Here is a 72,089-nt window from a genome sequence, read left to right as displayed (position 1 = left end):
GCGAGGCTGCGCGCGCTTGTGCGAGGCAGTGCGTGTTGTGGCGCAGCTCGCTTGCTGCCCAAACGCGACTGCCGTGCCTTGCCTTCGCCCATGCCCATTCGTCCATTGCTCATAGCCCACGTGTTATTCCAGTAGGAACACGCACAAGAGGGGGGGGGGTGAATTGTAATTAGAACTTTGATAAAGTTTCTTGCGGAACTTAAGAAACAATCAAGAAACTGAGAATAGAGAAGACAATAACAACAATTGTGAAAACTTCTTGATACTAATCAAGAAGAGAATTCTTTTATTATGGTAATGCCTCGATTACAATAATCTCTCCAACACAAGTTCCTCTCAAACTCGTGTTCCTCACAGTAATCTACTTCGATTACAACTCCTTAACTTCTCTCTCTCAGACTTAAACTCTAAGTCTAAACAGGATAACTCTATCCTTACTAATACAAAATATAATTCGTGTTTGGATAACTCTAGATATTAATAATGCTTTTGTGTGGATATAAGGAACTTAGGAACTTTGAATTAACTAGGACACAAACTGTTTTAGAAAATCTTAGACAAAACGTTTTTAGGAAAGCAAGAACTCTCAGAATGTTTGTGTACTTTAAACCAAAAACGATTTCCCTTTTATAGTGTTTATCCTTAGGGTTAGTTCCCTTCAAAACCTCAACTGCTAACTGCCAGCACTTTGGTCTCCACGTCCCTTGACTTGAGGAACAAGGGGAAGACCACTTCCCACGTTCAGCCATAAAGCAGTTAGTGATTTGACTCAATCAAACCCTAAAATATTTCTCTAAAACAGATTTTATTTATCTACAAAAACTTAGGAGAATTTTTAGGAAAATAAGTTTTGTTTAAATAAAATAAAACGTAAATCTATTTTATATTAAATATGCAAAACTTGTTTTTATTTATGAAAATGTTTTCCATAAAAATCGCTTCCAATAAAATAAATGACCTAATTAAATCATAAGTTCCTTGGGTACTCTATATACCATTAGCATAATTAATATTTACATAAAATTCTAAGTACAGTGGACTACCTAGACTTTATGTCTTCCCTTTGTCTGGAACTTGCAACTCAGAAGCTTCAGACGTTCCAGTCAAGGAACATTGATGAGTTCCTCTCTAGCTAACACAGGAACTCTTGGCTATGAGTCTGTAATAGTTCTTGTGGATATTCGGAACTCTTGATATGTAACTGTGTTGCTCCTCTTGTGACTTCAAACTGGAACAGATACAACTTCCAGCTCTGAAACTCCATTGACTGTTCCAAGTGTACCTCAGGAACTTCACCAGTTTATTCAAGTTCCTATCCTAATAGAAACTTGGGCATATGCCTGTTCAAAGTCATTTAGCAACCATAATCAGGAAGTTTGCAATATGTGTGTGTCATCAACCAAAACTTAGGAACAACAATATTCCCCCTTTTTGGTGATGACAACACTTGCAAACTTTTTACAAAGAGAGTAAGTACAAACAAACAAGAACTTATACAGACTATTGTGAAACAGAACATAAAAATTGAAAAACAAAAGAGAAAGATTAGAGAGAAGAAAGAGGAGCACCCTTGGCTTACAGAGAGATTCAGAGAGATTGATTCAGGAACTGGATTGAGTGTGCCTTGGAAGTTTGCACCCATGACTTCCCCCTGTTGACATCAACAAAAAGCATAGCACGAAATATAGCCATTCCAAACACAGTGCCCCACGATCAACGTTTGGCAAGTTAAGCTAGCCTCAAAGTATTAAACTAACTCATACAATAAATTGAAAGCAAGCAGTAATGATCAAGACTAGAAAGCATAGATATGTGTAACCAAGCAAGTCAAAATAAGATGGAACAAATACCCAAGTTTAAAAATTATACAAACCGAAAGCAAATTAAAAAGATTGTTCCATGGCAAAAGATAAAAGAAACATGGGATAGGGTGATTTTAGGCTTGGGATGGGGAACCAGAACCAGCAGTTTCTTCTATCACAGTCTCCTCAAAAGATTCCAGATTGTTGATCTTGGTGAGGATTGTGGCACGAGTTGCATTGGCTTGTTCTGAGTAGTGGTGAAGATCGTTTTGGAGAGTCTTGACACTTGTAACCAATGCACCTATGTGGGCCTGCATTGAGCTAATCCTGTGATCTGTTCCCTCCTGTAGTTCCACCAGACGAGCAACTGTTGCCTTTAGCTCCAATATCTGATCATCCTTTGTGTTCCAGGCACCCCCATGATCTTGAACATGTTCCTGTTCAGATGGAACACGACGAGCTTTGGACTTTTTGGAGGATCTGGGTGTCCTTTTTCTTGGCCTAACAGTTTCAGGCAGTTCCTCTTGATTCAGTGGAACAGCATCTTCCTCTATGGGCATCTCCTTGACATCCCCTTCCTCATTTATTTCCATGAAGACAGGCCCTCTTTTCTTGTTCTCCTTCATTGCTACCCTCATGCTCTTTCTTTTTCCTATACTCTTCCTGTTCCCTCGAGGTAAAGGGACCTCTATTTGTTCGAGTTCCTCCTCCTCCTCCACTTCTTCTTTAACTGCAATTCCTTCCTGATCTTCCTCATCTTGTTTCTCTTCCTTTCCAGCCCTAATGACTTTACCCTGAACCACTTTAAGATTTAATAGATGGAGCATTTCAAGTTGAAGGATTTGGGTGGATTTTAAGGGAATCACAAAGTATGGGCTAAGGTCAACTGAGAAGCTTTTGAAGATTTCTGTAAGAAGGGAGGAGTATGGAATTTTGAATTTGGGGATACAGGTGGATAAGTGTTTGATCATGATTGCAGGAAAGTTTATGGGAATTTTCCTTTCAAGACAATACATGAGACATGCATCAAACAGACTTGCTATGTTCCTTTTCTGAGTTCGAGGAACTACACCTCTCCACACAATATTAAACAGTAATTTTTGAAGAGGTGAAAAGCAGTTGTGTGAGGTGGAGGTGGATACTTTAGAATCTCCTCCAATGGAACCAGCTATATCTTTCTCATCTACATTATCTATGGTCACTGTGATTTGACCTTTGAGCCACATATCAAAACCCCTATTGGGTGTACCAAACAGCTGTTCCAGATAAGAGGCATCAAATTCGATGCGAGTTCCATTCACTTTACTTGAACATACATTATCAACACATGCAAAGTTCTTGCAGAATTCTTTCATAGCTTCAGGAATTAAGGGGGATTTGGCATAGGTACTCAACAGACTTACCCACTTTTGTTGTTCAAGGATTTCCATCAACTCTTTAAATTTCGTGGCTTCACACTATGTTGAGTTGATTGCGAACCCCTCGACCAGATTGTTTTCCTTTGCAGTGAGTTTCTTGGACCCTTTTGCTTCCCCCTGAGTTTGAGCATTCTCCTCTGTTTCCTCGATGTTTTCACCAGAAGCTTCCACTCGTCGTTTTTTGGATTTTCTTGTGGAGGATCTAGGGTTTGAGATTGGGGATTTCATTTCGATGTCAGTGTTGGTTTGTTCCCCCTGAGTGATTGCGAGCATTGGATTGTGGGATCGAAGAGGAATTGGCGATTGAATGGGTGAGGTATCCATGGGAACAGGAGATGAAGGGTTTCTCTTTCGTTTGAGGGATGTGAGATCAGTGTTGTTGCTTGTGAGAACCATGGTGGAGGTTTTTATAGGTGGAAGGAGAGGTGATGTCAGTGGAGAAGGCGTGTGAGAGAGAGAAAGGGGGTTGCATGGATTGATTGTGGAAAGTGAAGAGTTTCTCCTATTTATTGCCAATGGAACCGTTCCAAACATTCTTTGAATATGGGTATTCGGTTTTTAATAAAAAAAATAAATAGATAAAAATAAAAGGAAAATGAAAAAAAATTGTGTTTGACTTTGACTTGCTTAATTTCGTATCTCTGACTTAACTAGTTTGAAAGGAACTGCTTACCTTGCTCATTTGAAGTGTGAGTGAATTTGCCACGATGGTAAGCTTCAACTATGTTTGCACACAAGATTTTGTGTTTGTAATAGTCTATATGTACCATGATTTTTTTTTTTGCCTTAGAGGAACTCCAATTTGGCAATTACCTTAGCTTGATCATTCCGAGTTCCATTCTCATTTTCTCATGTTTCTCTCTGTTCAAAGGCTTAGTTAAAATATCAGCAATTTGGTGATCAGTTTGGCAAAAATCTAATTTGATCAAACCTTTCTCAACATTATCTTTAAGGAAATGGTGTCTGATGTGGATGTGTTTGACTCGGGAATGATGAACCGGATCTTTTGAAATACAAATAGCACTAGTGTTATCACAATAGATAGGAACACAATCATAGATAATACCAAAATCTCTTAGCTGTTGTTTTATCCATAGAATTTGTGAGCAACAAGCTGCAGCAGCTACATACTCAGCTTCAGCTGTGGATAGAGCAACAGTATTCTGTTTCTTGGAACCCCAAGAAACCATGCATGGACCTAGGAACTGTACCATACCTGATGTGCTTTTTCTATTCACTAAGTCACCTGCATAATCAGCATCTGCATATCCTCTTAGCTCGAAGGATCCACTTCTTGGATAGTAAAGGCATAGGTCATCAGTTCCTTTGAGATATCTTAGTATTCTTTTCACCGCAGTTAGATGGGACTCCTTTGGATTTGATTGAAATCTTGCACATAGTCCTACACTAAAAGAAATGTCAGGTCTACTGGCTGTTAAATATAATAGAGATCCAATCATACCTCTGTATTTTGTTTGATTCACACTTTTCCCATTTGGATCAGTGTCTAATCTGGTAGCAGTTCCCATGGGAGTGTGATTTACTTTGGCTGATTCTAGCCCATATTTCTTTAGGAGTTCCTTCACATACTTTTGTTGGTGTATCATGATTCCCTCCTCGGTTTGCTTGATTTGTAAACCAAGGAAGAAGTTGAGTTCCCCCATCATACTCATTTCAAATTCACTGCTCATCAAGCTTGCAAAATCCTTGCACAAATTTTCATTAGTTGCTCCAAATAATATATCATCAACATAAATTTGAACTACTAACAAGTCAGTTCCTCTAGATTTTAAGAATAAGGTTTTGTCTATTCTACCTCTTTTAAAATCATTTTGAAGGAGGAACTTTGATAATCTCTCGTACCAAGATCTAGGGGCTTGTTTTAGTCCATAGAGAGCCTTATCTAATTTGTAAATGTGATTTGGAAATTCGGGATTTTCAAATCCAGGGGGCTGTTCCACATAAACATCTTCCTCTAAGAAACCGTTTAAGAAAGCACATTTAACATCCATTTGATAAAGTTTAAAACCCATGAAAGCAGCAAAAGCAATTAAGATTCTAATGGCTTCTAATCTAGCAACAGGTGCAAATGTTTCTTCAAAGTCAATGCCTTCCTGTTGATTATAACCTTTGACCACTAACCTTGCTTTGTTCCTTATGATTGTTGCATGTTCATCTTTCTTGTTCCGGAACACCCATTTTAGCCCTATCACCTTCTGGTGCTTTGGTTTGGGTTCCAAGTGCCATACCTTGTTTCTTTTGAATTCATTTAATTCTTCTTGCATGGCAATGATCCAGTCAGCATCTTCCAGAGCCTCAGTGTGATTTCTTGGCTCAAATATGGAGAGGAACGCGTGGAATGCGCAAAAGTTCCTTAGTTGTGACCTTGTCTGAGTTCCTTTTCTGATGTCACTCACAATGAGTTCCATTGGGTGGGACTTTAGATGCTTCCAAGGTTTAGGTTGAAATTGAGCTACTGGTGTTGTGGCATTTTCGTCAGTTCCTTCTATGACCTGAGTTCCCTGTTGGGGTTCCTCTGGTGTTGTTTCTGGATCTTCTTGGTTTTCTGCTTGTTCCTCTAGTACGGGAACTTCTTGATTTTGTTGAGCAGTTCCTCTTGCTGTGTGTTTGCTTATTTGGAACTCCTCATCATTTTCTGCAGCACGAGATAAACCAATCTCGAAAAATTCTTGTTCCTGTACTATGTCAGTTTTGTTAGATTCATCAAATATTATATGTACACTTTCCTCAACACACATAGATCTTTTGTTATAAACTCTATAAGCCTTGCTATTTAAGGCATATCCTAGGAACACTGCCTCGTCGCTTCTTTCATCAAACTTCCCCAAGTTCCTTTTTCCATTGTTGTGGACAAAACATTTGCTCCCAAAGGCTCTAAAGTAAGAGATGTTGGGTTTTATACCTTTTAGTAGCTCATAGGGGGTTTTGTTTAGGATTGCTCGAATCATAACTCTATTTATAATGTAACAAGCAGTATTGACTGCTTCAGCCCAGAAGTTCCTAGGCAAGGAACTGGCTATTAGCATGGTTCTTGCCATGTCCTCTAGGGTTCTATTTTTCCTCTCAACAACTCCATTTTGTTGTGGAGTTCTGGGAGCTGAGAAATTGTGGTCCATACCTTGTTCCTTGCAGTATTCATCGAATTTGTAGTTTTCAAATTCTGTTCCATGATCTGATCTTATATGGATCAGTTGGTGACCTGTGGTTTTCTGGATTTTCTTTGAAAATGTAACAAACTCATCAAACGTTTCATCCTTGCTTGTTAGAAATATGACCCAAGTAAAGCGAGAGTAATCATCAACAATAACTAATACATATTTTTTCCCACTTCTGCTTTGAATTCTCATTGGTCCACATAAGTCCATATGGATGAGTTCCAATGGTTTTGTGGTGCTTACCAATTTCTTAGATTTAAAGGAACTTCGGACATGCTTGCCTTTTGCACATGCATCACACACTTTATCAGTTAGGAACTTGATTGAGGGGAGTCCTCGAACCAGTTCCTTTGATCTTAGTTTGTCAAGCAGCGAGAAACTAGCATGTCCAAACCTCCTGTGCCATAGTAGGGAATTTTCTTCAAGGGCACTGAGGCAGGTTAGATTGTTCCTGGGAACTGTATTGAGATCCACAGAATATGTGTTCCCTTTACGAGTTCCTTCCAAAATAACCTTCCCAGTGTTATTGTTTATGATTTGACAGTTTTCAGAAGTAAAACTTACAGAGTTTCCTTTGTCACAGAATTGAGAGATGCTTAGTAGACTGTGCATCAAACCCTCGACTAAAAATACATTTTCAATGGCGTAGGAACTTGACCTTCCAACTTTTCCAATTCCAATAATTTCTCCTTTCATGTTGTCTCCAAAGGTCACAGTTCCTCCATTGTAGGCTTCTAGTGAGAGGAATTTAGATTTGTCTCCTGTCATGTGTTTGGAACACCCGCTGTCGAGATACCACGAGCTGTTCCCCTTCACTAGAATCTGTAAAGAGATCAAAGGTTAGTTACAGGAACTCGGGTTTCCTCGAGTTCCTTTTCAACTATAACTTCAGACTTCTTAACCCATTTTTGCTTTACATAATTTATGTTTCTTTGATCCTGTTCCTTCATCTTGGAACACTCAGTACTTATGTGACTTCCACTTCCACATGAGAAGCAGACTTTTACACTAGGAAGATCCACATACTTCTTCTTATGACTATTTTTATGGTTAAAGCCCAATCCTTCTGTTCTCTTAGATTGAGCATTCTCAATCCATTTGGGAGGAACTTTAGGTGGTTGTCTCTGTGCCCTGGCCATGGATAGTTCCCTTTCCAGTTTCTCTTTTTGTTCCTTTGTGGTGATCAGATCTTTGTTTAAATTTTCTAAGTCGATGTTAAAAATTCCCATGTTGATTTCCAAGGATTTTGTAGGATCTAAACTTAAATTAAACATCTTATATTGACTGAGTTGAACTTGTAGAAGGATGTTTTCATTTCTAATTTTTTCGAATGACTCATTAATAGAGGTATTTCTATCTAGTAATTCAAAGAACCTGCCTTGGACATCAGATCTAATATTGTTCAGATAATTTATGTGGTCTTTACTGAGTTCCAAGGCTCTATCACTTTGTGCTTTTAATATACTTAGCTTTTTGTAATCATCTAGAGTTTCTAGCAACAGTTCAATTAGTTTTGACTTTGAGAGACACTGAAGAGTGGAGGAACTTACTTCTTCTGATGGAACTTGATCAGTTCCTTCTGTTCTAGCCATAAGGCAGAGATTTGCAGTTTCTTCATTTGGTTGTTCCTCATCGTCTTCTGAGTCTGTTGCTTCGCCCCATGCAGCTATCATGGCCTTCTTGAAGTTTGGTCTGTTGAAGGTAGACTTGTTAAAGCGATCTTTGACCTGTTCCTTCCCTTTTCCTCTGGTCTTGTCGTTCTCCCACAGAGGGCATTCACGAATTTGATGATCAGTTTCTCCACATTTGAAGCAACCTTGCTCAGTTTTGGAACTAGTGATTTTCTTGGCAAAGTTCCTTCCTTTCTGGTTTCCTGGTTTGAAGTTCCTATAGAGCTTTCTCATTCTTCTGACCAGCATGGCAGCCTCTTCTTCATCTGGTTCAGATTCATCGAGTTCCTCAGCCTTTAGAGCAAGTCCTCGACTTCTTGAGCTCTCGGGAACAGCAGCTCCAAGATGCAGTTCGTGTGTCATCAAGGAACCAGCAAGTTGTTCAATGTTGAACTTGGTGAAGTCCTTGGTCTCAAACAGTGCAGTGACCTTTGTTCTCCAGCGATCATCTTGTGGCATGCTTCTTAGTATTTTTCTTACCTGTTCATCTGTGGGAATGATTCTACCAAGAGAAACTAATTCATTGGTTATGTTAGTAAATCTAGTGAACATTTCTTGAATAGTTTCTTTTGGAAGCATCTCAAATCTTTCATATTTAGACATCAAAAGGTCAATTTTGGAACGCTTAACTTCATTAGTTCCTTCGTGGGTTACTTGAAGTAGTTCCCAAATCTGTTTTGCGTTCTTGCACCCCATGACTCTGTTGTGTTCATGAGGTCCAAGCCCGCAATGCAAGATTTTGACAGCCATGGCATTCATCTCATATTTATCAAAGTCTTCTTTAGAAAATTCAGACATTGGTTTAGGAACTACCTCGTTTTCAGCATTGGTCTTTGTTACCTCGAAGTCTCCAACTTCAATTACACGCCAAACTTGGTAATTTTCAGCTTTGATGAATATCTCCATTCTATTCTTCCAGTATGAGTAGAACTTGCCATTGAACATAGGTGGCCTTTGTGTCGAGTAACCTTCTTCCAGTTTCTCTTGTGAGTTCATACTTTCAGGAACTTGACTCAAACAGGGTTTCCTGTGTTTTAGTGAGTACTGGCTCTGATACCAACTGTTATTCCAGTAGGAACACGCACAAGAGGGGGGGGTGAATTGTAATTAGAACTTTGATAAAGTTTCTTGCGGAACTTAAGAAACAATCAAGAAACTGAGAATAGAGAAGACAATAACAACAATTGTGAAAACTTCTTGATACTAATCAAGAAGAGAATTCTTTTATTATGGTAATGCCTCGATTACAATAATCTCTCCAACACAAGTTCCTCTCAAACTCGTGTTCCTCACAGTAATCTACTTCGATTACAACTCCTTAACTTCTCTCTCTCAGACTTAAACTCTAAGTCTAAACAGGATAACTCTATCCTTACTAATACAAAATATAATTCGTGTTTGGATAACTCTAGATATTAATAATGCTTTTGTGTGGATATAAGGAACTTAGGAACTTTGAATTAACTAGGACACAAACTGTTTTAGAAAATCTTAGACAAAACGTTTTTAGGAAAGCAAGAACTCTCAGAATGTTTGTGTACTTTAAACCAAAAACGATTTCCCTTTTATAGTGTTTATCCTTAGGGTTAGTTCCCTTCAAAACCTCAACTGCTAACTGCCAGCACTTTGGTCTCCACGTCCCTTGACTTGAGGAACAAGGGGAAGACCACTTCCCACGTTCAGCCATAAAGCAGTTAGTGATTTGACTCAATCAAACCCTAAAATATTTCTCTAAAACAGATTTTATTTATCTACAAAAACTTAGGAGAATTTTTAGGAAAATAAGTTTTGTTTAAATAAAATAAAACGTAAATCTATTTTATATTAAATATGCAAAACTTGTTTTTATTTATGAAAATGTTTTCCATAAAAATCGCTTCCAATAAAATAAATGACCTAATTAAATCATAAGTTCCTTGGGTACTCTATATACCATTAGCATAATTAATATTTACATAAAATTCTAAGTACAGTGGACTACCTAGACTTTATGTCTTCCCTTTGTCTGGAACTTGCAACTCAGAAGCTTCAGACGTTCCAGTCAAGGAACATTGATGAGTTCCTCTCTAGCTAACACAGGAACTCTTGGCTATGAGTCTGTAATAGTTCTTGTGGATATTCGGAACTCTTGATATGTAACTGTGTTGCTCCTCTTGTGACTTCAAACTGGAACAGATACAACTTCCAGCTCTGAAACTCCATTGACTGTTCCAAGTGTACCTCAGGAACTTCACCAGTTTATTCAAGTTCCTATCCTAATAGAAACTTGGGCATATGCCTGTTCAAAGTCATTTAGCAACCATAATCAGGAAGTTTGCAATATGTGTGTGTCATCAACCAAAACTTAGGAACAACACCACGACACAAGGCAGGGCTGCTGCCTTGTGCTCGTGCACCATGGCCTTGCTCATTGCATTCGTGCCGCATGGGCGACGAGCTCCCTTGCTCGTCGTCACATGCCCGCACTATACAACACCCCTTAAGGTTAACACGTAGCGTCCATTGCTTTGTGCGTGCAAGTTATTTGAGCGAATCGCATAAAATTTAAAATTTTATATTTAAAATTAATGACAAATTAATAAATAATATTAATTTCATAATTTTAGGGCGAAAATTCGAAAATTTATTATTCAATTGATTTCCGATTATCATGGATTCAAGCCTAGGTCATAAAAATTTAAAATTTATCATAAATTTACAATTTTTATGGTGGTTTTTAATCATAGGTATCTAATTAAATTATAATTAATTATGAAAATCAAATTAATTCTAAATTATTCTAATTTTCAACAAATTAATCATAATTACAAATTAGATTGCATAATTAACAAGGCTAGGCATTCAAGCTTGTTAAACATATACAGTAGGTCAATCAAAAATTCAAGATTTATCAACAAGAATCGCAAATATTTAATTTAACATCTTAAATTTACGAAATTTTGCATTCGAAAAACTAAAACCTTCGAAAAGTCATAGTTAGGCTTCGAATTTGAGAATTCTGGGTTCGGCCGAAAAATATTAGTTTTGTCAAAATTTTAGAATGCCTTTTACATGCGGAATTGACACAAAAATCACTCGATTTGGATGAGTAACGAAGAAACTGCCGAAAAACTGCGTACGTATAATTAAATAAACGCAATTTGCAATTAATTAACAATTACGAAAATTAATCACTCCTTTTAATTCTTGCAAATTTGTAATATTTAACCATGTTCATGCAATTTAGATTATGAAAATAATAAGAGGCTCGTGATACCACTGTTAGGTTATGATACATATGACAATTCATAAATCATGCGGAAACAACCATTAAGCCAGGAGTACATATTATTTACACATAATCATTTAGCATAGTTTAGATGCATACTCTTTGTTGCGTGCCTTCCCTAGCTGCGCCCGAACCGAACAAGAACAAGTCTTTAGGACTCCAAGTGTCGTCACTCCGTAGATAGTCCACAGCACGTCCGGATCCGCCTTAAGATTGACCAACTAGAATCGCCCTTAAGGTACTATTAATTTTCGGCACTTTTAGGCAAATGTGTGACTGAATTTTTCTCTCAAAAACTCACTTTGAATACTTGAAAACTCGTTATAAATTGTGAACCCAGGCCACATATTTATAGGGGTATGGAAAGAGAATTGGAATCCTACTAGGATACGAATTAATTAAATTAGAATCCTAGTGGAACTCTTATTTAATTAATTTATCTTTTAGGATTAGGAATTTAATCATTAAACGAATTCTATACGCTTTAGGATTCGAGTAACACACTTCGAGTAATACGCTAGCACCGCACGCAGGCCTTGCGGCCCACGCACAGCACCAGCCCACTCGTCGCAGCCCCGCGCGTGCCCAAGCTTCGGCTGGGCCTGGCTTTTGCGCTGGGCCTGGTCGCATGCTTGGCGTGTGGTTGTTGCGCTTGGCTTGCTGGGCGATGGCCCCGGCTTTGTGCTGGGCCTTCGTCTGGCAGGCCTCGTCCGATGCTAATTCGTACGATGCGCTTCCGATTAAATTCTCGATTCCAGAATTCATTTCCGATACGAACAATATTTAATATTTCCGATTCCGGAATTAATTTCCGTTTCGAACAAATATTTAATATTTCCGTTTCCGGAATTATTTTCCGATTCCGATAATATTTCCGATTCAGACAATATTTCCGTTTCCGGCAATATTTCCGATTCCGGCAATATATCTATTTCCGATAATATTTTCCGATACGTACCATGTTTCCGTTTCCTGCAACATCTACGACTTGGATAATATTTATATTTCCGATACGATCCATATTTCCGTTTCCGGCAATATCATCGTTTCCGGAGTATTCATTTGCTTGCCTTTGACGATCTCAGCTCCCACTGGAACCAAGATCCGTCGATTCCGAATATCCATAGATGGAGTTTTTAATGCCATTAAATACTTGATCCGTTTACGTACTATTTGTGTGACCCTACGGGTTCAGTCAAGAGTAAGCTGTGGATTAATATCATTAATTCCACTTGAACTGAAGCGGCCTCTAGCCAGGCATTCAGCTCACTTGATCTCACTGAATTATTAACTTGTTAATTAATACTGAACCGCATTTATTAGACTTAACATTGAATGCATACTTGGACCAAGGGAATTATTTCCTTCAGTAATACCCCTTTGTTTCCTTTGGATAGCCCACAAGGATACATTTGTCAGATTTTGGATGAAGTTTGTCTGAAATCAATCGTTTGACGTATACTTCACATCCCCAAATCTTAAGAAAAGACACATTTGGAGGCTTTCCAAACCATAATTCGTATGGAGTCTTTTCGACAGCTTTAGACGGAGCTCTATTTATAGTGAGTGCAGCTGTATTTAGTGCATGTCCCCAAAATTCTAATGAAAGTTTGGCCTGACCCATCATTGACCTGACCATGTCTAGCAAGGTTCTGTTCCTCCGTTCCGACACCCCGTTCCATTGTGGTGTTCCAGGAGGAGTCAATTCTGATAGAATTCCACATTCTTTCAGATGGTCATCAAATTCATAGCTCAGATATTCACCGCCTCTATCAGACCGCAGTGCCTTAATCTTCTTGCCTAATTGATTCTCTACTTCACTCTGAAATTCCTTGAATTTGTCAAAGGATTCAGACTTATGCTTCATTAGGTAGACATAACCATACCTACTGAAGTCATAAGTGAAAGTGATAAAGTAGCTGAAACCACCTCTAGCATTTGTACTCATTGGTCCACATACATCTGTATGGATTAAACCCAATAGTTCATTTGCTCTTTCTCCAACTTTAGAGAAAGGTTGCTTTGTCATTTTGCCAAGTAAACATGATTCGCATTTACCATAATCCTCTAAGTCAAATGGTTCTAGAATTCCTTCCTTTTGAAGTCTTTCTAAGCGTTTCAAGTTTATATGGCCTAATCGACAATGCCATAGATAGGTGAGATCTGAATCATCCTTTTTGGCCTTTTTGGTATTTATGTTATATACTTGTTTGTCGTGATCTAATAAATAAAGTCCATTGACTAATCTAGCAGATCCATAAAACATCTCTTTAAAATAAAACGAACAACTATTGTCTTTTATTAAAAAGGAAAATCCCTTTGCATCTAAGCAAGAAACTGAAATGATGTTTTTAGTAAGACTTGGAACATGGAAACACTCTTCCAGTTCCAAAACTAGCCCGGAGGGCAACGACAAATAATAAGTTCCTACAGCTCATGCAGCAATCCGTGCTCCATTTCCCACTCGTAGGTCGACTTCACCCTTGCTTAACTTTCTACTTCTTCTTAGTCCCTGTGGATTGGAACATAAGTGTGAGCCACAACCTGTATCTAATACCCAAGAAGTTGAATTGGCAAGTATACAGTCTATAACGAAAATACCTGAAGATGGAACGACTGTTCCGTTCTTCTGATCTTCCTTTAGCTTCAAGCAATCTCTCTTCCAATGCCCCTTCTCCTTGCAGTAGAAGCATTCGGATTCAGAAGTGGGTTGACTGACCTTCCTCTTTACAGATTTGGCGCCAGTTTGCTTAGTTGGGCTGGCCTTGTTGCCACCTTTCTTAGCATTCCTCTTCTTTCCAGATTTCTTGAACTTGCCCCCACGCACCATAAGTACATCCTGCTTATCACTTTTGAGCGTCTTTTCAGCGGTCTTCAGCATACCGTGAAGCTCAGTGAGCGTTTTGTCCAGACTATTCATACTGTAGTTCAGTTTGAACTGATCATACCCGCTATGAAGAGAATGGAGGATGGTGTCTATAGCCATTTCCCGAGAAAATTGCTGATCCAGCCGACTCATATTCTCAATGAGTCCAATCATTTTGAGAACATGTGGACTTACGGGCTCGCCTTTCTTAAGCTTGGTCTCAAGAATTTGCCTATGAGTCTCGAATCTTTCGACTCGAGCCAGATCTTGGAACATGTTCTTCAACTCACTGATGATTGTGAAAGCATCTGAGTTGATGAACGTTTTCTGCAGATCCGCACTCATGGTGGCGAGCATTAGACATTTCACATCCTTGTTGGCATCAATCCAACGATTGAGGGGTGCCTGAGTGACCCCGTCGCCTGCGGCTTCGGGCATCGCCTCTTCTAGGACATACTCCTTTTCTTCCTGCATAAGAACTATTTGCAAGTTCCTTTGCCAGTCAAGGAAGTTTTTCCCGTTCAACTTCTCCTTTTCGAGAATTGATCGAATGTTGAATGAATTGTTGTTTGCCATATTTAAAACTACAATTGAAAAGAATAAACAAATAAATAACCATTCACAGTTTCTCTTAATAAACTTAAATTCTAGCATACATGCATAATTCAATGTTTATTAAGCATTTTATTCAAGTTATGTGTTCCGGCAGGTGTGAATAAAATGATTCCAAGATCCTAAAATCATTGAAGAACTAAGCACAGTTTGTCGACTTAATCCTAAAACATCTTAGGTAAGCAAAAGCCTTTTGCTAATAGTCTAGAAACTATTCTTGGTTGATAGGTACGTTTAAGAACTTATTAGGTAAACCTATCGATTTTGCCACGACATAAAAGGACTCCTTACTTATATCGTTGAGTTTCACCAAAACTAACATGTACTCACAATTATTTGTGTACCTTGCCCCTTTAGGACCAATAAGTAACACCTCGCTGAGCGAAAACTATTACTAGATTGATGTAAAGGATATCCAAGCAAGTGTATATTTTGGCATGGCACCTTTTAACTCAATTTTTAAGTTTGGAACTTAAGGCTCTTACTATGTTGGTTAGATTTTAAGTGAACTAAAATCCTTAATCATGCAACATAATCAAGCTTTTGATCTCATGCATTTTAAGACATATTTAAAAACAATAAATAACTTAAAACATGCATAAGATAAATGTGATCTAGTATGGCCCGACTTCATCTTGAAGCTTTAACTTCAAAGTCCGTCTTGAAAATCTCCGTGGGAGGCACCATTTTCTTCAAATAGGATAAGCTATAATTAAAACTAATTACAACTATTTGATGGTACGCAGACCATATTTGAATTAAAAAACAACTTTGGTACTTTAGACCAATTACATTCAAATTAATGGTTCGCATACCATATTTTCTATCCTATTTGGGCCATACTAGTCACTTCATAACCTGCAAAACAGTACATATACAATATATACCATTCACCCATTCATTAACATGAATGGCCCACATAGCTGGTTAGTAAAACACATTATGCATCACGTAAACATTTGCAGCAATTAATCAAGGGCACCAATAATCTACAAATTATTCAGTCCTTATTAATTCTAATCAAGTTGTTTTAACCTTAAGGATTTGTAGACCTAATCAAGAGTTTATGACTAAAAAGGGCTCCCACTCAAACCAATAAATTCATATGCTTTACTAATTTCAAACATAAAAATGTATTTCTAGTCTAACCGGAAACATACAAATTTAATTAAAATTTAAAGCTCATATAAATTTATAATTGAATCCAAAAGTTTAATTTAATTTCAGTCGTATTTAAATTAATTCATGATTTTAATTTTAGTAAAATAATTAGAATAAATAAAATTTATTATAATTACAATATTCAAAATTAAAATCCAAGAAAATAATTTAAATTATTAATTTTAAAATTAATTAAAATTACGTAAACTGAAAATTTCAAATTAAAATTTCAAAACGATCTAATCGCAACGCAACAACCCTACGCAACGTACGCCCATGGGCCACACGCACACAGCCATCGCTGGCCATGTGCGCGCAGCCCATGCGCTGCGTCGCATCGCTGCTGCTGCTTTCCTTCGCAAGGCATCACACGAGCTGGTGCTCGCTGCGCGCGCCAGCATTCGATGCACGCGAGCCATCGCTCGCTGCGCTCGCTCGCCAGCGCTTGCTTCATGCGAGCCAGCGCTCGCTGCGCGCGCTTGCCAGCGCTCGATCCTGCGAGCCATCGCTCGCTGCGCGAGGCATCGACGCTGGGCGTAGCACTCGTGGCACGCGAGCTTGCGCTCGCTGCGCGCGAGGCTCCGCACGCTTGCGCGAGGCAGTGCGCGCTGTGGCGCAGCTCGCTTGCTGCCCACACGCGACTGCTGTGCCTTGCTTTCGCCCTCGCCCATTCGTTCATTGCACATAGCCCACGACACAAGGCAGGGCTGCTGCCTTGTGCTCGTGCACCATGGCCTTGCTCATTGCATTCGTGCCGCATGGGCGACGAGCTCCCTTGCTCGTCGTCACATGCCCGCACTATACAACACCCCTTAAGGGTAACACGTAGCGTCCATTGCTTTGTGCGTGCAAGTTATATGAGCGAATCGCATAAAATTTAAAAATTTATATTTAAAATTAATGAAAAATTAATAAATAATATTAATTTCATAATTTTAGGGCGAAAAAATCGAAAATTTATTATTCAATTGATTTCCGATTAACATGGATTCAAGTCTAGGTCATAAAAATTTAAAATTTAACATAAATTTACAATTTTTATGGTGGTTTTTAATCATAGGTATCTAATTAAATTATAATTAATTATGAAAATCAAATTAATTCTAAATTATTCTAATTTTCAACAAATTAATCATAATTACAAATTAGATTGCATAATTAACAAGGCTAAGCATTCAAACTTGTTAAACATATACAGTAGGTCAATCAAAAATTCAAGATTTATCAACAAGAATCGCAAATATTTAATTTAACATCTTAAATTTACGAAATTTTGCATTCGAAAAACTAAAACCTCCGAAAAGTCATAGTTAGGCTTTGAATTTGAGAATTCTGGGTTCGGCAAAAAAAGACTTTTTTTGTCAAAATTTTAGAATGCCTTTTACATGCGGAATTGACACAAAAATCACTCGATTTGGATGAGTAACGAAGAAACTGCCGAAAAACTGTGTACGTATAATTAAATAAACGCAATTTGCAATTAATTAACAATTACGAAAATTAATCACCCCTTTTAATTCTTGCAAATTTGTAATATTTAACCATGTTCATGCAATTTAGATTATGAAAATAATAAGAGGCTCGTGATACCACTGTTAGGTTATGATACATATGACAATTCATAAATCATGCGGAAAAAACCATTAAGCCAGGAATACATATTATTTACACATAATCATTTAGCATAGTTTAGATGCATACTCTTTGTTGCGTGCCTTCCCTAGCTGCGCCCGAACCGAACAAGAACAAGTCTTTAGGACTCCAAGTGTCGTCCCTCCGTAGATAGTCCACAGCACGTCCGGATCCGCCTTAAGATTGACCAACTAGAATCGCCCTTAAGGTACTCTGAATTTTCGGCACTTTATAGGCAATTGTATGACTGAATTTTGCTCTCAAAAACTCACTTTGAATACTTGAATTCTCGATGTAAATATGTGACCCTAGGCACCTATTTATAGAGTTATGGAAAAGGATTTTGAATCCTATTAGGATACTAATTTATTTAATTATAATCCTACTAGGACTCTAATTAAATAAACTAAATCTTTTAGGATTAGATTTAATCATATGACAAATCCCGGTAGCTTTAGGATTCGAGTAGCACACAAACACACACGCACGCACAGCAGCCCACGAGGGGCGCCATGCGCGCGCGCGCAGCCCGCGAGCTCGCAGCCCACTGCCGCAAGCCCACATGCTGCCGTAGCCTTGGCGCGCGCTGGGCCTGCCTTGCGGTGGGCCTGGCGCAGCCTTGGCTGGTGCGTTTGTGGCGCGCTGGCTTGCTGGGCGATGGCCCGGCTTCGTGCTGGGCCTTCGTCTGGCAGGCCTCGTCCGATGCTAATTCGTACGATACGCTTCCGATTAATTTCCCGATTCCGGAATTCATTTCCGATACGAACAATATTCAACATTTCCGATTCCGGAATCAATTTCCGTTTCGAACAAATATTTAATATTTCCGTTTCCGGAATTATTTTCCGATTCCGATAATATTTCCGATTCTGACAATATTTCCGTTTCCGGCAATATTTCCGATTCCGGCAATATTTCCATTTCCGATAATATTTTCCGATACGTACCATGTTTCCGTTTCCGGCAACATCTACGACTTGGATAATATTTATATTTCCGATACGATCCATATTTCCGTTTCCGGCAATATCGTCGTTTCCGGAGTATTCATTTCTTGCCTGTGACGATCTCAGCTCCCACTGAAACCAAGATCCGTCGATTCCGAATATCCATAGATGGAGTATTTGATGCCATTAAATACTTGATCCGTTTACGTACTATTTGTGTGACCCTACGGGTTCAGTCAAGAGTAAGCTGTGGATTAATATCATTAATTCCACTTGAACTGAAGCGGCCTCTAGCTAGGCATTCACCTCACTTGATCTCACTGAATTATTAACTTGTTAATTAATACTGAACCGCATTTATTAGACTTAACATTGAATGCATACTTGGACCAAGGGCATTATTTCCTTCACCAAGGGCATTATTTCCTTCAGAGGATGCGGGAGTTCTCCCACAAAACCCACCTCAATAGCAATATGATATCCATATTGCTAATCAATAATAATTCGCCTCACCATGCAGTTAGATTTTGAGTACATTGACTTTAAATTTATTATTAAAATTGATTTTATCAATTATATTGATAAACTATTTAAAATTGACTATGTATAATTAGGATGAGGCAAGTGTACGTTCTCAAATCCAATAAATTTAAATTAGTCTCTCACCAAGGTGGTACATGTATGTGTTACCTTATACAGATCCAACAACACTAAATGACTATCTATTAGTTAATCATCTATGTTTATCTTCATCGACATCTCAATCTAAAATTCAAACCTGCCCCATCATCTAGGTGTGATGCACGGTTACCTATCAAAATATTAATTTTACACAAAATTTTATATGTGAGTCATGATGCAATACTTTACATATATTAACATATGAATAATAAGTTGTGTTGCAAGCATATTATTTATTCCGTATAACGTTTAGAAATACAATAGTATTTAGAAATATAGTAGGAATTAGACGTGCGAAGAAGTACGAAAGCATCAAAAATATAGTTTTTTAAGAAATATCAAAAGAATTTTGCATAATGCTACATCAACTTTTAAATCACCAACATTAATTATTTACATATCTGTTACTATATACTATGATACAGAGTATAAAATATAAGCAATACTTTCAAGGTTTTAGAATATTTATATTATCCGTAAAATTTGAACAAATTATTTATTTAAGTTAGTAGTATAAATTTTAATTAATTATTTATTTATAAACAATACATAGTAACATAAGTTTCTTTTTACTTATTATTAACCTAAAAAAAATTTAGGACATTTTTAAAAATAGAGATCATCACGTGTCAGATGTTTATCGACTTTCTTGTTTAGTACGGGATACATAATACGTATAGTTAAATGATATATAGATTATGTTAGTTTTTTTCCTTGAACCTACATGTAATTATTTAATGTAGTAGAATATCAAAGGATAAATTGTTTTTTACCACCTAAAAAAATTGATAAATTTTTTTTACCACCTAAAAAAATAAAAATTGTCTTTTACCACCTAAAAATAAAATAAAAATTGTTTTTTACCACCTCTGGACCGAAAATGTGGACGGAAACGTTATGCGATCTTATTTCAACGACTATATTTTTTATTTCCTTCTCGTATCTCATAATTTTCATGTATATAAGCTATAATTTTCGCTTACTTCCCATTAATTTTCATAACGTTTTCATCTATTTTGTAGTTAAGGGGTGGTAAAAGACAATTTTTATTTTATTTTTAGGTGGTAAAAAACAATTTTTATTTTTTTAGGTGGTAAAAAATAATTTATCAATTTTTTTAGGTGGTAAAAAATAATTTAACCAATATCAAATGTAAAAGTTGTGATATTAATTAAACCTAGTTATTAAAATGTTAGTACTCCCTCGAGTCATGAATGTTAGTTCTCTTTCTGTATTGATTTTTTTTTTAGTCACTTTTAGAATATTTCCTAAGAGAGAGTGATGGATAGCTCAGTTGGTTAGAGCTTCCATCTCGGTTCCAGGTGATCCTGGGATCGATTCTCATCCCCGCCCTTGTGGCTCATTTGCACACAAAAAAAAAAATTAGAATATTTCCTTAGTTGTCCACATTTATCCCCGGCCATCAAACTCTTATAAATATTCAAATGCTCCACTCATTGACTCCAAAGTAACCTTTATCCCCACGAACCCATTAATTACTTCTATTTCATTCCAATATATATAGAAAAAATCGATTAAAAAAAAAATACTTCGTACCACATATATGATTATTTATCAACTCATGCTACTTTTATGATTGTTTTTTAAAAAAAACAAAACTTTCAATTTTTGCCCAAAATTTAGTAGAGTTAATTATATCAATATTTAGATTACACAAAAAAATTAAACAAATTAGACATGATACATGTCAACTTTATAGTTAATATCCTGACAACTTAAGTAGTATATATTTATGTTATACTTCGCAGAATATTCATTGTAAATGGTAAATTTACTTAGTGCATCATATTTACATGAAGTTTACATAAGCACGGGAATATAATATTTACTTATGCGTATTGTTTACATTTTCTATTTTTATTTAGTATATTTAGGATATTTATTATCAACCGAATCATTAAGATTTATATTGGAAAATAATAATATTTTCCCTAGTGCATATTTTTTCTTAAATAAAACAACTTTAAGTTAGATAATAATAATAGTTTCCCTAGTGCATAATTTTAATTGACTTATTTTATTTTAATTTATAAGAGAGACAAATCTTAAACTACTATAGAAAATATCCCGGTTGTTCAATGTTTAGAACAACAATTTAAATTTCTTATTAAAATTATTAACATGTTTCTTTCACACTACTAAAATGTACTCCCTCCGTTCCATAATGTTCCTCACTTTTCCATTATGTGCGCTCTCCAATGCACTACTTTGACCATTAATAATTTTAATTTCGTATTAGTAAAAATTATAAAAAAATTTATTTAGAAAATTTATATTGAAACGAATCCAATGACATCCCACAAGTGAACATTTACACTCTTAATCATACAATTCATTACGGTCAAATTTTTTAAACTCTGGCCATATAAATTGTAAACATGAGGAACATTATGGAACAGAGGGAGTACTACATAGTAGTAGATCAATTATAATTTGTTTTACCATTTTCTTTTCGCTTTTTTTTTATAATTGGTAGTTTTCATTGCATTGCCTTTTGGGCTTTAAAGCCTAGTCCATTACATTTACAGAGGGCTGAAAATAAGATGAAAATGAATCAGCCAAATTTGAGATTAAAGCCATGCAATGAATTCATTCTCCCTAACTAGACCTTGCTTTGCCAATGAGTCAGCCACCATGTTTGTACTTCTCCCCTTGTGTGTGATCTCCAGGTTCAACCAGCCTTTTCTTGAATTCGAAGAAAGTTCAGTTGGAAATTCAGATTCCATGGCCCACCTGAGTCTTCATTACACCATCTCACTGCATTTACAGAGTCATATTCCACAATTATGGGGTGTCCATTGATGGTTTCACATATGACTGATATTTGGATGGCCCGGTAGATAGCTAGCACTTCTGCTCCATTGATTTCGATAGGGGGAACTGGACTTGAGAAGATGCACTTGAAAAGCCCGTTACTGTCTTGCAAAACCCCTCTAATGGCCGACGACTGGGTGGAGGATTTAAATGATGCATCCACGTTCCATTTGAGGTGGCCCAATATCGGCGGATTCCAGAGTGATTGAGGGCCGGAGATTCGGTTAACTCTAGGGTTAACTCCAGTAACTCCATTTGAGAAGGCCCAAGTGAGACAAGTGGGGTTCCTGATGATCTCTTCACTGTAATATGGGAAGTGATCCCCCCAACCCTTTATCCACCAGCTAAGGTGCATGAGGATTAAATCTTGCAGTTGGTGTATGGACATGGATGAGTTCTGGAAAATTCTATCATTTCTTTCCTTCCATATTGTCCATAAGATAACAAGAAAGCTTGCGGTCCAGATTTTTTTAGTTAAGGTGTTTCTACCCCAAAATTTCCACTGCATGTAGGTGTCTTTTAATGAACATGGGAATACCCAACTGATGCCCCATACGGATAGCCACCATATCCATAAGGCTCGGGCTATGTTACAGTGGAGCAAGAGGTGGTTGCAGGTTTCCGGCGTCGTACCACAGATACAGAGTGACTCAGTTTGAGGGATGATTCCTATTCTGGATAACTTGTCCCTCATGATGAGTTTTCCCAGTAGGGCAATCCACACGAAGACCTCAATACGGTGAGGAACTAAACCTCGTCAAACTCCTTTAATGCCGCTGCTTGGGAGTGGCGTGGTTGTCATGGCTAGCTCGTGTCTGAAAGATTTGACAGAGAACCCTCCCGTTTTGATCGGAGTCCATATAGGACGGTCATCACAGTTGAGTGCAAGACAAACACGTTCGAGTAAGAGCATCATAGCAGCATATTCCTCCGTGTGTTTGGCCCCGAATACCCTCCACCAAGAGAAAGCCCATTGCCATGACTTACCATCCCAAAAGCCCATGGATGACACCGATGCATTGTGATCATTACTAATGGAGTATAGCCTTGTGAATTCAAGCTTGAGTGGTCGATCCCCGGCCCACAAATCATGCCAGAAAAAGGTATTTCAGCCATCATCCACCCGTTTTCTTATTTTTGAGGTCAATAACTGTTTGGAACACGGATTGTTGAGGATTCGGGAGAATTTTTTTTTCCACGGTCCCCCCCAGAGATGGTATTATGAGATCTTGCATGGTAAAGCAAGAGGGGTAGCTATACTTTGATTGTACCACATTGCGCCATAGTGCATTAGGTTCGTTGAAGAACCTCCAAATCCATTTAAAGAGAAGACCCAGATTGTGATGATGTAGGTTGGCCACTCCAAGCCCACCAAGATTTTTTGGCCTTTCAATTAGATCCCATGAAACAGGAGCCATAGCCTTTTTTTCTGATTGCCCACTCCAGAGAAATCGCCTTTGTATTTTTGTTATTTTTACAATGATACCTGTAGGAATTGGAAACAATGACATATAGTATAGCGGCAAGCTGGAGAGGGAGGCTTTGATTAATGTGAGTCGACCTCCAATTGATAATAATCTTCCTTTCCAGGTTTCCAGTTTCTTCCGTATTCTATTCAAAATAGGTTCCCATAAGATCAATCTGGAGGGGTTTTCGCCAATGGGTAAGCCGAGGTAGGTGAAAGGAAATTCCCCAATTTTGCAGAGAAGGGAATCCGCGGCGTGCTTAAGCCATGCATCGTCAACATTAACGCCCAAAATCGAGCTTTTGTGAAAGTTTACCTGGAGACCCGTAGCGAGTTGAAAGATTATGAGTGTCTTCTTGATATTTACAAGAAAATCAATGTCTTGGGGGCAGAATATAACAGTGTCATCGGCATATTGCAAATGTGTGATCTTCATGCTCCCCCTGTTGAGTTCTACGCCTTCCCACAAGTTAAGGGAGGTGGCTTTTTGGATGACAAGATTTAAAGCTTCCACGGCGATGTTGAACAAGAAGGGGGAAAGGGGATCCCCTTGCCTAAGACCCCTTTGTAGTTTGAAGGGTGTCGACGGTGAACCATTAATGAGGACCGAACCTGAAGCTGTCATGACACAAGAGTTGATCCAATCTCACCACAGTGGTGGGAAGCCCATCTGTTCTAGGGATCAATCAAGGAAATTCCATGAGACAAAATGGAAAGCTTTATGAAAGTCAAGCTTAAGAATAATCATCCTCTCTTTTCTTCGTTTGCAGGATTCAATGAGTTCACTCGCGATTAGGGCACCATCTAATATTTGTCGACCTTTTATGAAGGATGATTGGTAAGGCCCAATAAGGTGGTTCATAACTTTTTGCAGCCTGCGAGCCAAAAGTTTCGATATAATCTTGTAGATGCACCCCACCATACTTATGGGCCGAAAATCCTTGAAGCCTTGCGGGTTATCCAATTTGGGGATCAAAGCAATTAGAGCCGTGTTGGAGCCCCTGGGAAGACGGGATGAACCCCAGAAATCGTCAACTATGCCGTAAACATCTTCACGTATTGTTTCCCATGCATTTTTTTATGAAGCTAAAGTTAAACCCGTCGGGTCCCGGAGCCTTTTGGCTATCACACGAGGCTACTACCTCATCTACTTCTTCATGAGAGAAAGGTGCAGTAAGGGTAGTGCAATCTTCCTCACTAACACGATTGAATGCTAGGTTATTGAACGTAGGTCTTTTAACGAATTCCTCCCTGAAGATGTTTTTAAAGTAGGCACAGGCTTCCTTTTTAATGTCATCTGGGTTGTCAATTGTAGTTCCGCCAACAGTCAGTGCTTCTATACTGTTTCGCTTTTTTCGAATAGATGCAAGAGTATGAAAATACTTTGTATTCCTATCCCCTTCCTTGATCCATTTTTCCCGTAAGTTATGGGCCCAATAAGTTTCCCTCCTTTTCATCCAAGTCCAGAGTTCCATTTGGTCCGTTTTGCGCTCATTGAGCTCATCGGGGTTCAAGATTCTTTCATTTGAAGTGGTGTCAAGGTCATGAATTTTGGTTTCTAATGCTGTTATATTCCCTTCAATGTGGCCAAAGGAACAGGCTTTTCATTTCTTCAAGTCAGCCTTGACAGTTTTCAGTTTTTCCAAGAAGCCCATATTATTTGATTTCAGCCATGCTTATTTGATAAGTTTCAGACAGTGGGGATGGGAGAGCCAGCAGTTCTGAAATCGGAATGGTTTTGGCCCCCAATTTTTTTCATGTGAGCTGACAAGCAAGGGGCAGTGGTCCGAGATACTTCTCTTTAGAAGGGAGACTTTCAGCTGAGGGAAGAGGGTTATCCATTCAGTTGTTACTAGGAGCCTGTCGAGTTTGCTTTTGGAATTCCCTCTAAACCATGTAAACCATCCATTACTAGTAGGGATCTCGGCTAATGCAAGAGTTTGGATGAATGACTGAAATTCTTGTATACCTTGTTGTGATGAGGCATGACTACCTCTTTTCGAGTGATGGAGAACTTCGTTGAAATCACCCATGATTAAGATGGGCAGTGAGGTCGTTGAGCAATAGGCGGCTATGTCATTCCAGATGGTGTCCCTTGATTCTAAAGAGCATGGATTGTATATGTTAATGATAACACATTGGAAGTGTTTTGCCGTGATTTCTCCTCTCAAGTCAATCCAGTGTCTTTCAACTTGTGCTGATTCTAAGGTGAAAAATTCCTCCTTCCACAGGGTGATAATTCCTCCAGAAGCACCAATTGAAGGGCTAAAGGAGAACGCAATATTGTCTTCCTTCCATATCGACTTAAGGATTTTGCTATTGAAAGTAGAGTTTCATCTTTGAGGATAAGAAAAATCTTTTGATTACACCCATTTATTTAATTAACATAAGGTTTAAGGTTTTGTTTGATTAGATATTGACGATGAAACCGCCAAGAAGCTCTGCCATCCAAAAGTTTGGTTATTGTTCGTTAATAGTGGTGAGAACACAACTTTTAATTAGACTTAGAATTAATAAGCCATTCAAACTTTGAGCATTTAACGTCCATATATAAGAGTATTGAATTATTGGTTCTTATGACTATCACCTCTAGCCCTCTTTTTTCTCTCTCTTTTAGTACATTGTAAAAATATTAATATTGAAAAACATCTTAATAAAGAAATAGAGAGTAATAGAATAATTATATGACAACTACGGAGTATAAGGGTAAGGGAATACAAAATACAGAGTACTTTATGATTTAGTACATGTTTCAATGTATAAGAATAAAATATTCCACATAATCAAATAACTACTATATAATAAACGTTAGAAAAATCGATAAATAAAATCAATAGTATATTTAGTTAATCGTATATGCATAGTTTCTTTACATTTACAAAATCTAATACTTCCTCTGTTCTCATTTACATGACACAATTGGGTTATGGACACTATTCATACAAGCTCTTTTGACTTCATTTTGTGATTTATACTTAAGAAAAAACATAGTCGTGTGTGGTCTTATTAGATTCGTCTCAATAAATATGTTTTAAATATCAACTCTTTATAATTTTTTCTTATCCATAATTGAAGATATTAGTGTTCAAAATAGACCTGGTTATTGGGCGGGGCGAGTCAGGGTCGGTGCGGGTCCAAAGAGGGTCGGGTATTGAAAGGGTCATTTTTAGCGGGTCGGTAATGGGCGGGTCAAAAGCGGGTCGCGGGTCAATAGCGGATCATTAGTGGGCGGGTCAATAAACGAGCAATGAAAAATGAAAAACAAAAGAGCCATGTGCAAGTACAAGTAAATACGAAAGCTATACACGTAATTTTTATTTATTTTATTTATGTTGTGGTTAAAGGGAGCGATTTCCTTCAATATTGCATAAAGATCCAATAATTCCCAAAATACGTTATTTTCTAACTTAATTCCCACCATACCGTCCACGTCAGCAAGGGAGAAAGAAAAGTATTTTTTTTTTCCGGGGGTTTTGTTTTAAAGCAAACCGCTATCTCAGATGGCGGTTCAATGTTATAAACCGCTATCTGGGATAGCAGTTTCTTTTAAAACAAAACTTTATAAAACCGCGTGGTTTTATAAGCCGCTATTTTAGATAGCGGTTTACCTCTTTAAACCGCTATTTCAGATAGCGGTTTATTGTAGATTTTTATAAAAAAATTAGACCGACTTTCTTGCTGACGTGGACGATAGAGTGGGAAATAAGTGAAAAAGTAGCGCATTTTGGGAATTTACGAATCACCAAACAATATTGAAGAAAATCGCTCGGTTAAAGGTAAGTTTCCAAGTTCCAACCCCAAACTCCTATCAAGGGCTAAAATCATGATTATTTTCCAATCTATATATATTAAAACTTCAAGGCATTTTATGACATCTCTCCATGTGTCACGATGACTTGGCAAGTGACATGGTATAGCAGCGACATGTCATATACACACATCGTTTATTGTATCATCATAAAAAAAATGTTGTTATCCATCCTTAAACTTATGACCTCTTATGTGTTAATGCAAAGTTTTAACCATCACTCCAATGACACAACTTATAACTTATTTAAAACAATTAAAAATGAGAAAAATCATACTTATGAATGCATAAATCTTTAATACCCAAAATTTATGTATTTGAATTATCGAACAAGCGTGGTCTTGGTCCACATAGCCAACAAACGGTTGACATGTGCAGACCGAGAATGGTCAAGTCTAGAGAGTACTCTATATCCATCTACCTTCGATATCGTATCAAGAGGGTTTCTACCCTTGTTAGGATATCGAAGGTAGATGGACATAGCACCAAAAAGGTGATAACAATTCAGTAAAGACTTAACCGAAATCAATTAAGGGTAACAAAAAGTTTCTTAATTTTTATTCATTTACTAATCAAATCATTTATCTTTTCTAGCAATGTATTTAGATCAAACTGATAGAATATGTATTTGTAATTAATGTAATTTAATTATTTTGTAATTACTAGAATAGCCTTAGATAACCCTAATCTAGCTATGTATATATTCTGAGAAAATTAATGAGAAATCACGAAAAATGCAAAATTACTCAAAAAAATAGTTTAACGGCAGTTGGTTAACCAATTTTATTCTTAAATTGGATATGTAATGAAATTCATATTATGGTCAAACTGCGTATATGAGGAAATTTATAAGTGAATTTGAAATGATTAAAATAAAACTCTAATTATATGCAACACTCCGGGGCATCGCCCGGGCCACTAACTAGTTCACACCCAAATATCATATTTTGCCATAATCAAACATAATCAATCTTTCTGTATCCTAAAACCCCAAACCCAATTCATTTTTTTTCTGACAAATTCACCAATAATGTTCAAGTTTCTGGGGTTGTGTTCTAATTCCTGGTTAAAGATCGATTTTTTTTGCTAAACTCAAAAAAACCTACATACGCACAATCTATTTCTCCTTGAGTTTCTCTGCAATTCACCAAAATAGTCAAACATAGAGGTTGCTCATAGTGGTAAAATGGCGTCAGAGAATATGGGTTTAATTCCAACTCCTCGTAGAATGGAAAACAATTTGAATTCGCAGCTCCTTTTCCAAAACAATAACACCCCTCTAAGGTTTGGCCGGGCCCCCGGAAACCAGGGTTCAAAACCAGGGTATATGGAGGACAAGCTCTTTACTATGGATCACCGTGAGAGGGGGTACTTCTCGCCGGAGATTCGACGTACTGTTGGTGATGGAGAAGGTGTTTATGGGGAGGGTCTTGCCTCTCCAAGGCGAGGCGGGGCTCGGAACTGGAATGGGAGTGGGGCCGCCTCCACACCGAGTAGTGGGGAGGAGGAGGAGGAGGAGGAAGAGGAAGATGACGATGAGGATGATGAAGAGGGTGATGGTGAAGTGCTGGGTTTGGTAGGGATTGGTGGTAAGAATAGTCATAGTAGTGCTTGTGGGGGGAGTAGTAGTGGTATTGAGGATAAAATTGGAGGTGGAAATTCCAAGGATCATGCTTTATTTGGTGAGCTACTTGTTTGATTCTAAATTTATTTACTTGATTTGTAGATAAAGGAAGTAGATTAAATAGAGTATGGTATGCTAGTTCACGTTTGGATTGCTTTCAAAGTACAAGAACACAATTCACTTTGTGGTTTTGTTAAATTATTCTTGAAATATACCACTCTCTGGTTCCACTCACGGTTCTTGGCGGCGTCATTGAAGTAGGTAACACTTGTGGTGATGATTGTGGTGTGTGTTGAGGATAGAGTTGAGATTGATTCCAAATGGTCTTGAATTTGTAAATTTGTTTGCTACAAAGCCTATATTCCATTCATTTGAAGCTTGTATTAGAAGGTTTGCTAATTGGATTAAAATGGAATGTGGTAGCAACTAGCAAGTTACAATTTTGATTAAAACGAGTTTGTTGTTTTGTGATATAACTTTCACCCGTTAGAGAATTAAATGCAATCTGAAGCTTGAACTTCTATATTTAGAATCTTATGTGTAGAGTCGAGGAATTTGACTGTCTAGAAAAGGGAGGGGGTAATGAAAGATAACTCTTAAGGCCGTTGCTGTTATGGTTTCTTGGGTGTGACAGCTATTGGTTAATCTATTAATTTGTGATGGTAGGTTCATCAACTAGGAAAGTGATGATCAAGGATGGGGGTATTTTGAAACCAGGGGGTGACGCAAATAGAGTCAGTACAAGTGAGAATGACCAGCATGGAAGAGTTGGACACTTTCAAAAAATGGTTACAGTTGCAGAACATGATGGTGATATGTATTATATGCAGCTGTTGCAAGGAACAGAAGGATCAAATCAAGCTCAGAAGGATATAGCTGGGGACAATGGTTGTGGGTTTAATGGAAGGAGGGACAGCCCTGCTACTAGTGATCCAGGAGAGTCACTCAGAGCAATTTTCTCTGATCCAATTACGTGAGTGCACATACTTTCTTGTTTGACAAGAAGCCTAGATTTTTGTTTTCATTTTTGGTTATAGGCTTGCAGAAGAAATTATTTATATATTCAGCCAATTAGCATTCCAAAACTTCAAATGAATGGGATATCCGAGTTTACCTAGTATCATGCATGCATTTTTCCTGGGTCTGATGCCTAATAAATATCATTGCATATGCCTTTTGGGACTTAGACTCTTTAGATATCTACTTTCAATGATAATAGTATTTGTTCATTGATCTGAAAATGACGTGCTGCTGCTCTGACAGTTGCCAGCATTTCTATTAAAATATTCCCCCCCCCCCCCCCCCCCCCCCCTTGCCGGTTTTTTTATTGCTTCAGAGATTTTAATTTACAAATGTCCTAGTAAATACTTTGTCTTACCTTGTTCAGATTAGTTACTCCTATATCATAACCTTACTCTTTCACCCTAAAGATAAATTTCACAATAAGTTTTAGAAGAAATAGGGAAGGGCCAATAAGCTTAGATAAGTGCATAGAAGGGGCCAAGAAATTCAGTTAAGTTCAGATACGGAACCGAGTTCAATTTACGACTGAAGATAAGTTCAAATAAGGGGCAATTTGTTCAGATCATGGCTAATTAATAAGTTCAAATAAAGAGTTTTAGGTGAGTTCAATGTAACCTTAGTTCCTGTACCCTATGTCCCTATGTCCCTATCTCAACTCCCTCTTGGCTCTTGCTCACTTTAACCAAAAGCATGAACTTGTGATTAGACTGATGACCAGTATTTTTTTTTTTGTCACTCCATTTTCATATAATCCTACTGTACTCAAAAGAAATGAATATGTTGTATACGGACTATATTAAAAAAAAAGGATCTATAGAGGGGAAAAAAGTAGTTAGTGTGTTGTTTACCTACAAATTGTTACAGCTATGAAGGTATTGCTACGTGTCTGTAACTCTGTACCAAATTACAAACCATGAGCTTCCCAGTTTGAAGACATGGGCTGTGGAGCCTTGGGATTCTTTCTTTGTCTCTTTTACTCCTTTTCTCTTTCCTACTCCGGCGGTCCCAGTTTAATTGTCGCATTAAGTTTTTCACGGTTTTTTTTTTGCGATAAGTAGATGTTGGCTTATCTATTATATTTTATTAGAAAAGTAGGCATAACGGGAGATAATGGATAAATATTTTAATTGAATGAGAGAAGGAGTGAGACCCCGACTTTTGATAGTGGGAAGAGAGAGAGAATAAAATATTAGTGGGTCCATGCTATAAAAGGAAATGTGACAACTAAAATGGAATGGACAAAAAAGGAAATTGGGACAGAGGGAATAATATTTATACTTCTCCCGTTCGTTATTTACTGCCACGTATCGGGTGGGCACAAAATTAAAGGAAAGGCGTAAAGGATGGGAATGGTCCACTTGGCTAAAAAGTAACTTCGGGTGTCCACAGTTTTCAGAAAAAAGAAATGTTGCAATTAACATGAATCTTCTAATAGAGGGAAATGTTACAATAGTAAAGAGCAGAGGAAATACTCCGTATTATATTTGATCTTCTCTCTCTCGAAGCCCAAGTTTTTGAGCACCACTATGCATTCATGTCTTGTTTGATACAAACTATGTTTTAGGCTTTTATCTGATTTTCAAAGAGAACTTTTTTCACCTGAAGATTCTGCTTGCTAGATTGCCAATTTGCTATGACCCAGTTGTTTATTTGAGTGTTTATGTTGCAAAGATTTGTCCATGCAGGGGTGCCTTAATGGATGATGCAATGATATTACCTTGTGGACACTCCTTTGGAGATGGTGGAATTCAGCAGGTTATCAAAATGGTGAGTAACCTTAAGACCTCATGTAAAGTAATGTAGCTGATAATCATGTTTTTGTTTCACTTGATGCATGCTTTACGAGTTTCTTGTAAGACCAATTTGATGAATTTATAATGTTTGATTTATCTTCCATTGTTGGCATATATAACACGGCCTAAATGGGTAATTTAGTGATCTGATCAACGATTTGGCATCATAGCCATAGTATCTGACAGGGAATTGTTTGGTTCCTTGTGCTGTATGGTCCTTTGCGTTCGTGAATATCATACTGATGCGCCATTATTAGTTAGCTTCTGTCGCGAGTGGAAAAATATTTTCAATGTTTGAAGTGTTGGCTGGTGAATTGTTATAAGTATAATAAGGATAAGAGTACATATTCGTGAAGTTGTGTTAACTGTTAAACACAGATTTTTTGAACGAACCAATCAGCTCATCTATTGATAACCAGCTTATTAACCATCCAGCTGGCAAACCAGCCAACCCACCGATCAAGCCCTTTGCAAATTAGGTGACTGTGACTTTATGGATTACGGAGTATTTTCTTGGACAACAGGAATCAGAGATCCAGGTTAGAAAGCTCCCACAAACTTTTTGTTTGGCTATTGCTTATGCTCTTTTAGTATCACTCTGGCTATCCTTTGATAGGAATTTTTGGACATGTGGCTACACGCACTTGCTGCGACCATCACCCTCTTTCTATCACTTTTGCCACTTCCATGTAGATGGGTTGTTCTCTTTCATCAGTCATTGAGGTTGATCCTGCAGCTGTCACTGGGCTGGTAACTACGTTTCCGCTATTTAGCAAGAGCCTTCCCAACCTTTTCTATTTGCCTATATTATAAGACATAGAGTTTCACCAATTAGACCATTAGGAGCCATTTTCAAATCACATTTTTCTTTCCTACTCTACAACAATGGCACATGCTTCCAGCTCGTGTGCAGGGCCCATGTTGGTGTGTAAGTGTGTCACATCCTCTTGCTGGTATTGATAGAATATTCATCTTACTTTAGTACTACAGGAAGAATGATTATTGTTTGCAGACGCTTTTGTATGATTTACAAGTGGCAGCGTTCTGGAATCTTAAGCCCATTACAGTCCACAAAATTGTTACTACGAGAAACTCTAGCTTTCAAGTGTGTCATCGAGATGACAGATGCATAAAGTCATAGTGTTTGGTGGCTTTGCTTCTCTGATGTTTGTCCAAAATATGGAGCATTAGCTGTGTTACTTCGACACTCCTCTTTTGGGCTCATACCCGTGTCGACCCGACACGACACTGATCCGGATATGGAATCCGTACCGGATCTTTGGCCAGTCAGTCATACATGGTTGGTCAGCCCCTGCTTTAAGAAAATTTCCAATCTAGTTTTAGTTAACCCTAGATCTGTTAATTAGGAATAAAATTCACTTTGTTTTTTGTTTAAAGCATGGGGCTGCTTTAAGGAAAAAAAAATCAATTCTTTTTTTCAAAAGAAATTAATTATTATTTTCTTTTTCTTTAATTTATTAATTTTTCTAGTAACTTTTTTCCATGTCCCCATACCCGTGTCTAAAATTAGGACAGGGTCCCCGTTGTCTTGAAATTTTAACTTTACCGGGTCCGACACTCGGATCCATACCCATGTCCGACACCCGTACCCAAGTCCGAGTAACATATAGCATTAGTCTATGAAAAAAAAATCTTGTTTTTTTCCTGGGAAATCTGAAAAGAAAAACTCAGCTTTCCAGCTGGTCTTCTTGTAGAAAAATTATCAACTAGTATAGTGGATATGCTCTATGGAAAGTTACAGAAGCCCTGTTTTTGAATCTGCAAACCGACGGTTTGGTTTGCGGGTATGCTGTGGTCTAGACCATTCTTTTTCACCCATCCAAATGTTTGATGACCCTAATCACCACAATTCCTGGACTACCGCCTAGTGGCACTTCAAAGCCAGTAAAGTGCCCGAATCTCAGATCTAAATGAGGCAGCAGTCGCAGCACAAGCTCCAAATGAGTTTGGTTGATTGTAACCCCAGTGAACACAATTATTTTTATATGGATAAATGTTTAATTACTGCAAGACTAGTGTTTATGCACGCGATGCTTGTGTAACATTTTATATAAATATTGTAACTTTTATAAGTATTTATTACTCCGTAATATTGACTTGGGTAGTCTAGATATTTCAGAGAGGGGCACCAAAAAAGTCAACCTCGGAAGTTGGCTTATAGAATAGAGATGTTCACTACACCATTCATCATATTTGACAAATTTTTCCAATATTTAAGTACCCAATCCTAGTGATTCCAGCCTATGTTGCTCAAACTCTTATTGGGGTGTCGTGTCCGACAAGGGATTGGTGGATCCGACACTCTAGATGTAATAAATTTCATACAAGGCCACTATATATTTGGGTGTCATGTCTTATCGAAGTGTCGGAGGATCCGACACCGACACCCTCTGTCAACCAAAGTGTCGAAGTAACATAGATTCATGCTCTTGGTCTTAGCTACAAAGAGTTGGTCTTTGATGATTCTTGTTATCGATCATTTTGTACGTATGAAGGTTTTATTTACTACCGTACATCTTTTTTTCTCAAGACCATTTAATGATAGGCTTTTTACTACTCTTGTTCTGCGTTTCTCCTTAATCTATTACTACCTCCGTTCCTAAATGATCTTTACGGTTACTATTTGCACGGTAATTAAGGAATTTTGGTGAACGTGTCATGGTGGGGTAACAAATGGAAAATGAGTGGCTATAAATTGTCCAATAATGTGAGTGGGTGGAAACTAATATTAAAGTATTGTGAGTGGGTAAGTTATGGTAGGCAAATAAGAGTAAAAATGGAATAAAGTAAGAGTGTAAAGAACTTTTAGGAACGGACTAAAACGGAAAGCGTAAAGAACTTTTAGGAACGGAGGTAGTACATTATACTAAAACAGACACCACGAGTAACATACGTCACTTCCTGGTGGAAAATTTTCCCGCCAAAAATCCCTTTCCTAAAAATACATACTTCCTCCGTTCCTTAAATATTGCACCATGGTTGACTTTTTGCTTTCCAAGACATATTTTGACTCTTAATATCTCGAACAATGTATAAATCAAAAAGTATTAAAATATGGTATTTAGAAAATATATATGGATTTTTTCATATTTACCACCTTTTAAGTTTTATGTTTTAGTATTTACCGGATTATAAAATGTAATTTCATATTTACCACCTTAATTTTATGAAAAGTTTTGTATTCACCCATTTTTAACGAAATTCATCCTATTTTTATCCATGTGAGCTCCACTTAACCAACTTCTTTAATTTTCCTCCTCTTTCACTAGGTTTCAAATTAAAGAAGTTAGTTAAATAAGGGTTCAAATGGTTGGATGAAAATCGTTAAGAGGTGGTGATTTTAAAACAATTCATAAAATAAAGGTGGTAAATATGAAATTACATTTTATAAGGTGGTAAATATAAAACCTAAAACTTAAAAGGTGGTAAATATCAAAATATCCAATATATATCGATACGAATCTAACAAGATCTTACATGATTACAATTTTTCTTAGGTATGAATCACAAAAGATGACTAATGGTCTAGTGTGAATAGTGTAAAAAAACAAGATGGTGCGATATTTACGGAACGGAAAAAGTATATCTATTTTCTAATTTTATTATTTTCTCTCCTTTTGTATGAATTGCTTATGTATGGAAAAAATATATGATTATAGAATATGATAATATTATACGATTTTGGTATTGTTTTAGTCAATCATCATATCAATATTAGAAAATATATTTACTCAATTTTGGTCAAATTAACTTATCAAGCATATGAATATTTCGGTCAAATTATCATATTAAAATATATACTCCCTCTGTCCCAGATTAGTTGTTACACTTCTAAATTAGGAATGACCCCACAAATATTATATTGTCTCTCTCTTCCCACTAAATTTTTTTTGTCCCCACACCCTCTCTCATTCAATTAAAAAAATACCCCACTAACTCCTATCATATATATATATATATATATATATATATATATATATATATATATATATATATATATATATATATATATATAGTAGGGCGGAAATTGCATATTAGATGATTAAATGAGTACGTTCAATATTTATTAATTACGCATTAGCTTTAAGGGATAAATATTTCCGTTAAATATTTTATAAAAAAGATAGTCAAATAATAATTTTCGAATCCGTGCGTGCATGCGACCTACTGTAGTTATTCTTTACATGGATGTTTGTTGAAGGCGTAGCGACTTTTAATCATTTCTCATACTTTCTGTTTAGAGATGATTAGGGATTTATAGAAGAAATTTAGTTTCAAGTTCATGGTACATATTGCTATGTATTAGTATAAATGAAACTTTGGCTTCAAATAGGGAGCTTCAAAGAAGAAATAGAGGAAATTTTGGAAATGACATCTATGTTATGTCGTTTAGAAAGGGAGTTTGATGGACTGTGATGTAGTTTTCCAAAAACACATGGATTTAAACATTTTAGGTGATATGTTACGATGGTTTTTAAATTGGAAAGATTTCACAAAACTCCTTTTAAGTATAATTACCTTACGAATATTCTTATCCAACCTCAATATAATTGTGGATTAATTGGGTCCCTTGCCCTACACAATGTTTATTATGTATTTGCCTTAGAAGTTAGAATAACAGAATATTTACAACGGCAATTAGAAATGCATTTAACCTATCCATGAATGAAAATTTTATTGTTACAAAATAGCTACTCAACCAGTCAACCTCTTAATACATTCTATAAACCTTTCAAAAATATTGCCTAACATATCCCAGAAGACTTGAAATTTTCCCTGAACATAGAACCTAGACGTGTCCTCCAAACTTCCAAAGTATCCTTGAACCTTTTCCACTTCAGAGTGCAGACACTTTAACCTGTCAATTTTAACATATACTTGGGCAGAGTGCAGCGTTCTTTGATCTGTAATTTGTGCAACTTAGGCAAGGCCTTGTTCTGTGAGGCCTTGAGTCCTTGACACTCTTGAGTGTGAAAGTCATGTAGATCCCATGTTTCGTTGTTTCGAGCTTAGAAAAACAAATAAGCTTCTTTGAGTCTTTGTGAAAGGTAGTGTGAAGTTTTGTCCGTGGATAAAGATGCATGCTTCCTGTGTGAATAATCCTTTGGTGTTGAATCTTGGTTACTGACAGTAATTCTTCATTGAAAAGTACGTTGCAGTTTAGTCTTTGTGCGTGTCTCCTGCGTAGGGCGGTGTGTAGTGCCTTTGCGTGTGTCTGAATGTGTGTTTGACCAATATTCTGGTATTTCAGATTTGAATGCATGTTGGTCATTGATCAGGATTCAGGAATTCTACATACAGAAAATATGATAATATATCTGATTTTCTTCTTTATGCAGAAAGCTTGCTGTACCTGCTCACATCCTGTTACTGAAGAGTCTGCGGCACCAAATCTCTGTAAGTGATGAATTTTAGAGGTTGAAACTTCGGCTATGATGTGCAATTTTCTCAATGATGTCAGTGTACATCTCTTTCTCGTTGTACATCTGTCGTAGCCACTTAGGAAATACTTCTTATACTCTTATAATTCCAACTTTTGTCTAGTTGTGGGTTTTGTTCTCTATTCTAATGTTCTGAATCCTTTTACTAATTGTTTACTTTGATGTATTCAGCTCTTCGGATTGCTGTTCAAGCTTTTCGTCGTGAAGAAGATTTACAAATGTACAAAGCTTCCAAAAGGAGAAGAGAGAGGTTTGAACAGGTCTCTTGTATTTCCTGGTGAAGTGAGAATTATAAGTTTTTTATTTAACCTTTTGATGGAAAAACTCAGAAATTTCAAGAAATGCCTTTTTTTTCATATGTAATAAAATAGGAAGATTGGACATGTAAATGAAGTGAATCATTTTCTGTTATGCAGGACAAGGGTAATAATTATGGTGATTCATCTTTCTTAGATTCACCTAGAGGAAGAGGTGTACAGTTTCCATTCGTTGTGACCGACCGAGTCATCATAAAGGTTTGTTAAATGTTCACGTTTTAATTTGTTCTGGCCATTTTCTTTGAGGCTTTTAGAGACTGATGATTGAGCTATAAACTTTTATCAGGGAAATAAGAGGACACCAGAGCGCTTTGTGGGCCGTGAGGCGATTGTTACTACACAGTGCTTGAATGGATGGTAAGTTGACTTGCTAAGTTCTCCATCTCCCCCCCACTCCCTTATTGGGACGAAACACACACGACACTCATGTAGTGGAAGGTTGTTCAAATTTAAGTCAGGTGAAAAACCCCACTTATCAAGTAGGGGAAAATTTTACAATCTTGCATTACTATCAATCAACAACTATTAGTGGTAGCTCAGAACCAACACAATCTCCATTGATGTTGTTAGTACTTAAATATGGTAAATCAATTCCAGAAACACTCATCAATCTCAAGCCACACTTTAGCTTCTTAAAATAAAGTCGTCAATCTTTCTTAGCAATGCTTTTTTTAACAATTCTCGCGAGGCATGACTGCCTTAAATTAAATTACCATCCATATAATTAATTGGTGGACTTTCCATAATCGACCATATTTTGTAAATTGATGTACTTTCCATTTATGGAAATTTTCTCCCTTATTTTATAATTTCCTTCTTTACCCTAATGACCCCACTGGTAATGTTTTATCATTTATTTCTTGTCTTTTCTTTCCTTTAAATACTTTAATACCCCATCATCTTTTATTAAAATTGTTTATTCTTCATTTACCTCACTTACAACTTATTTTAATAAAATAAATTCACGTTTTTCAACTCCATGCCGGTCAAAGTGCACCAATTAATTATATTTGGAAGGAGTATCGGAAGAAAAATAAATTCCTTTGCTTCTTCTTCGCTTTTGCTACACCACCATCATCGTCTTCTTCTTCTTTCTCATTCTTCACCACCAACACCATAGCCGCCACCACCACCCAATGCTGCTTCTTCTTCGCTTCTGCTACGCCACCATCCCCCCTTCCAATCACCACCACCTCCGCTACCCTCGGCACTGCCCATCAAAGAGCTCCTCGCCGCCGTCACTGTTGTTTAAATTTGTCGACCTTTTGCTCTCCGTTATTGTTGTTCCGCCATCCAAGTTGATGCTCGATTTCCTCTTTCTCTCTCCTCTTGATTTCCTCTTTCTCACTCATCTTGTAATTCTTTCTCTCCTCTCTCGATCTCCGCCTCCTCCCTCTAAAAAATGGGGAAGTTAAAAAAAATAAAGTAGGGGGTGAGTGAATTATGAGGAATTAACAAGAACAAAGTGGATTTGGGGTTATATTGTTAATTGGTTCCGACTAAAATTTGGTTAATTTTGTTGGAACTTTTTTTGAAGAAATTGGGGATTGAAAAATAAAATGGGTTCGTTAATTGTGTTTGTTGGGGGTGTTAGACCGAGAAGAGAAAGAAAGGAGATGGGATTTTGATTTTTGGGATGAAGCATTGGATGGTGATGAGAGATGAGAAAGAAGATGATGATGATAGCATAGCAAAAGTGAAGATGAAGTAGCATTATTTTTTTATTAATTTTTTTTTAATATTTCGTGGAAATTATTATTTTCAAACAATTTGTTATTTTTGTTTTTTTATTGTTGAAAACATATGTTACATTTGATGTAATTGTTTTTTAAATATAAAGCATTTATCTGTTAGTCACCCGATCCACCTGTTTCATCCGTGGATGACGGATGGATGGATGCGAGTGACGGGATGGACGAGGGTGAAACAGATTGAAAAACGGATGGATGCGGGTGAAGCTTCACCTGATCCGAATCCGATCCATTCACATCCCTACTAAGTGGTGGTGGTGGTGGTGGATATTTAAAGTCATTAAAAGGTAAAGTCAGTTGTAAATGTACGTACTAATTTGGGACATTTCCTTCAATTTACGATCTTATAAATTATAGATTATGTACTAATTCCTTAACTGGGGTGCCTACCGCCTACTTGAACATATAATTTTGGTAAAACTTAAAGACGATATAAGGGGGCCTGTTTTCTTCATTTAGTAAAACTTAGCTGGGCGAATGGGGCTTTGGGTTCAACCCAAGGCACAATGGCAGTGATCTCTGTGTGTGTAATATGCTGTTTTTGAAGCTGTTTAAACTAATATCTGATATACAGATGGTTGCTTATTTAGTTAAGGTTTTAGTTGAATATAGATAGTGTGTTTCCTTTTAATGATGAAGCATATCTGATGAGTGGGTGATGGGTACTTAATAGGTATGTGGTGAAGACGGTGGACAATGCAGAGAGTGTAAAACTTCAATATCGATCACTGGAAAAGGTTTCAGACAAGCACAAGCCTTCCTCGAAGCCAATATCAGAAAAGGTAACGCCAAACTGGCTCTAGTGTAGTACGTTCCAACAAAAAAACACTTTTGACATATTACATATCACATATGACATGCTTCTTTTGCGTCATTTGGGGTTTAAGAGTTGTAGATCGGCCTTGTAAATACAGGGAGAGAGCCTTTTGAGTTATCATTCGAGGATAGGACAGGAACTTTGCTAGGGCTGGGAGTTATGTGTGTTTGTAGTACTCCTCAGTCCTCGCGTTTCATTGTATGTTGCTGACTGTATAATATAATCCAATTTATATATATAAAAAACTACGGAGTATAAAATATGGTATCATCAAGTGTTAGTGTTGTATAGTCGTATGATTCGTATACGTGGATACTTCTATGTCATTTTACAATTGTGTAAAACGCTTAGGGATCTTTTCGGATGAGCAGCCACACTAAGATTGGGACATGACGAGCCCTTTCAGGCAGCACTATCACTAGCACTAGCAGTGGAGAATTTTGAATAATGGGCGAAACTAAAAGCCCGCCCGGTCCAGCAAAATGTATGTATCATATTTGAGAAAATACCATTTCGGTCAAAATACACAACATTTTGAGAATGACGATTATCAACGATCCAAGGGTAAAGAAATCCAACAATGTCCGATGTTGGAGGAATATATATCCTTGCCTTTATATGTAACAAACTCTTTTTCAAGAGTTTCTGCATATGACGAGGCTCGAACCCAAAATCTCTCTTAAACAGCATCAAATTGCTTACCCCTTGAGTCAACTTTACGTTGATAAATCTCTCTTTCTACACAGAAATTGGTACAAGAAATAGAAGGAAAGCTGAGATTGCATGTAAATAATTGGTATCGAATAATTATTGACATGCCCTGCCTGCTCCACAATGGCAAACAACATGCGCTGCATAAAATCTAAGTTTATGTGAAGAGAATCATTATCGTCTCTCAATAAAGTGCAAACTATAAAGTGCCAAATTTAAGGTCCATCATTATGCAATATTCTCTACGTTTGATGTTTACACTTACTTTTTCTTTTCTCTTTACCTCAAAAGCTTGGTTTCCAGTCCCTACCTATTTGTTCCCACCTTTAACCCTTTTCCCCAAATAATGCATCAAACCACACTATTTTTTGTCCAATATGTTTATGTTATCCTTTCGTTCTTAAATATTTTTCTCATTTTTCTTTGGTACTTTTGCTAAGGTATTTTTTATACCGTTAATATATCTAATTACGTATTATTAAAAATTTATATTGTTAAAGTACTCATTAAGACGAGTCAAACAAGATCTCACATGACTATATTTTTTCTTATATATTAAAAATAATTCAAAATATTTTCTTCCATTATGAATAGTGCCAATATTCCAAATAGGAAAAACATTAAGGAAATTATACTTGATCGCTTGAATAGTATCAAGTCCAAAAGAACAGGATTTAAGTTTGGTGAGATTCTCCCTCCGTCCTCTCATGTAGAAGTCTAAGAGATAGAAATACACAAACAAATTTAGAATCTCTATTATATAAGGAAACACTTGAGGTGGCGTCAAAAATGTGATTGCTTAGTTTAACCTTTACTAAAATAAAAAATTGAAAATAAATAAAACACAAAAAAAAAATTAGACGAACAAAAGATAAACAATTTAAAAGATACGGAGTACTCCATATTTACCAAAATCAAAATATTAAAAATAGAAAAACAAAATCAATAAAAAGAGCACGAATTAATTAACCAATTAAGTTACTCCCTCCGTATTTAATTAAAATATACATTTTTTTTTATAATCGAACGTATTTAATTAAAAGATACAGTACACTTCTTATTCTTGGCATGTCATGGTCTCCGCTTCCAGTTTTATTAATTTTTCTTTTCCTCTTGTGGTCTCCGCACTTACTCACATTCTCTTTTTACTACAATAATTAATTCATTCATTATTAATTTCGTACAATAAATAATAACTCAGTACCCAGTTTCATCTTATTTTAGTAAATTCAAATTATCCTCCTAAAACTACATGACGGTCATATTGTATCTTTTAACTAAATACAGAGAAAATATTATTATATGTGTACTCCATTTTTAAATTAGAACTTACAAGCACGTATCTTGTGCATAAAAAGCTATAGATATCATTTGAAGCAACGTTAATCGTGGATTATTATTATTATTATTATTATTATTATTATTATTATTATTATTATTATTAATAATGAAACTTCAGGTGATGCAATATTCGTCTTGGCATGCATTTCAAATTTAGAACTCGATGAAGAAAACTAGAAACGTGGGTATCCGGAAAGGATGGGCTTTTTCATTCAGCCTTAAGTACAAGTGCAACTGCATTGATGGTCGATATTATCATTTGTCATGTTGGACTGCTTACTTGTCAATTTATTATCTCTTTTTCGGTTTTTTAGGTGATGGAAGCATGTAAGCTTTTTTTTTAAAAAAAAAGAAAAAAAAAACTTTTTAATACGGAGTATCAAAGAGTACTGTATCTACTCCATATTAAACTAACTAGTGTGTGGCCTGGGCAATGCCCCGGTTGCTACATTGACTAATTAAAATTTTAGATTTTTCTTAAGCTCAATATTTGATTAAAATACTTGTATTCTATAGAATTAAAAATATATGTTAAGTTCGTAATCTATCATGGCAAGTAATTTTTCAATCATATCATCTTACAATTTGTATAATTTGTTTTCTCGTAGAACTAAGTGTGTCAAATTAATAAACACCAAATTAGATATATATGCAGGTATGTATGACAATCCTATAGTTGATGCTTATGAAACTTATGATATCATGTTTCTTCATGGTTGACATAATGCTTTAATTGTTTTTTTTATCAATAGTCCATAAGTCACATAAAATTTATTTGTTTTAGACTTCAAGTTATCATTAATTTATAAATTATATGAAGAGATAAACCACAATTAGTGGTTGGTTAAGATGGTAAAGAGAGTTACCATCCACACTTGAGGTCTGGTGTTTGAATCTTATTATATTGATTTTTGATTGTCCATGACATAACACTTGGTGAGTGGATGATGTAGCATAATGAGGAGAGTACTACGTGGCACATATACGTTTTTCACAACGCCTTTTAATATATTAGTATAGATTATACCAAGCAATGTCTTGGCCTAGTGGAAAAGATTTCACCTTCCAATCAAAAGGTTGGGGGTTCAATCCCCATTATGGACACTTTGAGGGAGGATTCCCCTTATCTTCTCCCCACTCTCAAAGTGTTTAGCCTACTACGGAGCGTGTTCGACTGTTCGGCAGTAGCTTTGAGGTAACGGGTAGTATTTTGACCTCTTCAAAACGCTACTTGTAAAATATGTAAGTGGTTAAGCGTTTCGTATAGTTAGGGATGAGTTAGCGGTTGGGTAGCTTTTATCAAACTTTAAAAATAAAAGCGTTTGAAATAGCGGGTGGCGTTTGATAAAGTTTTAAACAAAATACTCCATCCGTATTTATTTAAGGGTTACACTTGCCTTTTCTGGTCGTATTTATTTAAGAGATACACTTGCCATTTTTTGTAACTTATCAACCCCACCGTCTAATTAAATAATCTATCTAATACTTCATCTTATGTCCTACCACTCTATTAAACAAATAATTTCATAAATACACCCAACCCCCACCTCCTAAAATGATATGGTCCATACTTGTTTTACTTATTAAAATATCTACCCAACCCCACTTGTTTTATTACTTTATTACATTCGATTTTTCTTCTTAATACCCGTGTCCGGCCAAGTGTATCTCTTAAATAAATATGGAGGGAGTAGTTATATAACTTTTATTGTATTTTACAATCTCAACCGCTATTTTTACCAAACACTCATACTAGTTACTCACTACTTTGAGAGCTAACCATTACCCGCTATTATGAACCGCTACTTCGACAGCCACCCGCTACTCCACCACTAAACATTATCCGCTACCGCTAGTTTCGCCAAACAGGATTCAACAGCTCGTGCGTCGATTTTTTTATTTTTTTGTTTAGTTTTCTATTTTTAAAATCAACAAGAATATCATTAATATCACTCTAATGTAAATTACGAATTAATCATAATCATAAAACCAAAAAATGAAAACTGGCCGGAATAACAAGCGTTTGTTTGTTACGGAGTAGTTGTTATTTTACCTTTTATTGCACAATCGTAGCTTCCCACTGTCGTAGTTTGTTATATTTACTTATTTAGGAATAGTCCCTTTCTTAGCTAGTTGTCATTTTGTTTGTTTTAAACATAACTACATAAGGTCAATGGGAAAAACATGAACTGAATAAAGTATAAAAGGTCGGATAAAAAGTTGAGCTAATTTCTTAAGCCATAAATGAAAATTTAAATATCATCAAATTTTATAACTTAACAATGTTATCCTAAGATTGTTAAATACTAAACTTTGAATTATGAAAAACGAAAATACAGAAACTAGATTAGGACGAGTTAATCTTTGTCTTTAGAATAATATTAGCCCCACTATATTGCTGATGAGATTCAAAACTAATCTACCCACAGGATTCCCTAATCACGAAGGGAATACAGCAAATTCAACCATTCTCCATGAATATGTCTTTTGGAAGAAACTGACATTGTGAGAGATGTAAAGAACGTACTTAACATTAACCTAATGCATTAGATTAAATAGGAAAACCAATATGACAGTTACTAAATAACTGCCCTTGGTATTATCCTATTTAAAATAATTAATTAATTAATACCGAAATATTAATAAATTAATAACCGCAAAAATGTTAAGTATGTCGTTAAATGGACCGTGCGCGTGCTAAGTGCTAAGTCTTGAAATATATAGCTATATTACCAATTTAATACTAGAAAACCAAGCTCAATGCTCCACTAGGCCCAATAACCCAAGCCATCTCATATTCAATATACGAGGGACATGATTATATTTAAAGACAACCAAAAACATCATTTCTCTTCCATGTGGGAGAATACTCCTACACGCACAAGTTGAAGACTAATATCTAACAATCCCCCACTTAGTCTTCAATTTGACAGAATGTGCATACATGAAAGTATCTTTCGATTTGAACTTTCACTAAGTGGCAGTTCTTCAAAACACTAACGAAATTTATGGCAGCTGAAAACTTTTGAGCCAAAATTCCTTATGCTAGAATCGGAAAACCTCACACACAAATGTCCTTCAACATGTTCATAAACAAGGTAGCACCATTATGGCCATGTGCTCCACCTGGTTTATAGACATTTACAAAAGTTTGACCTTAAAACTTTTGTTAGAAGCGACACCACTTCTTATGTCTACATAGGTGAAATTCTTCTATCACTAGAATTTCATTAAGAGTATATAACTCACCCTAAAACATACACCAGAATAAATGATAAACTAGTGTGACATAATCAGTTATCAACAATTTGTTATTACCGCAATGAACCTTTTAATAATGGGTACTCATAATAAAAGGTTGGGTTTCCATTGTTACTGATTAATCAAATAGGTCTCAAGCCCATTTACCGGCTTGTTCCTTAAACCATCTCTCTCGGAATTCATTTGGTGAAAGGATCTGCCAAATTGTTACAAGACCTTAAATAAATTAGTTATAATCCCGTCGGATATCAACAGTCTTACATATGCATGTCTCAAACTGATGTGTCTAGATTTACCATTATAAATATTATTATAAGCTCTAAACAATGTTGCCTCACTATCGCAATGCAAACATACACCAAAATAAATGATAAACTGGTGTAGACATTTATGGTATTAAGTTTTTATCGGGCCGAACCCCAATTAGTATAAAATACAAGGTATGGAATCATTTGGGACAGCTTAATCCTATAAATGTTAAGCACATGGGGTCATGGGAAATGGAAGTTTGTTTAACAAAAAATACCAAAGAAAATGGATACAATCATATAAAATAGGACCTTGTTTGACTATTGAACTAAGAAAACAGACCAACTTAGAAGAATTTTCTTCTTCTGAAGACTACTGGGAGAAGCTCAAGAATTATTTTTTGATTTTTGGGGAAGACTTCCTAGATTTTACAAATATTACAAAGCTAGAGGAGCAATTCATGGCCATTTCATGTTAGTCAAGCCCTCCATATATCTTGTCAAAATATTTTAAATTTTATAATTTGCTAAGATTCTAATAACATTGATCATAACAACATTTGCGCCATTCCCAAAATCATTAAAATAAAATAAATTAAAAGGATAAAAACTATGAGGATGTGTATAATGTTTTCATCCTAGTTTAGTGTAGGACTATAGGAATAGTTTTTTCATAAATATTAGGGGATTAGGTTGCAATTGTAGGGGTAAGATTGCGTACGTCCGACCCCCCTTACCCCGCTTATTGCGGGAGCCTCTTTGAGGCAATGGGGTAATGATAATGATGATGATTAGGGGATTAGGGCCAGTAATACTCTTGTTTGAACCTTACAATGTATAAAGTGCAACTGATTGTACGGTAAAGATGAGTGTTGAGAGTAATTTATGAGAATATGTTGATATAACCAATTACCAAAAGCTAAACAACAAAACAAAAAATAAAAAACACCTAACATTTTAAAAAACAATCTTAAAAATGAAAGAGTTTTTCTTGGTCATACCATCCTGTAATGAACTTGCCAATAAAACAAAAAATTATTTGTGTGCAGTTGAAAAAATGGAGCATATTAGTTTAAGGATAATTGCCGTCTTGACCCAGTAATAAAGATTGAAGATAGTTTTATATCCCCGTCTTTAATTTGTAATGCCCTCATGAGCCTACCCTACGGCCATTCAGACCCAAAATAATTTGAAATACAGAAAGTCTGAAAAAGAAAAACCCACCTCCCACATAAAAGAAGTCGGCAGCTAGACAAGTAATTTAGATAAAAGAGCTGACTGAATAATTTTTCAATAAAAGGCGCGAATTCTTTTACTTTAAAAAAAAATTATAAATTAACAGAATCACATGGGGGAAATAATCAAAATATTGTTGGTTTGTGTTTTGTATAGTTGTTGTGGTTAAAGCTGATCATTTATTTGACAATACCAAATCACTGTCAGTGTTAGCTACCAAGTTGCTGATACAAACCAGCAAGAAATCCACCCATTTCATTAAACTACTAAACTAATCAAGAATGTTTTATCAAGTAGTAATTACCTACTTTATATTCTTAAAGTTAAGCTTCCAACAGGTCGAACTGAACTCGGACAGTACTGTAAACAAGATAACCCGATTTTGACTCAAACCGAATAGGCCAAAAAGCAGCTGAAACAGGTTTCAGGATGCCGGGAAACAGAAATGACAATACACTCGCAATGTGCCAATGGAATTTTTCGGATTCTTGCGATAAGAATTGGTAAAAATCCAACCAAGAATATCAACTTCTTACATTTTTCATTTCACAATCATAAATAGAACATTGAAAAGTGAAAACTACCTACAGGCTACAGATAGATATCCAAAATGGGTTGCCAAATTTGAACCCGGTGAAGAGGAATCCGACAAGAACTACTCCCTGCTTACAACATACAGTGGAAAACTACAAATTACAAAAGCAGAGGACCTAAAAAAAATGAAGTAGCAATGAGAGAATAAATTAATTTTTAACAACCTTAAGCTTGTTTTCTTGCAAATACACAGACCGGATTCCTCTTCGCCGGATAATTCAACTGTAAATTTCAGCTTGTTAATATCTAGTTACTTACCCTGAGTCTTCTTGGCCTTCCGAAGGACACCTGATTAACTCCAAGATATTAACTACCTCTCTCATATCAGGCCTGTTTGATGGCACCTGTGATGTGCAAATCAATCCTAACTTCATCACTGGAATGGCTTCTTCAGCTGGGTATCTACCCTGCAACCGCTCATCAATGCATTCTTCCACCTTCCCTTCTTCAAGTGCTCCTCTAACCATGTCACACAGAACTACCACATCATCCTCCATGTACTCAACAGGTCTTTTTCCAGTTACCACTTCAAGTACCAAAACTCCAAAACCATAAACATCACACTTCTCTGTTATTTTTACTGTTCGGCATGCAAATTCAGGCGCCATGTATCCAAGTGCACTCTGTATCTTGCTGCTTAAAATGTACCGATCTAGCATTGGCAACAATCTCGCTAACCCAAAATCACCCACTTTAGCCTCACCCGACCCATCTATGAGAATGTTGCTGGATTTCAGATTGTAGTGGATGACATTCAATTGGTGTAAGTGAGATAAACCTTTAGCCATCCCAACAATAACGTTGAACCGGTCATTCCATGAGAGAAAGTTCCCGCCTCCACCTTCATGAAGATGCTTATGTAAACTTCCACCGGAAATAAATTCATAGATAAGAAGTTGAAGCGATTGAGTCCAATAATACCCTTCAAGTGTGACGAGATTAGGGTGCCTAATTTTACCCAACTTCTTCACCTCCCGTTCAAAGTCATCCTGGGATTTAACAAGACTTGAAACAGTAAGCTTCTTTATAGCAACAGGACGACCATTTTGGAGAACAGTTCGGTAGACAGCTCCAAACCCACCACGACCTAGCTCGCAGTCCTTATTGAGGAGAGCGTGGGTCCCGGTACTGAAATCTGGCTCTCCTGAAAAAATGACCAGCTTTCCAGAGTTTGCATCCGTAGAGGGGGAATTACTGAAATCATCACCATTAGATAATGCAAGTGCAGCAGCAGAGCGAGATGTTGAGGCTCTAACACGAAGGTTGAGAACTGTGATGGCAATCACACCGATTACAATTACTGCTGCAGCTCCAATCGCAATGAGGGAGGATATGCTCAGGAGGTTTTTCTTGCGACCAAGTGTAGAAGGTAGAGAAGAACCAGAGAAGGCATCGCCCGTGGAATTGGGATTTAGAACAATGGGTTTGGGAAGGACAGTGGAGCAAGATCTTTTTGCAGCGGAGCCGCAAAGGGATGGGTTGTCCAAGACAGAAGATGGGGATATTGTGTTAAAGAAACCACCAGGCAGTTCACCTTGGAGATTATTGTGGGAAATGTTGAAGGAAATGAGATGTTGGAGATTAGCTAGTTGTTTTGGCATTGTTCCACTAAGGTCGTTGGAAGAAAGATCCACAATTTGTAGGTCAGCAAGTTTTGATAGAGCTAAAGGTATAGGACCCTCCAGACTATTATGAGATAATATCCTGAAAAAAGAAGAATGTAAATTAGTGAATGAGCAATTAACAACACAATGGACCTCATCCAGCTAAACACAACGATTTCATTTAGATAGTTTTAATGTTTAATTTTGTACTACAGCATAACAAAATTGAATATTGTACTGAAATATCCAACTAAAAAATCAACATACAGGACAGCATGCTAAAGCAGGCAGAATTACAGACCACAGTATATATTACAGATGATAATGCATAAGTATTTACAGCAACCAAGAACAGTTAACAGCATAGGTTATTAATTAACAAAAATCTGGAAGTCGTTAGATGAAATGAGAGCACTTACAGTACTGAGAGTGAAGAACAATGCTCAAGAGAAGGAGGTATGATCCCCTCAATGAAGTTCTTTTCCAGTATTAACTCCTGTAGAGAAGTAGCTTTTCCAATTTCAGTAGGGATGCTCCCATTCAACTTGTTTTCGCTTAGATCAAGAACATTTATCGCTCTTAATTCCCCAACATTGCTTGGAATAGAGCCTGTCAAAGTGTTCTTAGACAAATTCAACAACTCCAAGCTGCTGAAATTACTAAGTGATGACGGAATTGCCCCAGTCAATACATTATGGGACAAATCCAACACCTCAAGGCTTTGATGTGAGACTTTTTCAGCTGAGGTGAGTGAATCACCTAGGCTTCCACCTATTTTATTTTCTGAGAGCAGGATTTCTTGCAAAGCCACCTTAAAAATCCACTTAGGTAGATCACCAGTCAACAGATTCTGCCTAAAATCTATGACTTGAAGGCTTACACAACCAGCCATAGATTCTGGTAAGCTACCACTCAAAGAATTCATTGACATATTTAACACTTTCAAAGACCTAAGTTTTCCCACAGAAGTTGGCAAAACACCAGTGAAGTTATTAGCCGAGAGATCCAGATTCTCAAGCCCTTTCGTCCCTCCAATCCATTCAGGAACCGGACCCACAAAGGAATTCTCCCCCATATTAAGATACCCTATAAAACTCAAGTTCAGCAATGAAACTGGCAAATTCCCAGAAAACAAATTCCCACTGAAATCAATTGATTTCAACAAGGAGCACCCTCCAATGTCACCTGGGATTCGCCCGGTAAGCCGGTTTCGTCTCAAATTAATGGTTCTCAGGTTGGATAAACCATTCATTCCCGTAGGAATTTCATCATTCAACAGATTATAAGACAGATCAAGTGACCTTAACCCTTGCAAACCCCAAATCCCAGCAGGCAAAGACCCAGAAAACTGATTAGCAGACAAGTTAAGCACAGAAATTCCAACACATGAGCTCAAACTATCAGGGATCTGCCCTGAAAAGTTGTTATTAGCTAAATTAACATTTCTTAAAGGCCCACATTGTCTAAAAAAATCAGGTGGCAAAACACCAGAAAAACTATTTTCACTCAAATCAAGTATCCTCAAGTTAGAAAGCCTCACAAATGCAGGGCTGAGACTCCCTGTGATGTTGTTCTTCGACAGCGAAAGCTTCCGGAGAGCTTGGAGCTGTAGAAGGCCTCGGCCGAGCCTACCGGAAAGCGAAAAGCCATCTAGATTCAGCTCAGAAACACGGTTGGATCTAGGGTTACATTTGATACCATCCCAATTACATGGACTATCATCATCTTCATTCCAAGAAGCTAATTTCCCGGTTGGGTCTCTAATATCTGCTTTGAATACAATTAGTCCCAATACATCATCATTTAATGATGGGCTTAATGATGAGGAACTCTCACAAATTGGAAATAATCCCAAAACTAACAGGATTAATACACTAATTAGCTTCTTCATTCTTCACAACACCACCAACTCAAAATCAAGATTTTTAGCTCAAAATGGAGAACATCAAAAAATCCATTTCATACTTTAATTAGATTGGTAAAACCCAGAAGAAATTACACAAATTCAAGTAAAAAAATTCCAATTTTATTCCTCCTTTTTTTCTTGTTTTGTGCTAAAGTGGGAGTGTAACGGCTATAAAACAAACAGAAAAAGTGGAAGCCGTTAAATTATTTATCAAACAGATAAATGCAGAGAATTTGAAGGGTTAACCAAGAAAAAATGAAGAAATAAATTTGAGTTTTGAGTTTGGAACCCTAAAAAAGGGGGGGAATAGAGGTTACTAATAATGCACTGAAGAAGTTGGGAAATTACAGAAGTGGAACCGTACAAGTGAAGCTAAAAGGGGTTGGTGGCAGAAGGGTATCTTGTGAAATTTAGCGGGAAAATGTGCCGGCGCAGTTGAAATGTGGTGGTTGAGATGGCGGCGGATGGTGGTTGTTGAGGAGAGAGAGTGAAGTGAGAGAAGAGGAATGAAAGGAGACAGAGAGAAAGGAGTTGGAGTGATGGAAACTTTAATTGCGGATTTATTAAACAGGGGAAATAAAGTTAAAGGGAGAGGGAAGTGTGGGGTCCATTTGTATGAATGTACTCTCCGTATACACGTGTCTGAAGATCAACGGTGGGACAATTATCCTACGTGGCTTACACGTATGATTCTTTACTTTTGGCTCAAGTGTTCAACTCCATGATTGTGGATTTATCAATTTTGATTCAAAATCAAACTTATGGATACAAATGTTGATAAAAAGTGAAGTAGTTCATCCGATCTAAAATAGTTACAAGTTTACAACACTTTATTTTTTGCACTATTCACATAATCTACTTTATTTATTATTGATGATTTATAATTTAGGAAAACACATATTCATGTAGGATCTTGTTAGATTCGTCTTAGTGTATATTTTGCGAAAATCAAATATTTATAATTATTACTTGCCGGTGATTAAATATATTAATCGTTCAAGATATACATTGACAAGCGTTAAAAAGCAAAGTGTTGCAACTAAAAAGAATGGGAAAAAGTAGTATTACATGGCCAATTTTGATGAGGTTTTCGAGAAAAAAAATAAGTCTTCCCCTGTAAAATATGTGTTTTTAAGACAAAATAATTTCAAATTTGATAAATTCGAAAAAATAAGTTGAATTAATAAATCTTAATTAAGTAAATTCAACAAGATAAAATAAAAGAAAGTACGCCATAGTATGTCATGGCCAATATTGATAAAGTTGGGTTTTCGACAATTGTTACTCCTATATAATGTAATGTAGTTATGGAGTATGAATTACTTTCCACAATTGTGTAGTAACAATTACTCCACAGTTGGGTTTTCCACAATGGCCTATATAATGTAGTTATGGAGTATGAATTAATTACTTTCCTCGTGGTACCGTGTCGTATAAATGTTTGTTTTACCTCGCAAATTTTTTGCTATACCCGGGTACAGCTAAAGCTGGCTGTACCCCAATCCATAACGATGTCGTTTTGTCTTGTTTAAAATTAACATTAATATACTGGTACAAAAATGAACATTTACTATTTCGGAAATGAACATTTATTTATTTATTTGGAATGAACATTTACTATTTTGGAAATGAACATTTATTTATTTATTTAGAAATAAACTACAAAAATGAACATTTACTATTTCGGAAATGAACATTTATTTATTTATTTGGGATGAACATTTACTATTTTGGAAATGAACATTTTTTTTTTTTTTGGAAATAAACAATATAGGCGCTTGTAAAAACATAAAAGACCAATGAAGTGAACAATTTCATTATGAACATTAACCATATATTTATTGTGAACAAACAAATAAACAAAAAAGAACAAATAATTCAACAAAAAAGAACAAACAATATAAAAAAGAACATAAAATTCCAGAAAAAAGAACAAACAATACAACAATTATGAACAATTTTATGATGAATTTTAAAGCCAACATGAAAGAACAAACAATACAACAATAAGTTTGATGAATGAATTTAAAAAACAACAAGAAAGAACAAACAGTACAACAAGAAAGAACAAACAATACAAAAAGAAAGAATAAAAGATTAGTGAAGAGTTTAATTATGAACATTAACCATATGATTATTATAAACAAACAAATAAACAAGAAAGAACAAACAATATAAAAAAGAACATAAAATTCCAGAAGAAAGAACAAAAAATACAACAATTATGAAAATTTGATGATGAATTTAAAAAACAACATGAAAGAACAAACAGTACAACAAGAAAGAACAAATAGTACAACAAGAAAGAACAAACAGTACAATAAGAATGAACAAACAGTACAATAAAAAAGAACAAACAGTCGACAAGAATGAACAAACAATATGAGCGCGTCGTTTTTGGAGGTACAGCCAGAGCTGGCTGTACCCGGGTACAGCAATTAGCAATTATGTTTTACCTATATTAAAATTATGACAATTTTTGTGTAAGACCGTATTAACGAAAAGACCACTTTAATTGTTTAACTAATTGATTTTATTGTTTAACTAATTGATTTCATTGCTTAACTAATTGGTTCACTGCTTAACTAATTGGTTCGATCTATTGTTTTACCTTATATGACACCAATGTGGTCTTTTGTGTAAAACCGCCTTATATAAAAGTTTATATTAAAACTATTGTTACATGAGTTTAAAAATTTATTTTGTTAATTGTTATGTTGTTCTTATTAGATAATATGAAGAAAAACAAGATTATTAACTATTGTAGACTTGACGGCCCTGTTCTGTTCACCTTATTTTCACTTATTTCAGGAAAAATAAGTTCAGATAAGTTCAGTTAAGTTCAGATAAGTTCAGATAAGATAAGTTCAGGAAAAATAAGGGTTGGCCAAGTACAATTTATAACTAAAATAAGTTTTGATAAGTTCTAATAAGTTCAGATAAGTTCAGATAAGTTCAATTAAGTTCAGATAAGTTCAGATAAGATAAGTTCAGGAAAAATAAGTGGAAATCAGGTGAATAGAACGCAGCCGTAGTAAGAAGAAAAACAAGATTATTAACCTTAATTTAGCATTGGTTGATTACCGAATCTTAAGCCACGATTTGGATTGATTTTGGGCAAAAGACTTGGCCCGACCTTCCTTTATGATATAATCTATCCTTCTCAAGAAACATATAAAAGTTGGAAAGAGAGATTAATAAAGTTAAAAATTACATGTATTGCATGAACTCTTATCATTTTGATAGGATGAATGTAAAATGGTGATGAAAATGTCACCTCAACATCATTTATATGGTGGTTGAGAATATAAATAAAAGATTTAAAGTGCATTTTTTTTTTTTGTTTTATTAAGTGGGGAATGGAAATATTTCAAGTGATACTCATTACTCATACAGTAGTACCAAGTGTAAACTGTGAGCGTTAGTTGAAGATGAAAGGTTGATACCATGTCCATCATTAAAGACACACATGACACATCTATTCATGAGTCATGACTAATCCATAGCTTACAATTACGAACATAAATCAAAAGTACGTAAAACTTTAATCATTTCAACTCCATCTTAAACTGTTCAATATTGCCTTTTCCTAATTAGATGCTTAGTAATACAAATACGAATATTTTAATTATTAATTTTTAACCGCTTACATTGTTGTCAATTACAGCCAATAATTTTCCCACTTATTACCTCCACCCTCACATGTTCACTAGAATTCCTTAACCGTACAAGTGTGTAATTATAAGCGTAAAGACCATTTGAAAACGGAAAGTATTAATGACAATGCATTGTAGTATTGAGAAATAGTCAAAGTAGAAAGGGGCCTAGAGGCACTACTAATAAAGTAAAAGAAGGTTGAATGGCAATGCATTCCATCAAAGTAGTATCAAAATAATATTGGGACATGATAACAGAGAAAAAGGGAGAAATAAATTAGAGTTTAGAGTAAGTGGTAATGTGGTATGTGCCTATGTGGGACGGTCTAATCAAGTAATGTTTAGGTTAAAGTAACAAGTTTTTATCTTCACTAATTTTGATTTTTGTTCAACTAATATTTAGTCTGCCGAATACGAATATGTGATACCGTGTCCTAAAAAATGCATACGACTTAAAAATATTGGCATTGAGAAATGAGAATACGGAGTAAAGAAGGTTCTTTAATTAGTATAGGACTATAGGGGCACAGTTCCATTGAAAAAAGGACCCCTCTTGTGAATTGTGATAGGTGCCCTGCTTTAATGCATGCCTTCTTTAACTCCTATGGTAGTTGTCAATGCTAGTGCCATGGCGACATTTTTAAGGTCCCCTTTCTGCATTTCCATTCCTACCTACTTTAATAAATGATCAAGACTAAATCAGGTGAATTTAATTTAATATCTCATTATAAACAAGTTATAATGTTTTCTGCAGCTTTTATGATTAATAAAGCCTTCTTAGCTCAGTGGTAGAGCGCGTGGCTTTTAACCACGTGGTCGTGGGTTCGATCCCCACAGACGGCGGATATAATTTTTCTTTTTGCCTAATTCAAGACTTGGAGCTTGGACCGGACCGGACTCGGAGTCGAGCATGATAAATTTCAACTCTAAAATATTTGAGTACTAAATTACATCCCGTGTATGCACGGATATTCTAAAATTATGTGATTAATTTTTAAAATATGTTTGATTGAAATATTTCTCTTCCTAAAGTTGTTGCATAATTAATAAAATGTTGAACGTACTCATTTAATCATCTAATACGAAGCATGTAATTTCCATCCTACTACGAATTACATAATGTATATGCTTCATATGCTAATTTAGCCAAAATAATGAAGATTTAACCAAAATATTAAGTAAATAACTAAATATCATTTCCATTATCAATATAACGATTTGACTAAAATATTCATAGTATTTTTAGCAAATTATTATTATGTGATTCTTCCTATGTTCTCCAATATTAGTCCCATTTGAAATCTTGACACTATTCACAATTGAAGAGAATCTTCTAATTTCTTTCCAATACGTACTTCAAAACATATTCATGTGAGATTTTATTTTCTTCATCTTAATGTGTAGTTTAACAATATCAAATTTTTATATTTTTTTAACATACACATTTGGAGATATTTACGTTTAAATATTAAGTTGAAAAGTCAAAACAAGACTAATATTAAGAACGGAGGGAGCATATATTATTTCCATAATCCATAAACAAATATATTTTTTCCATACATTAACAATAAATAAAAAAAGGATATAAAATAAAAAGATAAATAAAGTATAGGAAATTACTTTTTGGCGGGAAAAATTCGTACTAGGAAGTGACACGTGTCACTTCTGGATATCCTACTGCAGAGGCATAAGGAACATTATTCATACGCTTAACCTCATCAGGAGTTGAAGGACACTGGGACTTGCCAAGTGATGTACCATGTTGCATGGGAATGAAACATCTTTTGGAGTTTTCCAGCTTGAAACTTGAAATAATCTTATCCATGTAAGTCTCTTGGCTAAGTCCAATTATCCTTTTGGATCTATCTTTATGGATCCTTATTCCCAATATGTACTCAGCTTCTCCTAGGTCTTTCATAGATAAACAACTTTTAAGCCAATCCTTGACTGACTCAAGCACGATCTTACCTTTTCCTATGAGAAGTATGTCATCCACATACAAGACCTGGAAATCAATACTACTCCCACTCAACTTCTTGTATACACAAGATTCCTCTTCATTTCTGAGAAAGCTAAAGTTTTTACTTCCTCATCAAATCTGAGGTTCCAACTTCGGGATGCTTGCTTTAGCCCATAAATGGACGTCTTGAGCTTGCAAACCTTCCTTACACTGTTTGGATCTTCAAACCTTGTGATTGTGTCATGTACACATACTCTTTCAAGAACCCTTTCAAGAAAGCGGTTTGACGTCCATCTGCCAAATCTCATAGTCATGAAAGGCAACAATCGCAAGGATTATCCTAATGGATTTCAGCATGGCTACTGGTGAGAAGGTTTCATCATTGTCAATACCATGAATTTGTCTAAAACCTTTTACCATTAGACTTGCGTTAAAGACATAAACCTACACCACCCTCTTATATCCTATCTTATATCGTACACCACACCCAACTCCTCGCCAAGAAAAACTGCCCATGCTTCCCTTCAATCCCTACTACCACCATCTCCACTCCACTCCAATGTTGCAACCAAGGCAAGCAACCCTGCTACTGTAAGATAATATAGATGCATAAAGCGGAATTTCATGAAACAATTTTCTAACATCTATCATGGGATCACATGCATAACAATAATATGAATCAGATTTATGATGGAAGAATAATAACTTTTGTAGCGTGTTCCCATTTGTATGCAAGCTTCAAAGATCTGAGAGCTCCAAGCGTTTCTCCTCTAATTAGTCCACGAACACCAGTTGAACACCAACATGAGCTAGAACGGAAGTGAAAAAAATTCTCTTGGTTTTGGTGTTAGTCTAAACGGCAATTCCAAGGGAAGGGTTTCGGTTTTCTTTTGTTTCAAATTTACTGATTTGTTATACGTAAAACCCAATATTATATATATAATATTAGAATTCTAGGTGAATTAGGAGAACTAATTCTCCATCCCTTTTCCTTTAGGACCGACCGGAACAACTTTGTGGTTGGCAAATTTTTTAAACAACTACCTATTGCCCAAAAATCACATCACATGAATGATTACAAAATCTTCCCTTAAAATTACTTTGTTTTTCGTCATATAAAATAATCCTAGTAATTATTATTTCCTTAATTTATCTATAAATAGTTATAGTAATCCGTTAGTATTTACTACGAATTAGTACTACCTATTTAGTAACATGTTAAAGTCAAAGGCCACCAAAGAAAGTAGTGATGTGAGTTGCAAAACAGCTACTATGTATATCGTTTAGTGTTTGACTTATTAAGGAAGGAATGGGAAAGAAGAGAAAATATGCAAATAGAAAAGGTCAATTTCAGCATATTGACAAATAGCTTCACTCCCATTGCTTCCCTTTTTTCTAAGTGAGATCACGAGTTACTCAAATTCCCTTTGTATTTTACCTATTTCGTTACTTTGTTCTTTTCTTCTTTGTCTTTAACCAAATCAATCTTTCACGGTTACTCAAATTTCCTTTTTGATTCACCTGCTAAGAATTTTACCTTAGATTTTAGAGGTGTAAGGCTCAATGCCTACCAAAGTACCAAGTAAGGGTGTTTGGGGTACGGTTTCCTTTATTCTTAAGTATTTGAAAAACTATAAGTGTTGAGATTTGATCAGAGTCCTTTTTAGGGTTGAGTAAAACTATCTACAAAATCAAAAAACTCAAAACCGATTTGGTATCTGATCTCAAAAAGTGATTCCCGAATCAATATGGTTATCGGTTCGGGTACCCGATCCGATATGGTTATAGTAATAGTATATGATATATGTAATCATATATCATACCATAAGCAAATGTTATAGTAATAGTCAATATGTATCATATAGTTATAGTTAAAATCACATAGAAACTCTAAAAATCACATAGTACCTCTTTAAATCATAAAGTTAATGTATAACTAATATAGTTACTATTTAAAACTGCGAAGTCACTGATCGAATTCGCGAAGTGAGAACGATATTTCGACAAAACACAAACGTTAATTTTTCCAATACAACAACCATTTTCAATCTATTACTATATACTAAAATAGACACCAGGAATGACATGTGTCAATTCCTGGTGCGATTTTTTCCCGCCTAAAATCACTTTCCCAAAATGTGTATCTGTTTTATTTTATTTTTATTTTCTACCTGTTTTTATAAACTATTTATGTATAGAAACAAAATTTTGTTTATAAATTATGGAAATAATAGATACGATGTAATACTATGGTAATTTTTTAGTCAACTCGCTATATTAATAATGGATAATATATCACTCAATATATTGGTCAAATTACCATATTAGTATTTTAAATATGCATATGAGATGAATAAATTATATTTCGTATGAATATGTTAAAAATGTTATAAACATACAGTAGTTTGGGGATATTCAATTAAATATTTTGTGAAAAAATAATCAAAATCCGTGCATGCACGGGATCTAATCTAGTTTTAAATAAAAATAGACTTAAAATACTTTAAAAACAACGAACTGAGATGCGATCTCTCAAAATTCTTGTGATGATTTGTAGGCGAGCGCAAATTCTTCGATTCGATTTCGGTAATTGCAAACATCATTCTTGATCTACTACTTCCTCCACTTTTTCCTCCTCTATATAGTAGATCCAATTATGAGAATTATAAGATAATTACGAAGAAAACCGATATAAAACAAACAAACCCTAGAAAATTGGGCGAAAATCTGAAAAGCATAGAGAGAAAATAAACAGAGAGAAATGAAAAGAATGCAAATCTGAAATATTTGAAAAATAAAATAATTAAGTTTATATAAAGTGGGCTAGACACAAATCGCATAGAAACTCTATTAATCACATAGTAACTCTTTAAAATTACATAGTTACTGTGATAAACATGTATTCAATATTTAAAATTGCTAAATAACTGTCACGTGACAGTTACACATGTTGCCCGACCAAAATTACTCTGTTGCCCTAGTTCACGCTAAGTTTGCATGGACCAGGTTTATAATAATGTTTATACAAAAATTGGTGCGATACTAATGTCAACGTAACAAAATAGGTTTTGGATCCTGTAGAGTTCTAAAATAACTCTATAGGGTACAATTTGAACAATACCAACCATTGATGAAAAATCAATGGGCTCACATATTATCTTTCCTAAATCCCTCTATGTTTTTCATCAATATCCACCTCCTGGTTTTTCATTCCCACTAATATGAGCCATTGATTTTAAAACGTATGATTTAGATATAACTCTACCTTGTAGGATTTTATTAAAATTCTAGAGGATTCGGACTCGACAAAATAAAACGATAGTTTTAGGAGGGGTCTTTGTTCTGAGGCAATCTATATTAGAGCAACCGGAGTCTTGAGTCCACTTTAACTGACTCAGCCCATCCTTTGTAATACTTCTAAACCCAAAAACAGATGGTCTGATGGCCTGATTGGTAACGGGTAATGGACTAATGGGTCGGGTCATGGAGATTCTAGGCCAACTAAACCTGAAGCAAGCTCCCAAAACTGCAAAACTAAAACAATGGCGGATAATATGTTTACCAACGAAGAGAGAGAAATTCGCACAACAGAGGTAGACGATGGCTAAACCCAGAAAGAAAATCTCCATTTATAATTTGTACCTCCTGTACGGGTAGCCCTACCGGTATGCCGGTAGGACAACCCATAACAGCTGTAACATAGACATATACTCACAAGAAGCACCAAAGGTGCAGTCGGCATCCAGGGTTTACAAACCCAGTCGGCAGTTCTCTGACATCATCTGCCTATCAGAGCCGAAAGGGAGGATCCGGAACCAACGGGTAATAACCCGGGTCCTCCGTACAAATAACCCGTCTATATATACGGACCCCCATCAATGCCAAAGGTACGCAATTCCAATCCAATCATTCTTATGAGCATTTATTACAGAGCTACCAGCATAATCTGACTTAAGCATCGGAGGGGTAATTCTCGGATCACCCCCGAGGCTAGTTAACGGCTTCACTGTGCAGGATCCAGTTAGCAACCTCAGTCGGGAGTCAGTCATCCTTTTCCTGTTCCGAGTCCGCCGCCGGAACAATTGGCGCTAGAAGGAGGGGGGCCCCCACTTGTAAGCAGAACCCACAGCCAGGCAAAAAAAAAAAAAAAAAAAAAAAAAAAAAAAAAAAATCAATCATAATCATCACCCTTGAAAATGGAGAGTACGCTGTCAGATTCGTATAAGAGAAGCAAAAAGCAGGCCTCGAAAGCAACCCCACAGAGTACGCAGACGACAAAAACAACAACCCCATTGAAACCCACGCTATTCTCGGCAGAACCAATAATAACACCCGTCAATGACTAGAGCTGGCAATGGGTCGGGTTGGGTCGAAATCAGGTCAACCTGTTTATAAACGGGTTGAGATTTCCCCAACCCGAACCCAACCTGTTTAGTTAAACGGGTTGCAATTTTCGACCCAACCCAACCTGAAATTAAACGGGTCAACCTGATTTCAACCTGCTGACCCATTTACTTAAATTTTTTTTGTAGACAACCTGCTAATAACCTGTTCTTTCCAATCTGCTAATTAAAAAGTCTCAAACTTACAATTTTTTCCATTAATCAATGCGCTATCACAAGTCATAAAGCTTAATACACCACCAAATCTGAAATTAAAGTTTAAGAATACATAACCAAATTCTGACATAAAGGTAAAATTTAAATATGTTACAATGCGTTAATAGTTGTTCAAAGCTCGTTTTAATAGGGGCTATCCCTATTTAAACATCAAACTTTGTTGGAATTTTGAGTTCTTGGTGAATCAGCTATGGGTGAGGGTGTCGTATCATCCACATTCACGAGCATTCTTACTTTTGAAAGCCTTCCATTACTGTAAAATAAACCAATAAAAGAAACTCTTATTAAATGTAGTTTAATTCAAAATTGCATCAGATCAGTAATTCATATTGGCAATTACTTTCACTCATTTAGATTAGGTTCTCTAGCTTTTTCTTTGCAAATTAACAAATAATTTAGAACATAGAACTATAGAACTATCTGTACAAATGACTGAAATCCTGAAATGAACCTTCGAACAACCCAAACACATTACTAGTCATTGGATCTCGTTAACAAATAAACAAAAAACTTACAAATTAAAAGGAAAAAGTGCACAAATAATTAAAATACATGAGCATATTCTAGAAAGGCACAAATGCACCATCATTAATTTCAATAGATATGAGCCAAATAAAAAGAAACTGTTAGGATTTGATTAGCACAAATACACCATCATTAATTTCAAAATTAAACCAGGAAGTCAGGAATCATATCACAAACTCAATAACCCAAAAAATTACTCCAGATTTCGAATTGAAGTTTCAAAATATTACTCTAAATTTCAACTTAAAATTTCAAAAAAACATACTTGAATTAGAGTGAGTGAGCGGCGCTGTGAGAGGAGACCACCGAGTAACACGGTGAACCGGTGAGACTGTGAGAGGAGAGTAGTAGACCGGCGAGGCGACAAGCGGAGCGGCTGCGCGGCGTGAGAGTCTCAGACTAGGGTTTCAGTTCTAATGTGAGAGAGGAGATAGACCGAGAGAAATCAGAGAATGAGGGTGAATAATGAATGCTAGGGTTTTCAATCTTTCATATATAAATGATTAAAGAAAAAGGACCTTAAGCCCAAACAAATAAAGCCCAATACTGATTTCAGATTTTCATTAATTTGTTTTTTAACTTTTAAACGGGTTAATGGGTTAGGTTGAACGGGTTGACCTATGACCCAATAATTAAACGGGTTAGGCAGGTTGCTTTCGGGTTGCAATTTTCAACCTGACCCAACCCATTTAATAAACGGGTTGGGTTGGGTCAACCTGTTTAACTAAACGGGTTGAAAAATCTTGACCCAACCCTTTATTAACGGGTTGGGTTCGGGTCGGGTTGGTGGGTTGGGTCAGCTTTTGCCAGCTCTATCAATGACCAACCCACCCCCCAGCTAGGGAGCCAGTCGGTCGTCAGCAAAACTACGACTGCAGCAACACCCTTGCATGTTCTGGGATACTCAGTCGAGGACGACGACTCAGAAGAAGAGCCCAAAAGCCCAGCCCAGGACGATACGCAAATGCCGTCTGAACTCGCCGGTCAGTTCTCGGAGGAACAGTTGGCTACAGCAAGAGCGGTGATGGCCGCGTTGTCGGCCTTGAAGCCAGCAAGAAAGGCAAACACAGAACCTGTACCCAGGACAATCATACACCAGACTGCAGAAACACCAGTCGGCGAAAAACGGAAGAGATTGCCGATAAGAAACCTATTCGGAGAACAGATCCTAGTGCAACAAGAACAACACCCAAATACAAACCAGGCGATTGCTCTGCGCAGTCGGCCGGAACCCATGGTCATCGAAGAGACAAGAGAAGCACCCCAGAGATACGCGTCGCGCCGTTACACCATCCAACCTGCAAACTCCCCCCTGTGCGCGGACATTCTGGAGGAACCAATGGAGAAATTGAAGTTCCCACTCTGCAAGTACGACGGATCCACAGATCCGGAGGTCCACTGCAACACATTTGAGCAACATATGATGTTGTATACAGATTCCGACGCCATGTGGTGCAAGATATTTCCCTCAACACTGCTGGGAGTGGCATCCGGCTGGTATAAGGGACTACCAAAGGGGTCGGTATATAATTACCGACAGTTAGAAACAGAGTTCATGCTACGGTTCATCAGCCGGCAGCAGAGAAAGAAAACGTCGGGAGAGCTGATGGCAGTCACCCAGAGAAGCGGAGAATCCTTAAGAGATTACCTCACCAGATTCAACAACGAGTCCACCAGCATACCAAACTTGCAGCAAGAGATAGCTGTGGTGGCCCTGATGAGAGGAATGAACCACTGCGAGTTCAAAAAATACTTGGGAAGAAAATCCTTCACCGATTTGGGAAGCGCACTGATAAAGGCCCACGAATACATCAAAAGCGACGAGCTGATGACAATCCCAAATCACTATCAGTCGGCACAGACCAGAAATGCCGCACCAAGGCCGGTTCAGCCGGCGCAGCAGAATCAGAACAGGGGGTTCAGAAAGGACGAACAGAGGAAATACCCAAGAGGGAGGGATTACCAGAAACAATCAACCAGCATATACCCCACATTCCACGAATACACTCCATTGAACGCCCCAAGAGCCGCGATTTACAATGTCAACAAGAACGAAAACTGGAAGAGGCCTTCACCAATGAGCGACAAACCCCGACCATAGTCGAAGTACTGCGCATTCCATGATGACTGTGGACACTATACGGAAAACTGCAGAGATTTGAAGGATAACATCGAGGATATGATCAGGAGAGGCTATCTGACACAATATAAAGCCCGACAGAACAACAACAACCAACAGAATAGCAATTGGCAAAGCAATAACACAAACAACAGATTACCATCCACCCAAACACCGCTCCGAATAGAGCAGAAAGCACCAGAAACCAGTCGGAATGGGGAGGCTAGAAACAGTGGCCAGAAGGGGCCGACAGTATGGGTCATATCTGGAGGACCGTGCCATGGAGGAACAATCAGTGGAGCCGGCAGAAGTCTGGGCGAACACCGCCACCTGGTAAACTACCACAGCACCATAAAATGGCCGGCAACCCAAGTCATGCCAAATATTTCATTCACCCCAGACGACTGTCGCGGAATTATATACCCTCACGACGATCCACTGGTTTTGGGCCTCGAAATAGCAAACTTCCCAGTGAAACGAATACTGGTGGATGGAGGGAGTTCAGCGAACATTATCTTTTGGGAAGCCTTCGTTCAGCTGAAAATAGACGAGACAGAACTCACACGAGTCAACTATCCTGTGATAGGATTCTCCGGAGCCACAGTCTTCCCGGAAGGTAGCATCAGGCTACCAGTGCAGATTGGAGAAGGTAGAGCCGCAAGGGACCTAATGGTAGACTTCTTAGTAATCAAAGTGCCTGCTGCATACAACGTAATAGTGGGCCGGCCATTCATCCACGATGCACAAGCAGTGGTATCAACATACCATCTAACTATGATATACATGTCTAACTTTGAGAAGGCTGAAAGAATCCGAGGCAGTCAAGATTCAGCAAGATCATTCTACTTGACGGCATTAAAAACACCAGGCCGACTGACCCCATCTAGGAATATAGCGAGAGAGGCAGCAATGAAAAGACCGGCAAAGGGTCAAGCCCCAAGATTGGGGGGCGAGTCATCTCTTTTGCCCAAGAAGGAGAAAAGGCAGAAAAGGGAGTCACCCACAATCGAAAGCATCGAAAAGGGGACTTCTCTACCTAGGGTAGAGGCCGGAGGAAGGTCAGAAGAAGTCGAGCTGGTAGAAGGAGAAACTGGCAGAACAGTAAAATTAGGAACCGACATTGACCCCCAGTTGCGGGTAAACATGATCGGTCTGTTGAGAGAACATGCGGATGTGTTCGCATTTTCCGCAGACGAAATGCCCGGTATAAGCTCGGAGGTAATCGAGCACCGACTGAATGTCGACAGAGCAGTCAGGCCGGTAAAGCAAAAGAAAAGAAACTTCTCAACAGAAAAAAATCAAGCAATACAGGAAGAGGTAGAAAAGTTGTTGGCAGCAGGATTTATTGAACCATGCGACTACCCAGAGTGGTTGGCCAACGTCGTAATGGTTAAGAAGTCAAACGGCTCGTGGAGAATGTGCGTAGATTTCACAAACCTTAATAGAGCATGCCCAAAAGACTGCTACCCACTGCCAAGAATCGACAGGCTAGTCGACTCCACATCTGGCCACGCGCTGCTCAGTTTCCTTGACGCATTCTCCGGGTACCACCAAGTCAGCCTCGCAAAGGCCAACAGGAAAAAAGCAGCATTCATCACTGAGGGGGGAGTATTCTGTTACAAGGCTATGCCGTTTGGGTTAAAGAACGCTGGGGCAACGTACCAAAAACTGGTCGACAGAGTGTTCGCAAACCAAAAAGGCCGCAACATTGAAGTATACGTCGACGACTCCATAGTGAAAAGCAAATTGGAGACCGATCATTTAGATGACCTCAGGGAAACGTTTGAAACTCTGCGCCGTTACCAAATGAAACTAAACCCCAAGAAATGTGTGTTCGGAGTGAAATCGGGGAAATTCTTGGGTTTCCTTGTCAGCGAGAGAGGCATAGACGCAAACCCAGATAAGGTAGAAGCGATACTCAGTCTGCCTCAACCAAAAAGCATCAAAGATGTACAAAGGCTGACAGGAAGAATGGCGGCTCTGACAAGATTTGTTAGCAAATCAGCCGACAGGTCGATTCCATTTTTTAACACTCTTAAGCAGAATGGAAAACTCCGGTGGGGGGAAACCGAGGAAAGGGCCTTCGAGAAGGTAAAAGAACATCTTCGTGCTTTACCGACGATAGCCAGGCCGGAAGAGGGCGACAAGCTACAATTATATGTGTCCGCTTCAGCCCAAACCGTTGCTGCCGTACTAATCAGTGAAAAAGACAAAGTCCAGCAGCCGATATACTTTGTCAGCCACATTTTGAATCCGGCAGAAGCAAGATACTCGCTGATAGAGAAAGTGGCCTATGCAGTCCTGATAGCCGCCAGAAAGCTCAGACCATATTTTGACGCACATACCATACAAATTCTGACGAACTTTCCACTAGAGAAGGCTTTGCAAAAAATGGATACAGCCGGCAGACTGTTGCGATGGGCAATAGAGCTGTCGGAGTACGATCTTGAGTTTCACCCGCGCAATGCAATAAAAGCACAAGCTTTGGCTGACTTCGTAGTTGAAGCATCCTATCAAGAAGAGGAAACCAAAGCAGAATCCTGGAAAGTATCAGTAGACGGTTCAGCCGCTCAGTCGGGAGCGGGAGCCGGCGTTGTCATGATCTCTCCGACAGGAGATAAGTTCGAATACGCAATCAGATTCACTTTCGCAGCTTCGAACAACGAAGCAGAATATGAAGCAGCCATTGCAGGGGTACAACTATGCTTGTTGGCAGATGCCAAGAGGATAGTAATGACAACGGATTCTCAGTTGGTGGCAAATCAGTTTTCGGGAGAGTATGAAACAAAAGAGCCGTCAATGCGGCGGTATCAAGAAAAACTGAAGACGCTGACAGCGAAGTTAGAAGCTTTTGACATCGAATTGGTCCCCAGAGCGTTGAACACTGCCGCAGACAGCCTAGCAAAACTGGCCAGTTCGAAAACAATCGAGCTCAGTCGATCAGTAATGATAGAAATCATGCACAGAAGGAGTACGGAGGAAAAAGGAAAGGAAATAATGGCCATCACGGCAAACAAAGAGTGGTACGATGATATCTGGGCGTACAAGACGACTGGAGTTCTCCCGGCCGATATCAGGGAGGCAAAGAAAATCAAAAAAGACATCTGCTGGTACGTCATATATCAGGGGCAAATCTATAAAAGAGCCTTCAGCCTCCCCCTGCTGCGGTGTTTGACGGCATACGAATCCGCAAGGTTAATCGAAGAAATGCATGAAGGAATATGCGGAAACCATGTAGGAGGAAAAACACTTGCTTTGATCTGCCAAAGACAAGATTACTACTGGCCAACCATGCTGGAGGACGCACAGAGCTACGTCAAGAAATGCGAAAAATGCCAGCTATTTGCCCCAGTAATACGTATGCCAGCAAACGACTTGATGCCCATTTTGAATCCAATCCCATTCGCCCAGTGGGGAATGGATATCGTGGGACCCTTCACAACAGCCTCAGGAGGCAGGAAGTTCTTGATTGTTGCCGTCGATTACTTCACAAAATGGATTGAGGCCGAGCCGGTAGCAAAAATAACAGCCAACCAGGTACGGAAGTTCATCTGGAAAAACATCATAACAAGATTTGGAATACCGACAGCAATAGTATTCGACCACGGATGCCAGTTCGACTGCGAACCTATACGAGCATTCTTGGCAGACTACCGGATCAAATTCGCATATGCCTCAGTCTGCCACCCGCAGAGCAACGGGCAAGCCGAGGCTGCAAACAAACAAATACTCGTAGCCCTTAAGAAAAAGTTGGATGAGTTCAAGGGCAAGTGGGCAGACACAGTCCCAGAGGTTCTATGGGGTAACAGAACGACGGTTAAAGAAGCAACAGGAGAGAGTCCTTTCAAACTGTGTTTCGGATCAGAAGCAGTCATACCGGCTGAAGTAGCACTACCCACCTTTCGCATCCAGCATTATGAAGAGTTTTTTTATTCTACACACTTAATTTGATTAACCTGATCCTAAGTAGTGTAACACTAAATTAAATTACACAAGTTCTGTCACTTGACTTGATTAATTAGTCATACTTGTAAGCATTAACAATTTCATTTACAATAACTTGTCCTTCGTAGATTTGATGGGTTGCCTTATATTTTAGGACAGAACCATATAAAATGAAATCAGAGTTAGTTTTTAAGATAGGCATTTTACATATACTCCCTCCGTAGATGATTAGAATATTTATCACCTTACATTGAGCTATCGCGTATGGTTTTCCGTGACATAAAAACCTAAATAAACTCGACTCAAATCGATCTAGACTATACATACGACTTGCATATCTGATATGTATTTGTACTTCTTCACGACGGGTTTGTTTTTTCGCATATCTGATATGTGTGGAAATACACATATCAACTAAAAGACAAATAGCTAAAAGACAAAAAAGGAAGTACCATTCATGTAAAAAAAAGTACCATTCTGTAAAAAAAGTACCATTCTGTAAAAAAAGCACCATTTGTGTTTAGAAAAGTACCATTTAATTATTTTTTTTGTCATTTTTCCTATTTTGTCTTTTGTTCTGATATGTATTTCCCAATACATATCTGATAGTATTTGTACTTCCTCACGACTTGCACTTGTAGGACTGTAGTTACTCTCTCCGTCCCAAAATTATAGTTTTGTTTTCTATTTCGGGCATCCCAAATTTATAGTCCTATTTCCTTATTTGGACATACTTTTCCCACTTTCCTCTACACTATATTCTACTTTTCCATACTTTCCCACTTTCACATAAACTATATTTCACTTTCTACATATTTTCATACAATTTATTCAATTTTCTCATATATTTTATTCCATTTTTTTAAAATCCGAATTTTTAGTAAAACAAGACTAATTTTGGGACGGAAAAATTATCAAACTAGTCCTAGAGTGTAGCCTCTGGTCTCCTACGTAGTACTCTGTACTTACTACACAAAGAATTGACAGTTGGAGGTAGGGGTGGCTACAATTAACCTGCAAAGATCTTCCTTGAAGTTCTCCCATATATGATGTCTAATTGCTCAAAAGGGTGACAAAATTACTCAATCATAGGCTCAACTCAGCCTTATTAATTCTATTTTTAAGTTGTTTACAATTGTTCGGGCCTTTTTGTGGGACCCACCTATTTACATAAATTACCAAAATACCCTTTTGAGTAGATTACTGAAAATACCCTCAAAAACAAACCCCATGATGGGCTCAGACCAGAATTTCGGGGCCCATATCTCAGCCTCCTGCAGGCCTAAGATTTCATACCCCTACACTTGCCCATATTTACTAATAATGCCATTCCGCATTACTATAAATATGTCTCACCTAATCATTACTCAGGTATGCAATTATTCCCACACTGACTCTCTCACTACTTTCTCTCTCTACAAGAACTGACTTGAGCGTCGGAGAGGGTTTTCTCGGGAACCCCCCGAGCCAGTTTACGTTTGCCGTTTTTGTAGGACAAAACACAACCGATTGGAGGAAAACGACAGCCTGGTTGAAGAGGCTTCCCCTATTTTCACACTTAGCATTTTCTTCGCAGAAACAGTTGGCGCCGTCTGTGGGGAAGTCAACTACAAGCCATGGTTAACACTCGACGAACCAGGCAACACTCCTCCTCTCATCGATCAGAGTCTCATCCCAATTACGTGTTAATGCCTACTCCGCGGAACGGAGATGATCACGATGGTGATCAGGACCATGAGAACCAACAACCCCATATCGAGAGTCACCCTAAGAACTTGGTCACCAAAAGGGATCTGGAGCATATGGCTGCTCAAGTCAACGCAGCTATCCGCAACCTCCAAGGAATGGGAGAGGGACCTTCAAGGAGACAGCCAAACCTCCCTAACAGCTCAAGGGTGAGCACAACATCTCATACCATCCACAGGGCACAACCTCGAAGTGTGAAGGACAGGCTAGGTGACAGGGGTGGGGCACAGCCTCGCCCTCGCCAACCAAGGGCCAGCCAAGATGCACGCCGAGTAATTGAAGATCGACAGCTGCACAGAGGAGACCTTGATGCTCGAGACCTCTTGCACAGGAGGCGCCTCAAACAAGCCAGAGAAGCCAAACATTGGCCATGCAAGCGCAGCACACGTCAAAAGGAAAAGACAAGCCAAGTTCAAGCACATGAACTCATACTTAGTGAAATAATCTAAGTCATTTTCTAGAATGGTGTTTCATCGTTCGCCCAATCATGGGGCTCATTAGTCCTTTGGAGAACAGAAGCCCATTCCCATACTTAGCAAAATAATCTAAGTCATTTTCAAGAATGGTGCATCATCGTTCGCCCAAGCATGGGGCTCATTAGCTCCTTTGGAGAACAACAGCCCATTCGCATACTTAGTGAAATAATCTAAGTCATTTTCAAGAATGGCGCATCATCGTTCGCCCAAGCATGGGGCTCATTAGTCCCTTTGGAGAACAGCAACCCATTCCCATACTTAGCAAAATAATCTAAGTCATTTTCAAGAATGGTGCATCATCGTTCGCCCAAACATGGGGCTCATCAGCCCCTTTGGAGAACAGAAGCCCATTCACATACTTAGCAAAATAATCTAAGTCATTTTCAAGAATGGCGCATCATCGTTCGCCCAAGCATGGGGCTCATTAGTCCCTTTGGAGAACAAACAACCCATTCCCATACTTAGCAAAATAATCTAAGTCATTTTCAAGAATGACGCATCGTCGTTCGTCCAAGCATGGGGCTCATTATCTCCTTTGGAGAACAACAGCCCATTCCCATACTTATCAAAATTTATCTAAGTCATGTGCGGAAAGTAGAAGCCACGTCACCATAAGTAGAAGCCATGGCACCATCATGTGTATGACAAGTAGAAACAGAAACCATGGCACAATCATGTGCGGCGAGTAAAAGCCACGACACCATCATGTGCGGCAAGTAGAAGCCATGGCACCATAAGGAGAAGTCATGGCACCATCATGTGCGGCAAGTAGAAGCCATGGCACCATAAGTAGAAGCCATGGCACCATCATGTGTGGCAAGTAGAAGCCATGGCACAATCATGTGCGGCAAGTAGAAGCCATGGCACCATCATGTGTGGCAAGTAGAAGCCATGGCACAATCATGTGCGGAAAGTAGAAGCCATGGCACCATCATGTGCGGCGAGTAAGTCATGTGCGGAAAGTAGAAGCCACGACACCATAAGTAGAAGCCATGGCACCATCATGTGTATGACAAGAGAAAGCATCAGCCATCATCCTACCCACGTACATACGGCGAAAAAAAAAAAAAAAAAAAAGGGGGAAACCAACCGCCAAATGGAAGGATCTGGCAAGCAAGGTTAAGCAACATGGGCGATGAAGATCAGCCAACCGCCCAATTCTGAGCATGCCACGCTCGCCTACGCGGCGATGAAGATCAGCCACGCCAAAAAAAAAAAGGAGCAGCCACGCCAAATCGGCACCTCTTGCTCGATTAACAAAGAGCAGCCACGCCGAGTGAAGAAACAACCGCCCAATCATGAGTCACTCAAAGCATGGGACTTCAATCTATATCTTCTTTTGTCTTTTACACAAAAGACAAAGAAAATGTGTAGCTCAAAATCATTTCCATCACAATGCATCAAAACCATTATCTTAGGATCTACTCTCTTTTGGCTGTTGATTTACTTTTAGCATTTTCACTCAAATATCAACTCCTCCTGCAAATATCATCCGCCAAAAAGCATAGGCCCACAATCATTGTGCATCATCCGCCATATTTTACAACCCATAAAACAATTCCCCTCAAAACAAAAGCCATACGGCCTTGGCAAGAGCAGCCACGCCCGACGCGGGATGAGAACACGTCACCAAGAACCAAGCCCCACCTTGTTTACTCCAAAACATGAACCCAACCTTGGCATAACTCTCATCCGCAAAGAACAACAGCCGTGAGGGAGTACGGCGCGCGCGAAGAGGAACAACCGCCAAGCCAAGGCTGGACACCTTGAGCACATGCCTTCGAACGATAAAACAAGAGCCCATGCCTCGCAAGTACGGCCCGCGTGCACGCACCGCACGAGGGAAAGCAACAGCCGTGCCCGCGCCCGTGCCCGCGCATCCCACGTACCCACATGGGCGAAAAACCAACAGCCATGCCGTACTTGGGGCTGAGCTTATCCAACGCATCAACTAAACAAGAGTCTTGAACATGGCGAACATCACCACGCACCCCGCGTGTGACAAAACAACAGC

The 72,089-nt window shown here is 37.5% G+C and overlaps 4 protein-coding genes and 1 non-coding gene across 5 annotated transcripts; 3 read left to right on the top strand and 2 right to left on the bottom strand.

Moving 5' to 3' along the window:
• Nucleotides 1-21,925: 21,925 nt before the first annotated feature.
• On the bottom strand, nucleotides 21,926-22,456 carry LOC130465454 (uncharacterized). The gene has a single exon (XM_056834217.1). It carries the CDS (start codon nucleotides 22,454-22,456, stop codon nucleotides 21,926-21,928), a length of 531 nt encoding a protein of 176 aa, XP_056690195.1.
• Nucleotides 22,457-28,299: 5,843 nt separating this feature from the next.
• LOC110777919 (U-box domain-containing protein 62) lies at nucleotides 28,300-40,395 on the top strand. Its single transcript, XM_021982496.2, has 8 exons — nucleotides 28,300-29,023; nucleotides 29,632-29,938; nucleotides 31,674-31,755; nucleotides 37,142-37,199; nucleotides 37,415-37,503; nucleotides 37,660-37,758; nucleotides 37,847-37,917; nucleotides 39,985-40,395. The coding sequence occupies exons 1-8, from the start codon at nucleotides 28,528-28,530 to the stop codon at nucleotides 40,112-40,114; spliced, it is 1,332 nt and encodes a 443-aa protein (XP_021838188.1). The 5' UTR covers nucleotides 28,300-28,527; the 3' UTR covers nucleotides 40,115-40,395.
• Nucleotides 40,396-47,445: 7,050 nt separating this feature from the next.
• LOC110777920 (probable LRR receptor-like serine/threonine-protein kinase IRK) lies at nucleotides 47,446-51,580 on the bottom strand. Its single transcript, XM_021982498.2, has 2 exons — nucleotides 49,543-51,580; nucleotides 47,446-49,223 (listed from the first exon to the last, which is right to left on the bottom strand). The coding sequence occupies exons 1-2, from the start codon at nucleotides 51,012-51,014 to the stop codon at nucleotides 47,774-47,776; spliced, it is 2,922 nt and encodes a 973-aa protein (XP_021838190.2). The 5' UTR covers nucleotides 51,015-51,580; the 3' UTR covers nucleotides 47,446-47,773.
• Nucleotides 51,581-55,456: 3,876 nt separating this feature from the next.
• TRNAK-UUU (transfer RNA lysine (anticodon UUU)) lies at nucleotides 55,457-55,528 on the top strand. Its single transcript has one exon. It is a non-coding gene; the product is annotated as a tRNA-Lys (tRNA).
• Nucleotides 55,529-63,968: 8,440 nt separating this feature from the next.
• LOC130465453 (uncharacterized) lies at nucleotides 63,969-67,859 on the top strand. Its single transcript, XM_056834216.1, has one exon. The coding sequence runs from the start codon at nucleotides 63,969-63,971 to the stop codon at nucleotides 67,857-67,859; it is 3,891 nt and encodes a 1,296-aa protein (XP_056690194.1).
• Nucleotides 67,860-72,089: the final 4,230 nt, after the last annotated feature.

This window comes from Spinacia oleracea, chromosome 1 (genome assembly GCF_020520425.1).
Source record: "Spinacia oleracea cultivar Varoflay chromosome 1, BTI_SOV_V1, whole genome shotgun sequence".
In the NCBI taxonomy this organism is placed as follows: domain Eukaryota; kingdom Viridiplantae; phylum Streptophyta; class Magnoliopsida; order Caryophyllales; family Amaranthaceae; genus Spinacia; species Spinacia oleracea.
This window is presented reverse-complemented; position numbering and strand designations above follow the sequence as displayed.

Excerpts from the sequence above, each read along its gene's own strand:
- LOC130465454 (XM_056834217.1), bottom strand. The coding sequence starts at position 22,456 with ATGTCCATACACCAACTGCAAGATTTAATCCTCATGCACCTTAGCTGG.
- LOC110777920 (XM_021982498.2), bottom strand. The coding sequence starts at position 51,014 with ATGAAGAAGCTAATTAGTGTATTAATCCTGTTAGTTTTGGGATTATTT. Across the intron at positions 49,224-49,542 it reads TGTTCTTCACTCTCAGTACT|GATATTATCTCATAATAGTC; the intron begins GTAAGTGCTCTC and ends TTCTTTTTTCAG.
- LOC130465453 (XM_056834216.1), top strand. The coding sequence starts at position 63,969 with ATGATCAGGAGAGGCTATCTGACACAATATAAAGCCCGACAGAACAAC.
- LOC110777919 (XM_021982496.2), top strand. The coding sequence starts at position 28,528 with ATGGCGTCAGAGAATATGGGTTTAATTCCAACTCCTCGTAGAATGGAA. Across the intron at positions 29,939-31,673 it reads ATTTTCTCTGATCCAATTAC|GGGTGCCTTAATGGATGATG; the intron begins GTGAGTGCACAT and ends TTGTCCATGCAG. Across the intron at positions 37,200-37,414 it reads GTCTGCGGCACCAAATCTCT|CTCTTCGGATTGCTGTTCAA; the intron begins GTAAGTGATGAA and ends TGATGTATTCAG.